General features: G+C 41.9%; 3 protein-coding genes across 4 annotated transcripts; 1 reads left to right on the top strand and 2 right to left on the bottom strand.

The window, feature by feature from the left end:
• Window positions 1-749: 749 nt before the first annotated feature.
• Window positions 750-3093, top strand: ADAM21 (ADAM metallopeptidase domain 21). Its single transcript, XM_070403657.1, has one exon. It carries the CDS (start codon window positions 750-752, stop codon window positions 2886-2888), a length of 2139 nt encoding a protein of 712 aa, XP_070259758.1. The 3' UTR covers window positions 2889-3093.
• Window positions 3094-16545: 13452 nt separating this feature from the next.
• On the bottom strand, window positions 16546-19212 carry LOC139002281 (disintegrin and metalloproteinase domain-containing protein 20-like). Its single transcript, XM_070403652.1, has one exon. It carries the CDS (start codon window positions 19210-19212, stop codon window positions 16924-16926), a length of 2289 nt encoding a protein of 762 aa, XP_070259753.1. The 3' UTR covers window positions 16546-16923.
• A 9264-nt stretch (window positions 19213-28476) lies between these two features.
• Window positions 28477-49201, bottom strand: MED6 (mediator complex subunit 6). Of its 2 annotated transcripts, XM_070417297.1 has the most exons (8): window positions 48948-49189; window positions 44506-44665; window positions 43149-43240; window positions 41032-41114; window positions 40760-40868; window positions 38913-39028; window positions 34048-34075; window positions 28477-33009 (listed from the first exon to the last, which is right to left on the bottom strand). In XM_070417297.1, exons 1-8 carry the CDS (start codon window positions 48967-48969, stop codon window positions 32879-32881), a joined length of 741 nt encoding a protein of 246 aa, XP_070273398.1. In that variant the 5' UTR covers window positions 48970-49189; the 3' UTR covers window positions 28477-32878. The 2 variants fall into 2 exon arrangements, with proteins under 2 accessions (XP_070273398.1, XP_070273407.1); XM_070417306.1 differs by lacking the exon at window positions 38913-39028 and having other exon boundaries at window positions 32875-33009; window positions 48948-49201.
• Window positions 49202-72089: the final 22888 nt, after the last annotated feature.

Below are 72089 nucleotides of genomic sequence, written 5' to 3'. Positions count from 1 at the left end.
TATGCTTTAATTATGTTCAATTTGTAACAATGAAAGTGGGGGTTACCACAACATGAGAAACTGTATTAAAGGGTCGAGGCATTAGGAAGGTTGAGAACCACTGCTTTAAAGTGAGCTTTAGGGAAAGCTCAAGTTTAATATGAGAAGTATATATACCGGAGCTCTGTGAAGAGGTTTAGGATTCATTTTGGTTCTCTTTCTCCTTCTTCTCCCTTTCTTTGTCATAAAAAAAAATAGAGCTGAAGTCATAAAGGAAGCGGTATGGACAGATGACATAGAAGGATTTGAATCAGGTTAAAAGAAGTATTGACTAGGGATTAATTCAGAGTCCAGCAGATTATTGGTAGTGGGTCAGGCATCTTCATTTCCATTTCCCCTACGCAAGCCTAATCAGATTAAATTAAAACCCAAGTACATCCAACTGCACCAATTATCAACATATGGCCAATTCTGTGTTATCTATAACCCCCAACTGCCCGCCCCCATTTATTGAAAGGAAATCTAAAGCATTTTCATGATTCATTAATCACTTTTCACCATTCAGTTCTTTCTCTCTCCCGCTTTCCTTACTTCCCATCACCTTCCCCACCCTTGTTTTTATTTTCAATTTCAGCACTGAAGCTCTGCCAGGAATCAGATCCTTAAAGGCCAGCTCTGCACAATGACCAGCTCAGAGGCAGGAGCCAGACCAACAGTGCCTCACACACTCTTTTTGTCTGGATAGATGACTCCATAATGGCAGCTCCATAATGGAGGCTAGTGAGGCCAGCGTGTCCATGAGAATTGTTATCCTGCTGCTCTGGCTTGGGGTGTTTCTATCCCTTTCTGGCCTCTCCCAGGCTAGGCTTTCTCAACACCTCAGCTCCCCAGAAGTGGTGGTCCCCCTGAAGGTGACAAGCAAAAGCAGAGGTTCACAGGTTCCGAGCTGGCTCTCCTATAGCATTCAGTTAGGGGGCTGGAGACACATTATCCACATGAGGGTCAAGAAGTTCCTGGTTTCCAGACACCTGCCAGTGTTCACCTACACGGACCAGCATGTCCTCCAGGAGGATCAGCCTTTTGTTCCTGATGACTGCTACTACCATGGTTATGTGCAGGGGGTCCCAGGGTCCCTGGTTGCCCTCAGTACCTGTTCTGGAGGTTTTCGAGGAATGCTACAGATAAATGACTTTGCTTATGAAATCGAGCCCATCAGGCACTCTACCACATTTGAACACCTGGTGTATAAGATAAACTCTAATGAGACACAATTCCCACCAATTCAATGTGGCTTAACAAAGAAGGATGTAGCACACCAACAACTGGGATTAAAAGAGGCTGCTGCGAAAACAACTCTGAAACAAAATTCAACTGATAACTGGTGGACCCACTCATGGTTTCTGGAGCTGGCTGTGGTGGTAGATCGAAATTTCTTCATTTACTCCCAAAGTAACTTCTCAAAGGTGCAGGAGGATGTATATCTTGTTATCAACATAGTGGATTCCATTTATCAGCAGTTGGATACCTATGTGATTTTGATTGCGATTGAGATTTGGAATCATGAAAATGCTTTCTCAATGATAAGCATAGAACAGGTTCTGGAGGATTTTGCTCAGTGGAAACAAATCAGTCTTTCGAGGCTACATTGTGATGCTGCCCATATTTTCATTAAAAATTCACTTATAAGTACACTTGGTATAGCCTATGTTGCAGGAATATGTCGTCCTCCTATTGACTGTGGAGTTAATAATTTCCAAGAAGACCCCTGGTCTCTTTTTGCCCTCACCGTGGCCCATGAGTTAGGCCATACTTTGGGTATGCAGCACGATGAAGAATTCTGCTGGTGTGGGCAAAGTGGTTGCATCATGAGTGCTATTAGAATGCCAGCAGAAAGATTCACCAACTGTAGTTATGCCGATTTTACAAAGACCACTTTAAACCAGGGATCATGTCTACACAATCTTCCAAGTACAGGGGAAATGCTTATTCTGAAGCGCTGTGGAAATGATGTGGTTGAAGAAGGAGAGGAGTGTGACTGTGGATCTGTAAAGCAGTGTGAACAGGATCCCTGTTGTCTGTTGAACTGCACTCTGAGCCCTGGTTCTGCTTGTGCTTTTGGGCTGTGTTGCAAAGACTGCAAGCTCATGCCATCAGGGACTTTGTGCAGACAACAGATCAGTGAATGTGACCTTCCAGAGTGGTGCAATGGGACATCCCACCAGTGCCCAGAAGATGGATATGTGCAGGATGGGAATCCCTGTGGTGACAATGCCTACTGCTATGAAAAGAGTTGTAATAACCATGACAAGCAGTGCAGGGAGATTTTTGGTGAAGATGCAAGGAGTGCATCTCAGGAGTGCTACAAAGAAATCAACTCCCAGGGAAACCTTTTTGGCCACTGTGGTCTAAATAGTACGACATACCTAAAATGTAATACCTCAGATATCTTCTGTGGGAGAGTTCAGTGTGAGAATGTAAGAAACATTCCCCATCTAAGAGATCACTCTGCTTTGCAGCACACACATATCAATGGTGTCACCTGCTGGAGTGTCGGTTATCATTTAGGGATAAACACACCTGATATCGGTGAAGTGAAAGATGGCACCATGTGTGGTTCAAGAAAGATCTGCATACAGAAGAAGTGTGTCAGTCTCCCCCTCCTATCACAAGTCTGCCTGCCTGAGACCTGCAACATGAAGGGAATCTGCAATAATAAACATCACTGCCACTGTGGCTATGGGTGGTCCCCGCCCTACTGCCTGCACAGAGGCTATGGAGGTAGTGTTGACAGTGGCCCGGCATCTGCCAGAAAAGGCGTGTTCTTTCTAGTTATGATTCTTAATTTGTCTGTTTTGCTCCTACTGTTGACTACTGTATTTATATATCTCCAAAAATGTGTTGGTCCCTAGAAGACCAAGGCTCACCCTTCCGATTACGAAAATGCCTCTAATTTAATATCTTACACATTACAAAGTTTTAGTTTCTTGGAGGTAGCAATGTTACATGCCTGAAGCACATTCCCAACAGTTCACCAAAAAAAAAAAAAAAAAAAAAATGCAGAGACCTTCCTTTATATAGATCAATATCAGAAACATTGCCATCAAGAAAAGGTAATTCCCAACATCTTCCTAACTACTATTCATTGTGTAAACAGCAAATAAAGCTCCAGTTTCCCTCTGAGTTGGTACACTTTGTGTTTCTTGAGTGCATATATGACTCATGGGAAAGCTGGGAGACAGACATCTAAAGGCCTATAAGTGAGTCTTGCCTCTCCATTTATTCCCAAAGTAATTTCTCAAAGGTAAAGAGAATACGTTTCTTGTCAACATAGTGAATACCATTTATCAACAGTTGGGTACTTATGTGATTTTGATTGGGATTGAAATTTGAAATCTTGGAAATGTTTTCCCAATGATAAGCATAGAACAAGTTGAGACTGCAAGGTCATTCCATCAACAGAATTCTGTAGAAACCAGGTCAATGAATATAACCTTCCAGAGTGGTGCAATGGGACACCCCATCAATGCCCAGACGATGGATATGCACAGGCCTGGATTCCCTGTAGGGACAGTGTCTCCTATTATCAAAAGGGATGTAATGAAGTTGGGAAAATTACTTAAAATTTCTAACATTCTGCTCCAAAATCTGAAAAGGAAGAGGATACTATTGCTTGTCCCACCCAAACTATTGGGTCTATTTGGTAACCCAAAGAAATTCCTGTTAAAGTATAAACAAATTATTGTTTAATAAAAACTCCTGGCCCTGTATCCTCTGTGTTTTCTAACCAAGTTTGTCTGCTTTCTTTGTCTTAATTTAGTGGTTTGGTATCCTCTTGGAGTATTTTCTTTGAATACCAGAACATACTCTCTGTGAGGGCAGGGTTGTTTATATCTGTTTTTGCATACTGTTTCATCCCAATATATAGAATAGTGCCTTATATACAGTAAATATTTGAAAGAAATATTACAAATGGATTATCAATTACATGAAATTAATTAGGAAAATTAAAAATAAAACTTACTCCTGTTTTTATTTTTTTAATATATTTTTATTGATTTTTTTTTTTTACAGAGAGGAAGGGAGAGGGATAGAGAGTTAGAAACATCGATGAGAGAGAAACATCGATCAGCTGCCTCCTACACACCCCACACTGGGGATGTGCCCGCAACCAAGGTACATGCCCTTGACAGGAATCAAACCTGGTACCCTTTAGTCCATAGGCCGACGCTCTACCCACTGAGCCAAACCAGTCAGGGCTTACTCCTGTTTTTAAAACCACTGAAGGTCCTGCTCAAAACTGGACATTGAATATTTAAAATAGTGTGTATTTATAATGCTCCCTTTGGTTCTTACCCTTCAGCAGCCTCTTTGTCCCAAATTTTTTTTTTAATTAAATCTTTATTGTTCAGATTATTACATTTGTTCCTCTTTCTTCCCCCCATAACTCCCCTCCTTCCAGCTCCCACCCCGCCCTCCACCCTCACTCCCCACCCACTGTGTTCATCCATAGGTGCATGATTTTTGTCCAGTCACTTCCCGCATCTCCCACACCCCTTTTTCCCCCAAGAATAGTCAGTCTATTCCCTTTCTATGTCCCTGATTCTATTATAATCACCAGTTCATTCTGTACATCAGGTTATTTATTCACTTGATTCTTAGATTCATTTGTTGATAGATGCATGTTTGTTGTTCATAATTTGTATCTTTACCTTTTTCTTCTTCTTCCTCTTCTTAAAGGATACCTTTCAGCATTTCATATAATACTGGTTTGGCGGTGATGAACTCCTTTAGCTTTTCCTTATCTGTGAAGCTCTTTATCTGACCTTCAATTCTGAATGATAGCTTTGCTGGATAAAGTAATCTTGGTTGTAGGTTCTTGGTATTCAGCACTTTGAATATTTCTTGCCATTCCCTTCTGGCCTGCAAAGTTTCTGTTGAGAAATCAGCTGACAGTCGTATGGGTATTCCCTTGTAGGTAATTGAGCCTCTTTCTCTTGCTGCTTTTAAGATTTTCTCTTTGTCTTTTGCTCTTGGCATTTTAATGATGATGTGTCTTGGTGTGGTCCTCTTTGGATTCCTTTTGTTTGGGGTTCTCTTCGCTTCTTGGACCTGTAAGTCCATTTCTTTCACCAGGTGGGGGAAGTTTTCTGCCATTATTTCTTGAAATAGGTTTTCAATATCTTGCTGTCTCTCATCTTCTGGCACTCCAATGACTCTGATATTAGACCGCTTAAAGCTGTCCCTGAGGCTCCTTACACTATCTTCACACTTTTGGATTCTTTTTTCATTTTGCTTTTCCAATTGGGTGTTTTTTGTCGAATCTTTGGTTTGATTATTGTACTCCTCTGGTCTGCTATTGGGTATAATATTCTTTATTTCAGTCCGTGTATGCTTACTTTCTAATTTCTTTATCGTAGCATCGAGGGTCTCATTAGTTTTCGTGAGGCTCTGCACAAATTTATGGCAAGCCCTCAAAATTGCGATTCTTAGCTCCATATCCTCCATTTCTGTCATGTTTTTTTGTCTCCGCATCTTTTATGCTTTCTTGGTGCACCCCCTTGTGGTCTCTGTGCGCAGTCTTGTTCTAGCCAAGCCTTAATTGTTGTAGTTAACACTAGAGGGATTTGACCCCCAGGCCGACTGGCTATAGGAATCAGCTGTATGGAAAACGTCTGCCTTCTGGGAAGGCGCTAATCCAGCCTTTGCCTGAGGCGATCGGCAAATGGCTGTGCGCAGAGTTTGGGCGGGGCAGGATCAACAGGGCGGGCGGAGGGAGCAGTTATGGCCACCCTCAGTCCCGTTCCCAGAGGCTCTGCTTCTCAGAACCCCGGCAGCCGCTGCAAACCTCGGAGAGAAAGCTGCCCTCAGGTTCCAACTGATGCCGGATAATCCCGCTTCTCCCGTTTGAGTCTGGGTCCCTAGAGACTCGCCCGGATCTGGAGCCCAGAGTCTGAGACTCACTCCCGACAGAAAACGACAACCGCGCCCTCAGCCACCAGCCCGCTTTGCGCGCGCACCTCGGTACCTTTGTATTTTCCACACTGCGCCGCCTCTGAGCCTCGATTTGCTGTTCTCTTTCCTTCTAGTTGTAGAGTCTCTCTTCAGCCAGCCTTCCTGTGGTTCTGGGTGATGTCCGTTCAGTCTTTTAGTTGTATTTTTGAAATGGTTGTTTGCGGCAGCGGTCTCCGGTGTTTACCTACGCCGCCATCTTGGTCTCTCTCTCTTTGTCCCAAATTTATCTTCCTATTCTGTTTTCAATGCTTTTGGAAAGCCTGTCTATTGGAAATACATATCTAATCAGGTAACCTCTATGTATGATCTAGATAACTTCTAAATGATAGTCTTTGTACATTGAGTCTTTTTGATATCATTTTCCATTATGTTTTGCATACTTTGCACCCTCTGAATATTTTCTGTTCTGAATATACTTGGCTGTGTTGTGTGTCTGCACATCTGTACATGCAATTCTCATTCCAAAAATGCTGTTTACCACCCCCACCCCCACCCACCATCTGTACCCAGGCCCTGGAAAACTCCAATTTTTCTCTCCATAGAGTTTAAACATCATACCTTTGGAAAGGCATTTCCTTGTGAAATGTTATGTGTTCTGCTTATGTGCTTCCGTCACTTTGTGGTCATCCCTTTGATGCACTCTAGGAATATATGAGGATAACATCTAACAACCTACCAGCCAGGGATAGAAAGAAGAAAATGACATGTAGTAGAGCCATAGAAACAAGGAAGCATAAACCAATAACACAATCTGATTAAACTTGGAGAAGATCCACCTGTTTTAAGTGTATATGGCCATCTGGAGACAAAAGGCAGCTGTTCCAGTTTACTGTCTTTTGAAGTTGTTTTATTTTTGTTAAAAAAAATAAGGTACATTTGATGATAGTCAAATTTATCAATTGAATAATTCTTTTAAGCTTATATAGGATTTATATATTTTTAAAATATTTTTATGGCCCTAACCAGTTTGGCTCAGTGGATAGACCGTCAACCTGTGGACTGAAGGGTCTCAGGTTCGATTCCGGTCAAGGGCATGTATCTCGGTTGCAGGAACATCCCAGTAGTGGGTGTTCAGGGGGCAGCTGATCGATGTCTCTCTCTCATCAATGTTTCTAACTCTCTATCCCTCTCCCTTTCTCTCTTTAAAAAATCAATAAAATATATTTTTTTTTAATTAAAACAATATTTTTTTATGATTTTGTAGAATGAACCTCCTATTGCAAACATAGAGTCTTACCTGCTTTTTTATTTGGATTCCCCAAAAAGCAAATGCTAAGACCAGGATTTAGGTTGAGTTAGCTTATTTGGAAGCACAAAAAGAGCATATTAATGAGCAAGTTCCCACTGTGAGCTACTGGGGCTATCCCCCTGCAGACTCAATAAGAAACCATGTGAAGTACACCTCAGAAAACCCCTCCATGGCGCAGGAGAAAGCTGTCAGGAAAAGAAGTGAGCTACAGCACTTAAAGTGGGAAACTGCCAGAGATGGACATTGTCTACTGTAACTGCCAGGGGGTAGGGTGGGCCATAAACCTCTACTGTATTCAGGTCCCCTAGAAAACAGATGCTAGGGCAAGGATTAAATGCAAATCTATCTTCTGTTGTACTGGTGACAACTCCTATATACACTAATGCCTTTGTACTTTACAGGAGTGTGCTTGGCCCATTCAGGAGCAGGCTGGGAGCAAGAGGAGGTTAATACACCTGGAAGTAACTACCAATGAGAGATATTTTGTAAATATATCTCACAGCTCCCCCAATCCTCATGGGATAAGTGTGAGGTGTCTGACAATGTGTCTCAGACAGGCCGCAGTAGAATTCTGTCCTGGTGGCTCACATGGTCATCCATGTATGCTTGACTTGCTTTTAACCCTTTCCTGTCTCTGTTTTCCACTCTTTCACTATAGACTCACATCTTGGGACTGTATCTACACTAATAAAAAAGAAACATGCAAATTGGTGTCACACCACTACCCTTCCCATTGGCTAATCAGGGTGATATGCAAATTAACCGCCAGCCAAGATGGCGGCCGGCAGCCAGGCAGCTTGAAGCGAACATGAGGCTTGCTTGCTTCAGTGACGGAGGACTCCAACGTTCCTCACCTGCCGCTGCCGGCCTCTGAGCTTGCAGTTTGAAACATTGTTACAAAAATAGAAGCTAAACAAAACCCCAGAAACCTGCTTTCAGCCAGCCAGGATCTCAGAGCTGGAGTTGAAACAGTGTTTCGATTATAGAACCCAAACAAACCAGATACCTGCTTTCAGCAGCCGAGGCCTAAGAGTTGGAGCCAAGCCTCAGAGCTAAAGTTGACCCAGAATAAAAAAAGAAAAAAGAAAAAAAGGAGCGGTTGGGAGCTTCAGTCACCCGCCAGCCTGAAAACAGCCCTCAGCCCCTCACCCAGACTGGCCAGGCACCCCAGTGGGGACCCCCACCCTGAAGGGGGTGTGACCAGCTGCAAACAGCCATCATCCCCTCATCCAGGCTGGCCAGGCACCCCAATGGGGACCCCCATCCTGATCCAGGACACCCTTCAGGGCAAACCAGCCAGCCCCCACCCATGCACCAGGCCTCTATCCTATATAGTAAAAGGGTAATATGCCTCCCAGCACCGAGATCAGCGGAGCCGCGAGGCCTCCCGGCACCGGGATCAGCGTGACAGGGGACAGCGCCCAAACCCCCTGATCGCCCTGCGGCTCTGTGTGTGACAGGGGGCGGGGCCACATCCTCCCTATCCGCCCTGCTCTGTTCGTGACAAGGGAAGGCGCCCCAACCCCCTGATCAGCCCTGCTCTGTGCCTGATAGGGGGGAGCTCCCCAACCCCCTGATTGACCTGCGGCTCTGTGTGTGACAGGCTGTGGCGCCCCAACCTCCTGATTGGCCCTGCTCTGTGTGTGACAGGGTGTGGTGCCCCAACCCCCTGATGGGCCCTGCTCTGTGCATGACAGGGGGGAGCTCCCCAACCCCCTGATTGCCCTGTGGCTCTGTGTATGACAGGGTACAAAGCCCCAACCCCCGTGACGGGCCCTGCCCCGAGTGTGACAGTGGCGGCACCCCAACCCCCTGATTGGCCCTGCTCTGTGGGTGACAGGGGGAAGTGCCCCAACTCCCCTATCGGCCCTGCTCTGTGAGTGACAGGGGGGAGCTCCTCAACCCCCTGATGGGCCCTGCTCTGTGCATGACAGGGGGGAGCTCCCCAACCCCCTGATCGCCCTGCGGCTCTGTGTATGACAGGGTACAAAGTCCCAACCCCTGTGATGAGCCCTGCTCTGTGTGTGACAGGGGGCAGCACCCCAACCCCCTATCGGCCCTGCTCTGTGAATGACAGGGGGGAGCTCCTCAACCCCCTGATGGGCCCTGCTCTGTGCATGACAGGGGGGAGCTCCCCAATCCCCTGATCGCCCTGCGGCTCTGTGTATGACAGGGTACAAAGCCCCAACCCCCGTGATGGGCCCTGCCCCGAGTGTGACAGTGGCGGCACCCCAACCCTCTGATCGGCCCTGCTCTGTGGGTGACAGGGGGCAGTGCCCCAACTCCCCTATCGGCCCTACTCTGTGAGTGACGGGGGGAGCTCCCCAACCCCCTGATCGCCCTGCGGCTCTGTGTGTGACAGGGTGCGGCTCCCCAACCCCCTATCAGCCCTGCTCTGTGAGTGACAGGGGGGAGCTCTTCAACCCCCTGATGGGCCCTGCTCTGTGCATGACAGGGGGGAGCTCCCCAACCCCCTGATCGCCCTGCAGCTCTGTGTATGACAGGGTACAAAGTCCCAACCCCTGTGATGAGCCCTGCTCTGTGTGTGACAGGGGGCAGCACCCCAACCCCGTGATCGGCCCTGCTCTGTGCATGACAGGGGGTGGCGCCGCAACCTCCCCATCGACCCTGCCTTGAGTGTGACAGGGGGTGGTGCCCCAACCCCCCAATCGGCCCCACCCTGAGTGTGACTAGGGGTGGCATCGCAACCTCCCAATCCGCCCTGCTCTGTGCATGACAGGGGGCGGCGCCCCAACTCCCCAATCAGCCCTGCTCTGAGCCCAACCAGGGGCTGCACCTAGGGATTGGGCCTGCCCTCTGCCACCCGGGAGCGGGCCTAAGCCAGCAGGTCATTATCTCCCAAGTGGTCCCAGACTGCAAGAGGGCACAGGCCGGGCTGAGGGACTCCCTCTCCGCCCCCTCCGAGTGCACAAATTTTTGTGCACTGGGCCTCTAGTTTCTAATAAGCTGCCTCACACTCAAATTTTTATCTCAGGGACTCAGGGTCAGGGATGGTTAGTATCAGAAGTGTTCTTTAAAAGGCGATGCGTAGGATGTGAGATTCTAGAACTGGATTGCTTATTTGTCAGAAGGCCACTAGGACTCACAGTTGCAGCTGGTGGATTTGTAACAACTGGTGTGCTGCAACACCAGAAACTAAGACTCTCACTTGAGGGTGTTTAGATGAGGTACAGATGGCAGTGGTGCCCTGGCTTATACAATAGCTCTCATGTTTGAATTAGAAATATGAAGATTATAAAGTTAGTTAACTGGTGAAGAAGCCATGAAGAATGAAAATGACAGGCTTAGTTCATATAACTCAGACATGGTGTGAAAGTCCTAAGACCTCTATGACAATGTTTGAAGAGAATCTCATTCTATAGACTGTGTTGAAAATGATACCCAAGATTTGTCACAAATATGCAGATTTATAAAGATTACTGAATTTAGAACTCTGGTATGTTTCCTATGTAAAAATCCTATTAAGGAAGAAATGCCATCCTGAGATTTAGGTTGACATTTGAGTGACTGCATCTGAAAATTTGAATCCTGAGATTCTCATGAACACCCGTGGCCAGCAGAACTCACTCCTTACCCTTTGCTGGAAGAGCTCAGCATCTCATTGCCTGGAGACCATGTTCCACCAAAGATCATGCTTATCCTCCTAAAGATCTGTTCTTCACTTTTCCTTATTGCACCCAGACCAATAACTAGGGTCAGTACAGTTCTCAGTATGAGAAGAAGTAGATCACCGGTCAAGAGAGCTTTAAGAGCCAGGAATATATAGGAATAGATGCTGAGGATATTGTTTCAGGAGAAATAGAATATACGATTATACAAGGGAAAGCTTTTAAATAAGGGGGTGCTCAGCCCTAGCCAGTTTGGCTCAGTGGATAGAGCGTTGGCCTGCAGACTGAAGGTCCCAGGTTCGATTCCTGGTCAGGGCACAGGCCTGGGTTGCAGGCTCAATCCTTGTTGGGGGGTGTGCAGCAGGCAGCCAATCAATGATTCTCTCTCATCATGTTTCTATATCTCTCTCCCTCTCCCTTCCTCTCTAAATAATTTTTTTTTAAATGCAATAATTCCAGCAGCATGCTAGAATCAGTTCTAGGTATCTTTGCAAGAATGTTAAATCCTGAGCACCCCCTTATTTATTTTATTTTTATTTATTTATTTTTTAAACAAATTCACTTTCTGTGAAGACCTCGGTGACTCGCTGTGTCACCGAGTCAGAAACAGTAAAGTCTCTGTAGAAGTTTTTTTCTTCCTTCCTTCCTTCCTTTCTTTCTTTCTTTCTTTCCTTCTTTCTTTCTTTCATATATATATATATATATATATATATATATATATATATTATTGATTTAAGAGAGGAAGGGAGAGGGAGAGAGACATAGAAACATCAATGACCTTCTGATTCATAGGTAGATGTTCAACAACTGAGCCATGCCGGCCAGGCTGGAATTGTTGTATTTTTGAGGCTTGGAAATGTTGGTGGACTATAATAATTGAGGTACAGATGCTAGAACTACTTTGGCAGAGAAGTGAATATGGGGGTCAGAATATTTAGGGAAGAAGGTGTGTTGGAATGAATTTCTTACAAAAGACCAGAGAAACCACCGCTGACACCATTTCTCTGGAGGTCCCAGAGGAACGTCTTAACTCAAGCAATAACAAATGCACATGCCATCCCTGACCGGTTTGGCTCAGTGGATAGAGCGTCGGCCTGTGGACTCAAGGGTCCCAGGTTCGATTCCAGTCAAGGGCATGTACCTTGGCTGCAGGCACATACCCAGTAGGGAGTGTGCAGGAGGCAGCTAATCGATGTTGCTAACTCTCTATCCCTCTCCCTTCCTCTCTGTAAAAAATCAATAAAATATATTTATACAAAAAATAAAAGAAAGAAATACACATGCCAGTCAGAGGAAAGCGGTCAGCATTGGGACCTCAATGGTGGCTGTCTCTGTAGGCCTGGGTTGATGACAGGACCAGGTGCTATAGAACTGGGCTCCGTAGTGTCAGTGAAGGTCATAAGATTACAGAATAGTAAAAAAAAAAAAAAAAAAAAAAAAAAAAAGTATTAGTCCTTAACTATTAGAAACAAAGTGGTATAACTACTGTAATGGGCAATAAGGCTAGAATGACGAACTCTGGGCCCCGACCTAAACATATCTGAGGCCATGTATAATAGATTTTGGTTCTCCTAGGGATGATATAGGAGGGGCAGACAATGAGGACATTTATTGCATTATACAACAAAAAAAGATCAAGAGCTGGTGATCAACATACTGATGCCAACTTTTTCAGTGGGCATCTCTTGTCCAGTTTTCAAATCCTGAGTCAGATCAATCAATGAGCCATTTATGATTGAAGGAAAAACCAGGTATCTTTCAGGAAGCACCCTGCAATGTCACCAAAAATATATGCAATAAATAACCCTTACCTTGTTTCCCCACTGGGTCTCGTTTCCCAAAGGTACTTGTTCCCCCAATGGATATACATGTATCAGAGTAACCACACAATGCGAGAAGGGGGAATACTCAGATCTTTTGAAGACTATCAGATGCAAGGTCTGACCTGACAGAGACACTACAAAATACCCCATGAAGGAGACCATGTTAATAAAGAAAATTCTAATCCCAGGGCATCTCCCAATGGGTCTGTGAACCCACTCTGTGGTAACTTCCCTGGCTCCTGAGTAAATAAATTCAGAAGATGACAAGGTCCTCATAATGGTCTTTGATCTATGAAGTAAGAGATATGATAGCAAAGACCAAGTGAGAAACCCTAAATATTTCCTTCATACCCACCTGTCTCCATAGCAAAACAGAAACACTAACATATCATGAATGAAACAGCAGAGATTAATGCCACCACTTAACGGTTGCAGGTGGTGATCCACATCCTATTCCCATTTAATTCAATAGTATTTTTACAGCAAAGAATCACATGGGTCTTTGTGAGTGATAGTGAATTATCATCAAGTTACACAAGTAGAAGCTCCAGTCATGTGCACTGTGCTGGATATAGTAACTTCACTAGAAGAGACCATCAAGAAAACCTAACAATCCCAAAATATCAGACATATGTTCTAGCAATATCTTTACTGACACAGCTCCTAGGACAGTGGAAACTAAGGAGAAAATAAACAAATGGGACTACATCAAAATAAAAAGCTTCTGCATCGCAAAAGAAACCATCAACAAAACAACGAAGAAAGCCCACTTCATGGGAGAACATATTTGCCAATGTTATCAGTATATCCAATAATAGTATAATCTCCAAAATTTATAGGCAATTCATACGTTTTAGCAAAAGAAGATAAACAATCCAATTAAAAAATGGGCAAAGACCTTAACCGGTTTGGCTCAGTGGATAGAGCATTGGCCTGCAGACTGAAGGGTCCCAGGTTCAATTCCGGTCAAGGGCATGTACCTTGGTTGCGGGCACATCCCCAGTAGGAAGTGTGCAGGAGGCAGCTGATGGATGTTTCTCTCTTATCGATGTTTCTGACTCTCTATCCCTTTCCCTTCCTCTCTGTAAAAAAATCAATAAAATATATATATTTTTTAAAAAGGGCAAAGGACCTAAATAGACACCTTTCAAAAGTGGACATACAGAAGGCCAAGAGACATATGAAAACATGCTCAAAGTCACTAATCATCTGAGAGATGCAAATCAAAATGACAATGAGGTACCATCTCACACCTGTCAGAATGGCTATCAACAAATCAAGAAACGGCAAGTGCTGGAGAGGTTGTGGAGAAAAAGGAGCTTTTGCACTGCTGGTGGGAATGCAGACTGGTGCAGTCACTGTGGAGAACAGTGTGGAGTTTTCTAAAAAAATTAAAAATGGAACGCCCATTTGACCCAGGAATCCCACTTCTAGGAATATAGCCCAAGGAATCAGAAACACCAATCCGAAAGGATATATGCACCCCTATGCTCATAGCAGCACAATTCACCATAGCTAAGATTTGGAAACAGCCTAAGTGCCCATTAGCAGATGAGTGGATTAAAAAACTGGTACATCTACACAATGGAATACTATGCTGCTTTAAAAAAGAAGGAATTCTTACCATTCGCAACAGCATGGATGGACCTGGAGAGCATATTATGCTAAGCGAAATAAGCTAGTCAGAGAAAGATAAAAATCACATGATCTCACATTTGTGGAATATAATGAACAACATAAACTGATGAACAAAAATAGATCCAGAGACAGAGAAGCATCTAAGACCGTCAAACCTCAGAGGGAAGGCAGGGGAGGAGGTGGGGATAAGGGGGAGAGATCAACCAAAGGACTTTTATGTATGCATATAAGCCTAACCAATGGACACAGACACTAGGGGGGTAAGGGCATGTGCTGGGGGGTGAGAGTGGCTGGGGGGAGGTAATGGGGGGAAAAGGAGACATATGTAATACTTTAAACAATAAAGAATTTTTAAAAAATATATTTTATTGATTTTTTACAGAGAGGAAGGGAGAGAGATAGAGAGTTAGAAACATCCATGAGAGAGACATCGATCAGCTGCCTCCTGCACATCTCCCACTGGGGATGTATGTGCCCGCAACCCAGGTACATGCCCTTGACCGGAATCGAACCTGGGACCTTTCAGTCCGCAGGCCGACGCTCTATCCACTGAGCCAAACCGGTTTCGGCAATAAAGAATTTTTTAAAAAAGAAAGAAAACCTAATAATCCTAACTATATAGGAACACAGGCAGATAGATAATTGATCAAGAACAAAATTAAGAAATTGTCAGTATCAGGAAGGAGGGAATAAGGAGACATAGAGTTCACATAAATATAAAAAGGAAAAATAAAAGATATTATGAACACTTTATACTAATAAATTTGAGAAAAATAAGGGGGGAAATGCCTTGAAAAACATCATTCACCAAAATTGACACAAGATTTTAAAAATGAAATAGTTCTACCTCTGTTAAAGGGATTGAATCTGAAATCATAGATTCACATAGGATTTCAACAGTTAATTTTTTCAAATATTTTTGAGAAAACCAAAGTACTGGATTGTCAGGAATCAGAGGTCTTACCCTCATTAAACCTTATTTATAATTTCAAGGGAACGATCATATGGAATGGGTAGAGTCAGCGAGGTCCAGAACCACCAGCACCTACATTTCATGTATAACTGGGGTATGAAGGTCCTGCCAATGCAGCCCAAAGCAAGAAAAATCTGACAGGAAACATTTGGTCCCTAGTGCGCATCCAGGTTGGCCAAGGCTTGTTCAGGCCTACAGAATAATTCGGTTTCTCTGTCTGCAAAACTGGTTTCATCCACAACGCTTTCCTTTCCAGGTGTTCCTCCCTCATAAATGTCTTGCATTCTAAACTCCAATGTGGGGTCTGCTTCTGGAGAACTCCAACTATCACAAGGAAGTAATTACTGACCAAGCCCTAGGGCAGCGGTTCTCAACCTGTGGGTCGCGTCCCCTTTGGGGGTCGAACGACCCTTTCACAGGGGTCACCTAAGACCATCCTGCATATCAGATATTTACATTACGATTCATAACAGTAGCAAAATTACAGTTATGAAGTAGCAACGAAAATCATTTTATGGTTGGGGGTCACCACAACATGAGGAACTGTATTAAAGGGTCGCGGCATTAGGAAGGTTGAGAACCACTGCCCTAGGGCCAGGGGAACAAAGAAAAGTTGAGCATATTAAAGGAGCTCCTCTGCAGAGCAGGGACCAAGACTCTTTAAGGAAGGCAAGTGACCAGCTGGTGCTCACGCTTCAGGAACTCGGAGGAGGATCACCCTGCTAACCCCAGCACTGAACTCACAACTCTGAGGGTGTCAGTGGCCAACTGGTGCTGGTGCTTCTAAGGAAGGATGAGGGTGGTTCTAACAAAGCCAACAAAACTGGAATCCCAAACCGAACATGGCAACCAGAGTGAATGGCCCCAGCCAAAATGACACTACGTGTAACTTTTAGCACACAGGAAAGTAAACTCCTTCTCCCCTCCTCCTTCATTCCAGGCTACTTCTATTGCCCCCTTTTGGCATAGCTACCTGAAAGAGAGCTGGCAAAACAGAAAGGAGGTGTATAGTGGCACATCCTGGACATTACGTCTTACAATGCAAAGGCGGGGGAAGGTTTACACCTGCTGTCTGTCCCTTCATTCGGGATACGGAAAGAGACGCCTTCCATGGAGCATTTGAGATCTTGCTCCCCAGTATGTTGTCAATTTGACTCAAATACATTCTTTTTAAAACATATGTTTTTATTGATATTACAGAGAGGACAGGAGAGGGAGAGAAGGAGAGAAACATCTATGTGAGAGAGAAACATTGATGGCCTGCTTCCTGCATGCCCCCTACTGGGATCGAGCTGGCAACCCGGGCATGTGCCCTGACCAGGAATAAAAAAGGTGACCTCTCAGTGCACGGAATGACACCCAACCAACTGACCCACACCAGCCAGGGCTCCAATAAATTCTTATAAACATTCTCTTTAAAAAAAATAAGACGACTTCCAGAAAAAAAAAAATGAACTTTTAATATTGCTTGAAACACTGAAGAGGAAGTAAGAACGTGCTAGGAATCCTTCAGTATAATATGATCCAGACATGAGAGATCCTTAAATTTTTTCTTTAAATAGTAGACATGTTTCTCTACTATTAAAAAGCTGGAGATTTTTTTTAAATGAAGCAGAAGCCTTATTGTTCCCCTTTGTCCCCAGGTTCCTCTTCTTCTTTTATTCCCTCTACCTCTTCTTCTTTTTCTGCCTCTACCTCTTCTTCTTTTTTTCCCTCTACCTCTTCTTTTTTTGCCTCTACCTCTTCTTCTTTTTTTCCCTCTACCTCTTCTTCCTTTTTTCTTTTCTTTTTCATACAAAGCAGAAGGAAGCAACATAAAAATAAAGGAATAAGCCACAATAAAAAAAGGTAAGACAACTTTGCCTGTGGTCCTTTCGTAGAAGGAGGTGGGCCGCTATCAATACTACCTCCATCGCCTTTTAGCGTGCAGTTGGGAGGTGCCCACCCTTGGCTGCAGTGGCAATGCTGTTTATTATTGCAGACTCCCCTCATGTGGCAGTTCTCATTCTGACAGTCTTGTGATACAAGAGTCATATCGACACACTTCTGGTGGATGCATATCTTTCCTGGACCACACACTGTGCCATCTTTTACTAGACCAATATCAGGTATGGTTATCCCTAAATGATAATCAGTGCCCCAGCAACTGGTGAAATTTAACTGAAGCTGATGTACTGTAGTATGTTCTGTTAGCTTAGGAATAACTGATACGTTTTCACACTGAACTCTCCCACAGAAGATATCTGAGGTATTACATTTTCGGTATCCCTTGTCAATTAGACCACAGTGGCCAAAACGGCTTCCCTGGGAGTTGATTTCTTTGTAGCACTCCTGAGATGCACTCCTTGCATCTTCACCAAAAATCTCCCTGCACTGCTTGTCATGGCTATTACAACTCTTTTCATAGCAGTAGGCATTGTCACCACAGGGATTCCCATCCTGCACATATCCATCTTCTGGGCACTGGTGGGATGTCCCATTGCACCACTCTGGAAGGTCACATTCACTGATCTGTTGTCTGCACAAAGTCCCTGATGGCATGAGCTTGCAGTCTTTGCAACACAGCCCAAAAGCACAAGCAGAACCAGGGCTCAGAGTGCAGTTCAACAGACAACAGGGATCCTGTTCACACTGCTTTACAGATCCACAGTCACACTCCTCTCCTCCTTCAACAACTAGGTTCCCACAATACTGTAACCTAAAAATATTCCCTGGAGATGGAGGAGTGTAAATACATGAACCAGTACGAATTGTAGTGTCCCAATACTGGGCATAACTGCAGTTGCTGAATTTAACTGTTAGCCGTTTCATGGCTGCCATTACGCACCACTTGAAACCACACACACACCATGCAGTGTCATGCTGCATACCCATATTATGACCAAGCTCATGGATCACAGTAAGTGCAAAAGAGTTCACATTGTGGTCTAGGAAAACATCAACTCCAGTATTAAAAGGCTTCCGGCATACTCCTGAAGTGTAGGCAATACCAAGCTTAATCCCAAAAAATTTTTTTATGAAAAGATGGACCACATCATGATGCAGTCGGCCATCAAGATTGACAAACTTCCAGAGACCAAAGTCATCCAGAAGCTGATCTATGTCATCAGTGGGAACTAGGTTTCTTTGATTCCAGACCTCAACTCCGGTCAAAATTACATTAAGCTTGAAAGGGCGGTATAAGAGATTTATCATACTGACAACATTAAGTAGTTCACGCTGCACTGCTGACACATTACTTCCAGAGTAAATGTATCGAAAGTGGTCCACAACTATTGCCAGCTCAAGAAATCGCAAGTGAGTCCACCAGTTCATATAAGAACTTTGCATCAGAGTGGACTTAGGCAACTCTTGCAACTCCAATTGGCGTGCTATTTTCTCTTCTGTCAAGCCACATCTCATAGGTGGGAACTGTGTACCATCACTGTCTATCTTATACACCAGGTGTTCAAATGTGGTAGAGTGCCTGATGGGCTCGATTTCATAAGCAAAGTCATTTATCTGTAGCATTCCTTGAAAACCTCCAGAACAGGTACTGAGGGCAACCAGGGACCCTGGGACCCCCTGCACATAACCATGGTAGTAGCAGTCATCAGGAACAAAAGGCTGATCCTCCTGGAGGACATGCTGGTCCGTGTAGGTGAACACTGGTAGGTGTCTGGAAACCAGGAACTTCTTGACCCTCATGCGGACAATGTGTCTCTGGCCCCCGAACCGCAGGCTGTAGGAGAGCCAGCCCGGAGCCTTAGCATCTTCGTCCCTGCTGGTCACCTTCAAGGGGATCACGACTTCTCTGGAGAAGCCCTGAGAGGGCTTGGCCTGAGAGTGGCCAGAATTGGACAGAGACACCCCAAACCAAAGCAATAGAAGATTGACCTTGATGTGCACCAGGGCCTCACCCACTGCCATTATGGAACCATCAGTCCAGGGCAGAGAAAGGCGGAGGCGTGAGGCACTGCTGGTACAGTTCCTCCCTTGAGCTGCTCAGGGTGCAGGGCTGACCTTTACAGATGTGTGTTTTAGAAGAGTTGGACCATCAGAGCTGCAGTGCTGAGAGTTGAAAATAGAGCTAAAATGGGGTGGGGAGGGGAGGGAGAGTGGGAAAGAGAAGGAGAGAGAAGAAAGTGAGGTAAAGTGATTCTTCAATTGGGACAACGCTTGAATCAATAAATTACCTGAGATTGCTCTTATTTATATGTAAGGGGAAGTGTGTGTGTGTGTGTGTGTGGGGGGGGGGGCGGCGGCAAAAGGGTAGGTTCCAGAAAAACAGATGAGACTTATCATAGGTGGACTGTGGTTGAACCTGGATAGTAGATACGTAAAGATTTATTACATTGTATTTTCTAAACATGTAAACTGGCATAAACATTTTTTATATTAAAAACACTGACCTCTAACTCCCACATTTTTCCTCTACTCCAAATCAACTATGACCTTGCTATCTTCAACAAGTATGTGGACCCCCCGCCACCCAAAACCCACCATTTTTGGTCCCTTTATTCAAACAATTTGTTCCATCTCCCCTTTTCTCGTGCAGACATCTTATCTATTCCCCATTCGGGTTGAAGTTAGCAATCAAAGTAAGCCCCACTTAAGGGAGTCATTAGTTTTGAGACCCCCTCCAATGAAGACAATTTTTTATTTTATAATGCATGCTTATTTGCAGAAGGGACCAGACAAATGGCCAAGGAGGCAGCCATGCTGATGGAGTGATATGGGGTGGGGCTGCTAGTTGGGGCAAGGCAAACAGCCCAATTGCCTACACAGGGGTCCTCAAACTATGGCCTGCGGGCCACATGCAAATACAAATATTGTATTTGTTCCCATTTTGTTTTTTTACTTCAAAATAAGTATGTGCAGTATGCATAGGAATTTGTTCATAGTTTTTTTTAAAACTATAGTCCGGCCCTCCAACGGTCTGAGGGACAGTGAACTGGCCCCCTGTTTAAAAAGTTTGAGGACCCCTGGCCTACAACATAAAGGCAGCAGCCTTCTCTCTACCCAGCCCAGGACATTATGTTCTCAATCACAAGACACTTATCTTGGTTGCATAAATACAGATTCTATTCTATGTTTTTGCATGACTGGCGAGTTAGCTGAATTCTCTAGAGAAAGTTGGACTGAGGAATTTAAACCTAGAATCAGTTTGTTAAAATGTTCAAAAGACCACAATTTGATTGAACTGACATCACTCCTGTTGCAAATATAAATTTTAGCTCAGGCAAAAACTAATTTTTCTCATTCACTGACTTTCAGTTAAAAGTATCGATAGTTTGCCTGGCTGGCGTGGCTCGGTGGTTGAGTGTCAACCTATAAACCAGAAGGTCATGGTTTGATTGCTGGTCAGGGCACATGCATGGGCTGTGAGTTTGATCCAGTAGGGGACATGTAGGAGGCAGCCGATCAATGATTCTCTCTCACATCCATGTTTCTCTCTCCTTAAAATCAATAAAACCATTAAAAAAAAAAAAAAGAACACCTGCATACATGTGGGTAATTTTTTAGAATGTATAGCTACCAAAAACCAAAAATATTATTTTTTTAAAATATATTTTTAATGATTTCAGAGAGGAAGAGAGAGAGGGAGAGAGATAGAAGCATCAATGATGAGAGTGAATCCTTGATTGGCTGCTTCCTGAATGCCCCTTACTGGGGATCGAGCCTGCAACCTGGGCATGTGCCCTGACTAGAATGGAACCCGGGAGGGACCCTTCAGTCCGCAGGCTGACGTTCTATCCACTGAGCCGGCTAGGGCCAAAAACCAAGAATATTAGATAAAACCTCTTCAAGAAAGTATCTCTGACAGAGGTGAAATCCTAATTACCAGATTTCCTCTCCAGGTCTCTCTCCATGATACCCTTGGTATTTGCTACAGATCTGGAGATATTAAGTTGGGTAAGCATTTGTTGGAAAAGGATTATCTTCGATAAAAATAAAAGCATAGCCCTAACCGGTTTGGCTCAGTGGATAGAGCGTCGGCCTGCGGACTGAAGGGTCCCAGGTTCGATTCTGGTCAAGGGCATGTGCCTTGGTTGTGGGCACATCCCCGGTTGAGGGTGTGCAGGAAGCAGCTGATCGATGTTTCTCTCTCATCAATGTTTCTAATGCTCTATCCCTCTTCCTTCCTCTCTGTAAAAAAATCAATAAAATATATATTTTTAAAAAAAGAAAGAAAAAGAAAAGCATAATATGACCTTCTGGACAAAACTGGGGCTGCAAGGGAAGCTTGGGTCCCGGGTGCCTGCCGGCGGCCTGAGAGAAGCCCGTGTTCCGGGTGCCAGAGGGAAGCCGGTGCCGGCAGCTGGGGGAAGAAAGGCCTACTCTTGCATGAATTTTGTGCATCAGGCCTCTCGTTAACAATAAAATGTTATAAAGAAAGTAACCCATATTAAATTTTATCAGAAACATGATGTGGTCATAGAAAAGTTTATTGCCAAGAATCTTTGAGACATATCAGGCTTTGTCACTGCTGCATGACTCCAAAGATAAGCTCTGAAGGAACATCGCCTTGCCATTAATTATGTGAACTGGTGTCGCTCCAAAGCCCTTCCTTTCCAGCATTATCAGCACTTCAAGCAGTGTATCCTCTGTATCGATGATTAATTCTTTCTCCTACAGGATATCCCCAAAGCATGTATACACACTATAACAGTTGACAGTTCAACTGACATTTCTTTCTTTTCAGCCAGACTATGTTTTGAAAACAGAAAATTCATCCTAAAATGCTCCTGGGAGTTTGAAAATGCAGTTGAAGTACAAACACTGCTTGTATAATTATTTTAACAGCTGATAACTCACTTAATTTTCACTCCTTTTCAGGTTTAACTGATTTGAAATAATGGGTGAAGCCAGACTAAGCTTTGAACAAAGAAAATTTATCCACTAGACTTTTTTTTATGGGGATACATAAAAGATAAAGTTTGTGGTACAAAACCTGCAACAGTTGACAAATTGAGGGCACACAAATACCAAATGAAATTATTCTTTTTTAAAAAATATATATATATTTGTATTGACTTTTAGAGTGAGAGGGAGGGAGAGGGATAGAGATAGAAACATCAACGAGAAAGAAACATCATTGAAATGCTGCCTCCTGCACGCCCCCTACTGGGGACTGAGTACCTGACCTGGGAATCAAACTGGTGACTTCTTGGTTCAGGGATTGACAATCACTCTCTGAGCCACAAAAGCCAGGCGAAATGATTCTTGATATTCGCGATTCCATTGCTTCGCGTTATCAGCAGTGCCAGGACCAGAAAGGTCATCAGTTTGAAAACAGGTGTTGACAACAAAAATTATTCATTCATGTAGATGCTTTTACATTTTAAAAATGAACTGTATGTTAATAAACAGTGACTTTATAATCATTCAAAATGTGTATACATTCTTTGGGACACCCTATATTTCCAGCAGCTATAACAAACCCCTTCCTTACCATGTCTCCACTCATTCTCAGTCATGGCCTAATTCAGTGTTTCTCAAACTTGGGTCAGAAACCATCCAGGGTCATGAACTCAATTTAGTGAGCCACAGCTAAATGAAACCCAAAAAACAGATATCAGACAGCTTCACAGAGATCATGATCATGTCACCTGCTATTACCTGTCACCATAGAAGCTAGAGCAGCATTCTGCTGTCCCTTCTTATGCTAATTATCAACTATTTTCTAAACTCCAAAACTAAAACGTATACCTTGTCTATGAAGCTGGAGCTGAGGCTCTGCATGGTGCCTTTCTCCATCGCTATTTGGCTTCCTGAAGTTTTACCAAGAAGGGCACTAGAGGGAGAATAAAAGGCAAAAGCAGAGGCGAAGGGACTTGTTACTACCTATTTGCCTGCTGTGACTTTCTGTAAATCCCCAGCAGTGGAGCCTTGCTCTGATGGTGAGGGTTGGTTACCACAAAGACCCAGAACCAGTTCCATCAAGCCCTGTCAAAGGTATCAGTACCGCAGGACAGGGCGTCCTCCTGAGGGCTGGATGTATAGAGCTAGGCTCCAGTACCCTAGGCAGCCCACACCAGTCAGCCAGGGTCCCTCTCTGATGTTTCAGGCCATGCCCAAAGTGCCTTGATGCAAGCCCCAGGTATATGGCACCTCTCTCCAAGATCCAAGTCCCAGTTATGGTGGAACTTCTTCCAAGTCCCTAAGAAACCAGCACAAACTCAGCATTACCTTATAAGAGATACAGCTATCGGCTCCACGATGCTCCTTTTCTGAGTTCCTAAATTACCAGCATCACCTGGGAAATGCCCAATCTTCTACAGTCCAGGTCTAGATCTATGAGGCCCTTATGAGAGTTTCTACCTTATGATAACCCCAACCTCTTCCGTTTGTTCCCCCATTCTTAGGGGTGGATCTCCTATGGCAACTCATACCTCAGTACACCCCAGTGTTGTTTCCTTTTTATCTATTCAGGTTTTAAGCACCTTTAAAAAATTCTTATATGAATTATGCTTGGATTTTTCTCTTTTCTAACTAGATCCTGATAGATATAGAATTTGGTACCAAGAGTGCTGCCAAGACAGACAAAATGGGACTCTGGGATTGGTTTGAGCATATCCACGGCTTTAACACATTGCTGAGCTCCTGTCCAATGGGGAATGGGCATGTAGTAACATCACAAATTACCACCCAATATGGATTGTGATGAAATGTCCTATTGAAGCAAGTGTGTGGGGGACCAAGCTGTGATGATGATTAAAAGTACCTCAAGGACTGAGGGGCAGGTTGGCCATATTGAATTCTACTGCAGAAGTTGCACAATGAAGTCCAAGGTTCTAAATTCTCAGCCCAGAGAGCTGAGAATGGTGGACCTAAAAGAATGTCTCATTTGTTTTCGACACAGGCCTACCTCATAGAAAATCAAATTTTAACTGTGGAGTTTCAGAACCACAATGTAAGTTGAATACATAGATTTGCCAAGATTTGAGTGGGAAGTTAGGACACTGAGAAGGGAAAAAACCTTGATACTTGCAAAGGGGCATTCCAGCTGGACTTGATTGCTTCTAAAGATCTAGAGCAGGGGTCCTCAAACTACGGCCCGCGTGCCACATGCAAATACAAATATTGTATTTGTTCCCGTTTTGTTTTTTTACTTCAAAATATGTGCAGTGTGCATAGGAATTTGTTCATAGTTTTTTTTAAAATTATAGTCCGGCCCTCCAACGGTCTGAGGGACAGTGAACTGGCCCCCTGTTTAAAAAGTTTGAGGACCCCTGGGTTAGGGGATTGACTTGAGCCACCATTGTCTCAACAGAACAATCGGTGCATAGCTTTTAGCCCTTGCTAAAGCCCAAGGTCTATCAGCCTTCTGTGTTCCCTGCTGCACTTTCATGATAGTGTAGACAATGCGTAGCTTCAAGCAATCCCCTTGTGCCCCCAACAACAGCCTGCACTTAGAGGGCTGCATCCACAGCATTTGTCTACAGCAGAAAAGGGGAACGTCCGGCCCATGGGCCGTATAAGGCCCTCTAAATCATTTGGCCTGGCCCCTGCCAAGGCATTAGGGGTGAGTTAATTAAATGTTTGACCCAAGTATAGCAGCCTAATTTTTAAGCTGATAATTTTGTATGGCCCTCAAATGATGTTATATATTGAAAACTTGGGTATACAGTTCTTTTGGACCTCTCCTGGAAAGCCCTGTATAATACACATCAGTGAATGTGACCTTCCCGACTGGTGCAAAGGAAGATCAAGGTGGTGCACTGAGGATTTCAATGTGCAGGATGAGATGACTTGTGGTGACAGTACCTACTATTATCTCAAAATGTCCAACAGTCACCCTAGTTGGTTTGGCTCAGTGGATAGAGCGTCGGCCTGTGGACTGAAAGGTCCCGGGTTTGATTTGGGTCAAGGGCACATGTCCAGGTTGCAGGCTTGATCCCTAATAGGGGGCGTGCAGGAGGCAGTCCATCATTGACTCTCTCATCATTGATGTCTATCTCTCCTCTCCCTTCACCTCTGATATCAATAAAAATACATATGCATGAGGAGTTGTATCAATTCTTTAACACTCAACTGTGACTACAGATTAGAGAAATGTCATCAGAGAGGACTGTGCAATGATGAAGAGCACTGCCACTGTCGGTATGGGTGGGCTCCTTCCTACTGTGAGTTTACAGGCTATGGAGAAAGCTCAGACAGCAGCCCAGCTCCCAGGGGCAGTCTCCTTCCCTCACTATTAACAGAAATTCTTTGCACAATAATTTTCTATTCACACACTTTTTCCTTGCCTCAACATCTATGGTCTGTTTGTTTGTAATCCTCACTGGAGGATATGCCTCTCAACCCTGATTTTAGAGAGAGGGAAAAGGAGAGAGAGAGACAGAAACAGAGACCCAGCCAGAGAGAGAGAGAGAAACATCAATTGGTTGCTTCCTGTATGCCCCCCACTAGGGATCAAAGTCGCAGTCTAGGTATGTGCCCTGACTAGGAATCAAACCGGCAACCTTTCAATGTATGGGATGATGCTCCAGCCAACTGAGCTACACTGGCCAGGGCTCAATGTCTTATGTTTTTATCAGAGTACTATTTTTAAGAGTTCCTAAACAAGAAAATACCCTTACAACTTAAAACAGGAAATGCAAGAACTGAAAAATATTTACTGGTTCAAAGAAAATATCTTTGGAGGGAGGTGGGAGCGGCTGGGGAGAGGTCAATTGGGGGAGTGGGGAGGAGACTTATGTAATACTTTAAACAATAAAGAATTTTAAATATATATGTGTATTTGGAAAGAGAAGATAATTGCATGATCATTGTCCAATGACCCACAGTCCATTAATTTAGAAAGTGTGATCAAAAGATAGATTTTCTTGGTTCTTTATGTTTAACCCTAATATATAAAAAGCCAGGTGCCATCATGACCTAAACGACCAGATGGACGACCAAACAGCAGGCTAGGGAGCTAAGGGAGCGGGAGCTGTGGGTCCCTGACCGCCCGCGGCACAGCGGCAGGAGGAGGGAGCTGTGGGCCCAAAGGACCAAATGACCAGTCCGGCTCTCATGGCGTGGCAGGGCGGGGCCGCGGAGGCTGAGGAGCCTCGCAGGGCAGGGGCTGTGAGCATGGAGCTTCGCGGAGCAGCTGAGGTGGAGGAGTGTCGCGGGGCAGGGGCGGCAGAGGCGAGGCCGAGGAGTGGGGCGGGGGCTGAGTATGGAGCTTCACAGGGTGGCTGATGTGAAGGAGATGTATCAGAGAGGTAAAGAGGGAGGGAGGGGGTATATTGGGTAGGACCTTGTAGAACATTCTATAGACTTACTGTGAATGACATGGGAAACTATTGGAGGATTCTGAGCAAAGTAATGATAGGGTATGACTTATATTGTAACAGAACCACTGCCTCCTGTGTGGGAATTGAGTGTTGGGGATAAGAATGGAAGCAGAAGATAAGTTAGATTGTGGGAGTAATCAAGGTGGGAGATGATGGTAGTTTTAACCAGTAGGATAATTGTGGGGGTTGTGAGAAGTGATCAGTTTCTATGTCTATCTTGAAGGTTGAAACAACAAGGTTTGCTGATAGATTGGATATGAGGTAGGACAAAAAGAAGAATCAAGGATAACATTTTTGTTCTGAGCCTCTCAAAGGATAGAATTATCATTAACAGAGATGAGGAAGACTGTGGGACAAACTGGTTTAGGGGTGAGGGTGAGAGGGGGAGATAAAGTGTAGTATGGACATATTTATTTTGAGATGCCAATTAGACATTCAAGTGGTGATGCCAAGTAGGCAGTTAGAAGCACAAATCTGGATTTTAAAGAAGTCCCAGCTGGAGATACACATTTTGCAGTCATCAGCATATGTACGGTCTTTAATACCATGAGATGGATGAGATCACCAGTAGGATGAGTGTAGAGAGAGGGGGAAAATGTCCAAGGACTGAGCACTAGAACACTCCCAACATTTAGAGTTGGGGATATAGGAAAGAATAACAGTGAAGTAGCTGCCAGTGAAGTGAGCCCATGAAAACCAAATGAAAAAGCAATTCAAGAAGGAAGGAATTAGCTTTGTTAAATGCTGATGGTAATTTTTTGCAGATAACTCTTCCCTTTGTGTGGAATTGATGCATTGTGTCTTTCAGCTTGCTTATTTTTGCTTCATTTTTACATCTCAGATCAAATGTCTCTTCCTCAGGGAAGCCTTTTCTGAATCACAGACTAGTTTATACATTGTCATAGGCCCTAATTTTCTTTTTGGGGGGATTCTCAACACAATTGTACTTAGTTACTTGTTTAGTATCTGACGTCTGTGTTAGACTTTAACACCCACGAGCAACGTCAGCTTTGCTTGCTGTTGTATCCCCAGCATTTCTCAGTGCCCAACATCAGTAAATCTTTGTTGAATGAAAGGGTGAATGAATGCACGACGGTGTCCATTGTACTGTGACTAACATGTTAGAATGACTTCGACAACTCCACCCTAATAATCTTGGCCCAATTCAAATTTTGGATCTTGAGCAATATCATTCCTCAGCAAGAGGCTGAGTTCTTGCCTTTCACTTTTGCCCAGTAGAGTGCAGAGGGTCGCATTGTTCTCACCATCCTTACTGTGTGGCTCGTATTGTACTTGTGCAGTCTCCAATATCTGCAAGAATCTTGGAAGTTTTAATAAATGTCTGTTTAAAACAACAGACATTTATTGTCTCAAAAGTTCTGAAAGCTAGAAGTCCAAAAGCAAGGTGTCAGCAGGGCCACACTGTCCCTGAAACCTGCAGGGGAATCTTTCCTTACATCTTCCTCGCTTCTGGTGATTTGATGCAATCTTTGGCATTCCCTGGCTTGCAGATGCATCACTCCAATCCGCCATCTTCACTTAACATTTTCCATTTGTCTCTTCACTTGGACTTCTTTTTATAAGGACACCAGTCATTCCCTTAAAATATTGTTTAAGATTTCTGGTTTCAGGTTCTTTAAAATGCAGTGAGGACTTAAAAACATTCGCAAAGCAATCCAGGTGCACACTCTATCTAGATTGATATTTCTCCTCAATCTTTTGCAATTGCCTTATCCACTCTTCTGTTTTTCTAAACATCTAGCCCTTAGCAAATCTTTTTAACACATTAGACTTAGTTGAAATAGAAATAATAATTCTCTTTTACGCTCACATTTTGGTTTATATGTTTGTATATTTTGAAATTACTATAGTGAATACAACTAAAATAAAAGGTTGACAAGAAAAATAGGAAATCAAAACATTTATTTATGGATACATTGTTACATAGTAAAAATGTAAAAAAAACAAATGATTACCAAAAAAATTAGGGATCAGAATCAGAAGGACAAGCACTGTAAATAGAAGGGAACATAAAGTGGTTTCTGAGGTACTGGCAATGTTGAGTTACACAGGTACAATGAGTTGTACTCTAATATTTTGTGTGCTTTTCTATTAAGTGATATTTTGCAGCAATGTAGTTAGAAGAAAAGGAGCCATGCTGGAAAAATACTTGAAGCAAGTATGACAAAGAAAGAGTTAATATCTTTATGTCAAAAGTTCATGCTTAAATAAGTGGGAAATAAGCAAAGTGCAAAAGTTTATATAATATGCTGTCTCTTTTGTGTAAGAGGGGAAATAAGAATATACCTATATATTGTTGTAAAATAAATACAGTACAGGTAAACTAGAGAATAATTAAATTGCTTACTTTTGAGGGGATGCGTAGGGAATGAGGTGGAAAAGACAGAAGAAATGAGTGGGCCAGAGGATGAAGGGGCATAATACTTAGAATCTTTTTTGACAGTTCTGACATTTATAACCAAGTTAACATCTCACATGCCTCAAACAATACAACAAAACAGAAATTAATATGAAGGGGAAAAACTAAAATGAAATTCAGAACAGAATAAAATCAACCAAACAACCTAAAAAATGAGTAATGTAACCACACTGAAAAGAAAGTGAGCCAAAGTAATTTTTTAATATAGTTTTTATTTTATTTCTAAATATATTTTATTGATTTCAGACAGGAAGGGAGAGGGAGAGAGAGAACCATCAATGATGAGAGAAAATCACTGATATTGATAGGCTGCCTCCTGCATGCCCCCCACTGAGGATCTAGCAACCTGGGCATGTGCCCTTGACTGGAATCAAACCCAGGACCCTTCAGTCCACAGGCCAACGCTCTATTCACTGAGCCAAACCAGCTAGGGCTAATATAGTTTTTATTGATTTCAAAGAGAGGAAGGGAGAGGGAGAGAGAGATAGAAACATCAATGAGAGAGAATCAATTGGCTGCCTCCTGAAAGCCCCCTACTAGGGATCGAGCCTGAAATCTGGCTATGTGCCTTGACCAAGAATCAAATCCACGACCTTTCTGTGTAAAGGATGACTCTCCAACCAACTGAGCCAAACCAGCCAGGGCTCAGCTTTACTTCTTTTGCTGCAATTTACCTTTAAGGTAAAAATTACTTCTAAGTAATTAGCATTGTAAAATATTTTAAAATCGATTTCAGAGAGCGAAAGAGAGAGGGAGAGGTATAGAAACATCAATGATGAGAGAGGATAATTGATCGGCTGCCTCCTGCACACCCCCTACTGGGGCTTAAGCCCACAACCCAATATATGCCCTGACCGGAATTGAACTGTGCCTCCGGGTTCATGGGTCGACGCTCAACCACTGAGCCACACCAACTGGGCTGAACAAAAGTAATTTTAAAACACAATATCTAAACTATATAGCTTCAAGCTAAACTTATAAAAAGAAATAAGCAATCTCTGAACTCTAATTAGGAGGTCTCTTTTTGGCAGAGGTACAGGTTAGCAATTCTAAAACTACTTTGTTATTATAGGATTAAGCAAGTAAAAATACTGTGGATAACAGGAACCAGCATTCTCACCTATGTGAGAGAGTTATACATATAGAAGAGGACAGAGTGAACCCTGTGGTGATGGGCTGGAATTGGTATTAGTGTGAATTGATGGCTTTTAATAAACATAGATGTATGTGTGGAGACGTATGTGTATTCACTCATATGTAAATATATAGTATTTAGTTCTTAACTGTGTCAGGTGGAAGGGCCTAGAAGCAATAACACAATAGCAAAGGAACACACCTAGCCCAAAAATCTTGATTTCCAAATGCATTCTCCACCAAAAGGAACTAGGGACCTTAGAAACGGCTGATTCCAGGCCAAGGTTGGGAGGAAAGTGGAATATCCTACTGTGCCAAAATGTAAAGAAAATGCTCAATGAATGAGAGGGTCATATCAAAAGGACACGGGAATCAGCGTGAAGAGGCTCTCATGGCCCAATCTGGGACAATTTGAGCATCAATATAAATAATAATAGTAAAGAAATACAACTTATCAAATAAAATAAGAATCTAGAAGTTCAAAATGATATAAATAAGTACGAAGGGGAGAAAGGAAAACTCCCATCTTTATAGCAAAAAGCCAACTAATAGTCATAGAGGAATTCCGGAATTAGAAATTCACCATTTGGCAACCATCATATTCAGGCAAGAATTATCAATGGATGCTAACTTGTAGGAAAAAAAATTTGAGGAATACCATGCTATTTACAAAACCTCTATTTCCCCCCCAAGATAGCTCTAAATTACAAAAGAAAAAAATAGTAACTTTACAGTAGAATAACCTGACAGACAGTAACTTTAACCAAGTAAAGCTGACATCATCAGAAATGAGGCAATTTAATAGCATGTGTCTCCAACAAGCATCTTTTCCATGTTATTCCTGATAAAAGCACAAGAGGTGAATTTAATCATGAAAATATATCAAAGAAAAGCAAACTGAGAGACATTCAACAAAATAACTGGCCTAAACTCTAAATATCAAGTCATGAAAAACAAAGAACTATTCCAGATTAAAACAGACTAAAGAGACAGTACAGCCGAAACCGGTTTGGCTCAGTGGATAGAGCGTCGGCCTGCGGACTGAAAGGTCCCAGGTTCGATTCCGGTCAAGGGCATGTACCTGGGTTGCGGGCACATCCCCAGTGGGAGATGTGCAGGAGGCAGCTGATCGATGTTTCTCTGTCATCGATGTTTCTAACTCTCTATCTCTCTCCCTTCCTCTCTGTAAAAAGTCAATAAAATATATTTAAAAAAAAAAAAAGAGAGACAGTACAACTAAATCCAATGCGTAATTCAGGATATCCTTTTGCTGTAAATGACATTCTTGACACCTCTGGTAAGATATGAATGAGATCTACAGATTAGGTAATGGTATCATATCAGTTTAATTTTGATAACTGTACTATAGCTATGTAAGAGAATATCCTTGATTTTAGGATATATACACAAAAGTACTTAAGGAAAATGGGCATCATGCCTGCAATTGACTCTTAATCCAAAAGTAAAAGGTGTGTATAGATGTGTATTATATATACACATACACATAGAGAGGAAAATAGCAACTGTCATCGAGAGTCTGAGATGGGGGAGAGGACAGGAAAAGATTGAGGAATAAAACAAATATGGAAAAACGTTAACATATGAGGAGTTTTGGCAAAAGGCATATATATGTAGGAATCCTTTGTACTATTTTTACACTTTTCTGTAAGCCTGAAATTATGTCAAAATACAAAGCTAAAAGAAAAATCTTACACAATACAGAAAATCAGACATTTCATAAAAGCAAAAGTCAAACATGAGCAATTATTCAACCACTTAAAATAATAAAAAAACATTTTTGTAGTAAATTCTGGAGGGGTTGGTATTTTCATATTTTGCTGAGTGACAACTGGTTCAAACCTTTTGAGAAAAAATAACTTGGCAATATGGACTAGGAGTAAAGAGTCTGGTGATTCTACCACTGGGACTCTATCCTAAGGAAATAAATACTAAATATCAGAAAGTCATTATAGACAAATGTAATCACAACAGCTTCATTTAAAATAATGCCAATTGGGAAAAACCTAAGTAGAACACAAGAAGAGTTTAAGAAAATGTATAATCACTCACAGGAATTATTTAATCATTAAAATAAATAATCTATAAAAACTAAGTAAACATGGAGAAGTGCTTACAACAGACATAATAATGTGATAAAGTAAAATTATATGAACAGAATAATTACAAGTTTTGGTTTCTAAAATATGCATTAAAAAAAGACAAAGAAAACTCACAAAACTGTTAAAGGATTTGTAGGGTGATGGTATAGGCAAGTGAGTTTTTTCCCATTTCTTTACCATTCAAATTGTTAAGTAACTGAATTATTTTAATACTGAGAAATATGCAACTAAAAAAGAAACTAAACTTGTATTTACTACTTTAATCCTTTGTATTTACAAAGTGCATCTGGAAATATTTCAGAGAGAGAAATAAGGGGGAAAAGTCATGATAAAGTAATTTAGACAAATACTTTAATTTGGTTTCAAACATATGTAAGCAGTACACATGTGAGTGAGGAGGCTGCTCAAGTCCGTAGGGGAAAGGTTACAAAAGATACATACAAAATCCATCTCAAAAGCATGAGGGTCCTTATATCCTTTCCTAAAGAGCATAAAGAGCAAGCACATTCCATACAAATGAGAGTTGTGACAAAGAATTTCAAAGTTCAAGAGCCTGTCACAGTATGAGGTATAATAATGGACAAGAAGTCTTACAAGCTTCTCTTGTCCAATACTCACTGAAGTCTCATTCGTTTTTCAGGGGGACCTTTAGTGCTCACTGTCTGTTGGATGTTCTTTGTGGTCTCCTTCTCATCAGACTTCACAGTTTCTGGTGTAGGTTCTGCCTCTTTCTTTGTCTGGTCCACTACCCATCAAAAGGAGTTATTTTTTGGAGGGGGAGAAGGACAAAGGGATGAGATCAATTTAGACAACAGTTAATATAAACGGTTCAAACTCTTTTCAATTCATTTTAGAACTGCTTATCTCAAGTTCTAAATTTAGCTGTTTCATCAGGCAGATGTATAAGAATCCATTTACAAGTCTAAAAACCTGAGAACCCAAGCAAATTTGTGATACTAGACAAAAACACATGGCATTTAAATAAGATAGTATACATGATTATTCCATCCCAGTTCAATGGATAGGTCAGTATCTCTTTTCAATGATGAACCACTGAAATTTGAACAATTTGAACCCCAAACCTCAAATCACCTCATCTTTTCCATACCTCCTCAATTCCTATTCTTCCCACTCTGATTCACCTTTTAAATCCTAACATCACTACCACAAAAGCATCATCTTGCCTGGCCAGCCTGGCTCAGTGGCTGAGTGTCCATCTATAAATCAGAAGGTCACGGCTCCATTCCCGGACAGGGCACATGCCTGAGTTTCAGGCTCAATCCCCAGTGTGGGGTGTGCAGGAGGCAGCCGATCAATGATTCTCTCTCATCATTGATGTTTCTATCTCTCTCTCCCTCCCCCTTCCTCTCTGAAATCAATAAACATATATATTTAAAAAAAAAAAAGCCCCGTCTTTTGGCAGTTCAGCAAATCCCAAGGTTAGGAGTAACAAGCTACAATGAGAGAATCTAGAAAAGGGGTGGGGAACGTACAGCCTCTGGCTATGTAAGTCCCAAGAAATCATTTGGTCATTAGGCATTAGGGGTGAGTTAATTGAATCTTTGGCCAAATATAGCAGGTTAATTTTTAAGCTGATAATTTTGTATGGTCCTCAGATGATGTTATAAATATCCAAATGACCCTTGACAGAAAAAAAGGTTCCTCACCCCTGATCTAGAAGGACCAAATGACAGTAGCTCATCTCATATGCTAAGTTGTTACTGAGTTAAACAGGCTGTTTGGTCTTATTTCAAGTTTAACAAGAACATCAGATGAACCATACCTGGAACAGGCTTTTCTCCAGACTTTTGCTATAATTAAAAACAGAGAAAACAAAAGAGAGAGTGGGGAGAAGTAGAAAAAAACAGGGCAAGTTAGCAAAGTTTTTTTTTACTTCAAAATTCTTATTAAATTACACCTTCATTCAAATTACATTATAGATGACTACATGAAGAGGAACCACTGTATCATAAAAAGTAAATTTATCATTTTCTACTTCTTTTTCGCCTGTTTCAAAAAAGACAAATTTAAAACTAGAACAAAAGAGTCAAATATAAATAACCCTGAACACCTACAAAACCCTCTGTCTCTGCATCCAGGCTACATGATTTACAAATATCAGCTAAGCAGACTCCAATGGAAGGGAAAATGGAGCCTTTCAAGACTTTGGAGACTTATTTGCTTAGGGGATATGAGCTATGAAAAAAGTAGAATGAAGTGTGGATGAACCATCTGACTTTTAAAGATGGCGGGTATGGGAAGTACAGAGGGAAAGAGGTATTTTTCTATGAACATAAGGTTTCTGATGAGGACACTATTAAAGGGCAAACTGCAGCCCGAGCTGATTTGGCTCAGTGGATAGAGTGTTGGCCTGTGGACTGAAGGGTCCCAGGTTTGATTCTGGTCAAGGGCATATGCCCGGATTGCAGACTCAGTCCCCAATGGGGGGCGTGCGGCAGGTAGCCAATCAATGATTCTCTCACATCCTTGATGTTTCTAGCTCTCTTTCCCTCTCTCTCCTCTCTGAAATCAATAAAAATATATTTTAAAAAACAAAAAAAACTTCCAAGTTAAAAATAAAAAGCAAACTGCAGGGAAAAAAATGTTGGGGGCACTAGAAGTCAGGAACAAGGTCAGATCCTTCATTCTGTACATCCAAGCAGATCTTTTACTTGGTTGAGTCCTGTTGAGTCCCTTTTCCTATTACTCAAGTTAAATACTTTAAAACACTTTCCTCTTCTTCCTTCCTCCACAAGGCTCACAACGTACCCCTCATCCTCAGCCAATTACTCTACCTCTTGTGTTAAACAAAAAAAAGGGGCCCTGACCAGGTGGCTCAGTTTATTGGGAGTATCAAAAGGTTGCAGGTTCGATTTCCAGTCAGGGCACATATAGGAGGCAACCGATCAATCTTTCTCTCTCACATCAATGTTGCTCTCTCTCTTCCTAGAAATCAATGAAAGCATATTCTCGGGTGAGGATTAAAAAAAAAAAAAAAGTCAATGCCCCAAGGTCCCTTCCATCTATCGACCTTCAAACTTATTACACCTTTAATACACACACATACAGGGTGGGGCAAAAATAGGTTTACAGTGGTGAGCACCCAAAACAGAGAGTTTATTCTTGGATTATTATTCATTTATTATTGAACAACTGTAAACCTAATTTTGCCCCACCCTATATATAAAATACCTTCATACACTTCCCTGTCATCTCAGAAGAAAAGTGTCCTCTTCATTTCAAAGTAACTGCCTCCATTTGCCTCCATTTGTTTTCTGAATTTCTTTCTGAATTTACATGCCCTCCCTAAGCTTTCTAATTTTCCTTTGACTAAAGACTACACTTTCTGATATCACATGTGCCAGGTTAATGCTGCCAACTGCCTACCAGCCCACGCCAACTGCAAGTACTGGGAACTTAATAAGACCAAAACTGAGCTCCGTATGATTATCCACTGTGCAGAAAGGTTAACACAGAAGGCCTAAGGCTGCTATCCTTCGAAAGGCCAGCTTGTGAGGCTGGACCTTGGCTAGGGATTAGGAACTTGGATTTCTGGAGGATTCTCACCATTCCCTAATAATGGTGGCTACCGTTTGTACATACAATGTTCTTTATACTGAATTCCTGCTTTCCTGCAGGGAATGTAGTATTTTGGTACATGCTAGATAGAGCACATACATGACAACCCTCCCACTCACTTCCCGCCACCTAAAAACCACAGGCACCAAGTCTCTAATGGACCTCTGTGGACAGAAATATCACATACATGTTGCTGTATTTCCACTGTTGAGAGGAGTACACTCTGTGTGATCCCTCGTGGGAAGGAGAGAGTATAAGGAGGCCTACACATGGATTCCTCCAGACTCCACTTACGTTTTTAACCTTATAAAATATAATAAGGATATAATATCCTTATTACATCATTGTAATAAATCCTGTTGAGTCCTTTAAACAAATCACCAAACATGGGGGAGGTCACAGAAACCCCCAACACAGCTACATCATCACCTATCTTATGAACATATTAGGACTTAAACATGTCAACAAATCTTTTTCAATTTAAAATAGTAAAGGAAAGCCCTAATCGATTTGGCTCAGTGGATAGAGCATCGGCCTGTGGACTCAAGGGTCCCGGGTTCGATTCCCGTCAAGGGCATGTACCTTGGTTGCGGGCACATCTCCAGTGGGGAGTGTGCAGGAGGCAGCTGATCGATGTTTCTCTTTCATCGATGTTTCTAACTCTCTATCCCTCTCCCTTCCTCTATGTAAAAAATCAATAAAATATATTTTAAAAAAATAAAAATAAAATAGTAAAGGAAATATATGGCATACACTGAAGGGAGTGAGAAACTGAGAAGGGATATTCTTATACAACTAGCATCGAACCATATGAACTATATTGGACACTATATTGAACTAAATTACCTGGATATTGGAATAATGTCATTCTCTATCCAACCCACATTGTCTAATCTTTTCTAGTGAAAACTGTCTAACTAGTAGGATGTGGCTTGAGATGAGAAAATAGAATGGGGGTTGCCTTTCTGTTAAAATTTAATCATGTGACCTTGGAATAAACCTAGCTGAAGTAATATCCTATGGTGTTCTAGCAGCTTCTGAAAACAGCACTGAAAAGACATTCATCATAGAAAGCTCTGAGGGCCTCAACTGCCATCATATCATTATCCATGTAACCTTCCGTGGTAACAAGAATTAAAATATGGAAAAATAAGTTTTAGGACTTCTTCAATATTTTCTTGAGCACCCCCCTAATGGGCAACATTCCTAGGATCTAGAAGTTTAACTGTGCAATACAATGGATTAGTAGGACCAAGTCCTGAGCTACCAATGGTTCTGGGAGATGCAATGGGTAAACAGGAGTTCATAGGAGACTTCACGTAGACCAAGGATCTATTTTCTTCTCCAGATGTGAGGAGAAAGGTTTTAGGTAGGAGGAGCAAAGGGATTATTAACAGTTCTAGAGAGAGCCATCTTTTTCCTACTTCTATTACATAAAAAGAGTCAGACATGCTTTCTTTTGGGGAGTTGGTTTTTGGCCCTTGGAAGGTTAAAAGAAAGGAGGGGTTCTGGAAAATGACAACTTTATGTGTGACTACGGCTAAACCTTTCAAAGAAAAATGTAAAAAACTCACTGAAATGATATACAGTCATCAACTGGCTTCAAAATAATTGGGAGTAAGTAGGGGAAGAAGAGATAAAACTAAAATGGGTGGGTGTATGTCTGATAATTGTTGAAGCAGGATAATGGGTATATGGGCATTTCATATGTCACAACTCAATTTGGACTAGCTGTGTGTCAAATGCTCATTAGTCACATGTACCTAGTGGCTTCTGTACTGTGCAAGTCTAGGTGTTCTTTCCCCAACCCCGCCCCCCATTATATACTATGCAGTACTCACTGAATAAATGGTCAACCACACCTAACCGCTTATACTCTGCAGTGGTTACGCATCACCCTACAGCTATAATTCATTTATTCATCAGACACTGTTTCATCTTCAAGTGTAATCGTGACATTTCTCTAAACTGGCTTTCCTGTCCTGAGCTCTATCTGTGTCCTCTGTTCCCTTCACCACCACATCACCATTTCAATAGCACACATCTCTCACAGAGTGAAGTCAGGAAAGGGGAAACGGGAAGCTATTCTAAAGTCATCTCATGGTGTCAAAGATCTCATTTAACCTAAAATGACCCTTTAAAAATCTCTTAATTAGGCCCCCCACAAGAAAAGCAGTATATATGGCCTTGTGTATACACAGCCCTGGAAAGAGTCCATTAAGAACTGAGACTAACCAGGAGAATAACATGTTCACATATTCCATCTCATGCCGACTTCACTTCAAAAGCTCACTTAGTAGAATGGCAGGTAGATTTGCTATTATTGTTGGAACTAACGGAATTCATATATCTTAAACACCAATATGATGTAACTCTACTATTACTCCTGCCTCCTCCATTTATCATGGCAAAGCTTTTGCCTCAAATGTTCTGTGGGGGTTTTTTGGTGGGTTGTTTTTTGTTACTAAAGTTTTAACCATTCTGTCATTTAAGTTTTAACCATTTTGTCACATCAGGCTGGAAGTGAGCACTTAAGAGTAAAACAGCATGAGTTTCAGATTCTAGTTTTGTTATTATCTATGACATTTTCGGCAACCTTTTGAATGAAAATATTGTCTATATGTAGTCCTTACAGTTTGTTAAAATTCAATGAGAAATTAAACTTAAGAGCACAGAACAGTGTTATTTCCATTCCCTTTACCCACTTTCTCCATTAAGCCTTTGGAAAATTCTCCTTTGATTCAAAGATCATTTTTTAACTAATGAGGAAAATCAATACTTTTACGTCACATCTGAAACAGTTCTCAATTAAAAACAAATATACCAGGCTCTGACCGGGAAGCACAGTTGATTAGAGCATCATCCCGACATGCCAAGGTTTGGAGTTCGATACCCGATCAGGGCACATACAGGAAGCAGCCAATGAATGCATAAATAAGAGGAACAGCAAATTGATGTTTCTCTCTCCCCTCCACTTCCTCTCTCTCTCTAAAAATCAATAAAAATAACTTAAAAATAAAAATAAACATGCCAGGACAGTATCAAATTTACCACACACGTTCTCATTACCTGCACAAATTTGGGTGGAAATTTTTGTCTGAGGTCTAGGAGTAAAGCATCCACACGTTGCCTCTGGAAAATAGAGCTTGGTTCTTCTTTCCTTTTGGTTTTAGGTTTAACTTTTTCTGTTAAAATATGAAGTCCAAATCAAAATACTGCCCAGTTTGGTGTTTTATATTTTACAAATTTTTATCCACCATGAATATACTCAGACTTCATTATTTTTCATGGCTGCTAGTTAAAACATAATCTCCCAAATAAGTTAAACTGAGCATATACACAGAAGTATTCTAACTCTCCCTCTTAAATGAAGTTATTAACATTCTAGCATTTAAAAAGCTGATGTCACCCTGGCTGGTGTGGCTCAGTTGGATGGAGCATTGACCAGTGCACTGGTTCGATTCCCGGTCAGGGAACATGCCCAGGTTGCGGGCTCAATCCCTGACACGGGCATGCAGGAGACAGCTGATCAATGGATTGATATTTCCCTCTCACATGATGTTTCTCTCTCTCTCTCCCTCTCCCTTCCTCTCTCTCTAAAAATCAATAGAAGTATTTTAAAAATAAATAAATAAATAAATAAAAAGCTGATGTCTTTTAAAGATATAGTACTTTAGTTTTAACTTTGTCAAGTATATGATTGTCTAACCACTATGCATACACCTGAAACTAATACAAAATAGTATTGAATGTAAATTGTAATTGAAAAAAAAATTTAGTATATAAGCATGGATAGAAAAGAATTTTAAAGCTAAAGTTTTCCATAATTACCTAAATCATAATCCAGATTATTTGTTTGAAATTATCCTGTGTATATTTTAAGTGTATTAAATGGTCTTTTCCCATGAATCCTAATAAGTGCAAATGAAAAATGCAACTTTCAAAAATTCCCCAAGTTACCATTCTCAATTATGAAGACTATAAATCATTGAAAAAAACCCAGGACAAACCAAACAGAAGGTCCTCAAGACAAGGAAGAAGTTACAAGAGAAATTCTGAAATTAATGACATAGAATTTCCCTTGGGAGGGATATATATTAGGAGACTGTCTCTAAATGAAGGGTTCCAGATAAGTTTCACTCCAAACATTTCATTAGGGTAGGGGCAGAGAGCGTGTAGGAGAAGTTTATTTAACTAACGTAAACTTTCCTACATTTGATGTTGCAACCTGCAACTACTATTAAGAATAAATAAAACTGTATCTGAGAGACCATTCATGATACAAGCCTGAATTCTATTTAAAGGCTACTTTTCCATTAGTAATTTATGCTGAATTGCTATTTCTCAGAAAAGGAAATACAGACTATAGGTATTCTGCTATAGACACACTTCTAGTACTTATTGGTAAAATATGGTGTAGAATGAGTAGCAGATTAACAGCTACAGAAACTGGGGAACCTGGCATCACAACAGGTGATAACATGGAAAAATAAAAAAACAGACTGGTCACCTGGGAATAAGGCTCTAAGAGCATCTCCCCTAGTTTTAAGACTGGGAGATTCAGGTTCCTGATTTCAAGATGACTCTACAGTTATGTAAACAAGAAATATCACCATTACTCAGTCCTCATCATTGATTTTCTCTGCATGCTCCAAATATTTTAAAAACTTGAATCTACTTATCAAAGATTACCATTTACCTAACATTGAAATGTATATCTGTTCCTACGGGAAAGCTATTATTACCACATCTATTTATATAAATAGTAGCTGTGACAATGTCATAATCCTATGAAGAATCTTCGTAAGGGGAAGTAAAACACACCTAGAAATCATCAATAGCTGTTTACCTGAAGAAAACAGATTCATTCTCAGATACCAAAAAATGTTTTCAGAAGGTCTAGGTGTCCTACCTACCTTGCTCTTCATGATCTTTGAAGTGCCACCAATACCCTTTGGAAGGATGATATCGACAGTATGACATAGCTTCATCAAAAGCTGACTGAATGCCATGCACCGCAGTAAGCTTGTAGAAAGAAAATGAATTCCCAATTTCTCATTAATAATGCTCAAAACATTTTAATACCCAACACTTTATACTGACTTACACAAGGAGCTGTGTTTGATTCTTGAAAGCAAGGTCGCTCAAGTAAATGTTTTTAGTGTTTAAATAATGTGAAGACACTTACCACTCTAGAGTTTATAACTGATCCCAAGTCTGGTGCCTGGTAGATCACTCCAGCAATGATATAGTAATCAGCCAATGGGATAACTAAAGCAGTAGAAGGGAAAAAACCATTTATGAATACAGCCATGTACACAAACTACTAAATAGATTTCCATAAAAAGAACTAAAAGTTGACATTTTCTCATATTAAAACTTAAGGCAGAGCCTGGCATGCAGGAGGCAGCTGATTGGTGATTTTCTCTCATCACTGATATTTCTCTCTCTCTCCCTCTCTTCATCTCTGAAATCAATAAAAAATATACTTAAAAAGACTTCCTGTTTTCGTAAATAAAGTTATATTATAAAACAGCCACACCCATTCATTTACATTATTATCTACAGCTGCTAGTTGAGTAGCTGTCACAGAGACCATGAGCCCCACACTCTAAAATATTTACTCTGTGGACCTTCGCAGAAAAAATTTTGTCAACTCTTGCCCTAGAGCAGTGAATCACCTGAGAATCCTGTTAAAATCAGATTCTTGATCAGTAGGCATAGTGCATTTCTAACAAGTTCCCAAGTGATCCAATGCTGCTGTCAGTCAACCACACTTTGGGGAATAAGATCTTACAGCAAGAGATTTACAGCCTAGGGTAAAGATAACAGATGTGCTGAGCTTGCCTCTGTGCTCCCGTCCTGAGTCCTAAGGAATAAAATAGCTGCTAGTGAGGCTGGTGCCACCTTGTATAGCTTCTATACCTTGAGCCCTCTCACCGTGGAACTCTTATCCATGATCTTGCCTTTGTTCTAAGGTTCTCTTTTTTTTAAAATCCTCACCCGAGGATGTTTTCATTGATTTTAGAGAAGGGAAGGGAGAGAGAAACTTCAGTTGGTTGCCTCCTGTACACGTCCCAACCAGGATCAAACCCACAATCTAGTTATGTGCCCTGACTAGAAATCGAACCCACAACCTATCAGTGTACAGAATGATGTCCCAACCCACTTAGTCACACTGGCCAGGGCTAAGGTTCTTTTTCTCTGGACCAAAACTCTAGATTTTTAAACTAAATTTAAGTTCTTGATTCTAGAACTTCTTTAACAAGTCATTCTCTGGAATCAATACCAAGGTTGTTACTAAATGTCTTGATGAGGGATTTTAAAATTAGGAGATGTAGCTGGTCACCTTTGGAAGTAAGTGACTAACGCTATGATTCAAAATCAAATCTGCATTCTATACTCTTCAGTGTGATTTCTAAGGCAAGTTTTTGTTTGGTTAGATAAACCAGGTAAGACTTGTGGTTGAATGTGTCAATGAGGGTTTTCAACTGACCTTTTAAGAATTTGGTACAATTGCACCTACCATGTATTTTGTAACAGAATTAGACTCAGTGGTCTGAGATGAAAAGAAAGTTACTTGGAATGCTCGAGGTTCAGTTGGAATCCCAACACTTGTGCTCACAGGAAGACAAGGTTTCAATATAGAGAGTTGCTCTATTAGTGCTTGCAGAGCTGCCCCTGGGCATGCTGGGAGACCCCTGGTGTCCAAGCATGTGACTAGTGGAACTCCATTTGAAATGGTTCCTAAGTGATAAAGCTACGTCTACCATACCAGCCTGCCTAGACAATTTGTACAAACAATATGATTATAGTGGAAACATGATTTCCTTCTAAGGCTCTGGAATTTTAGCAGGCATAAGAGGTCTACATGATTAGTCCTCATTAAAAATCTGGACTCAGAGTCTCAAATGGAGTTTCCTGAGCAGACATACACACATGGAGCTGCATTTCACTGCTGGAGGGTATACTTGGTGTGGCCCCTCACAGAGAGGAAAGTATAGAAAGTTTACACCTGGACAGATCCCTACAGATCCCACTTGATATGGCTTTTTTCCTTATTGATCTGGCTGGGTATTCTTACTGTGTTGCCCTAACAAAATTTACACATGACTAACTATATGCTGAGTCTGCTGAGTCCCCCTAGTAAAGCACTGAACATATATATGTTGTCTTGGGGATGCCCAAAAAAGAACCCAAGAAAACAAACAAACCAAAAAAAACAAAACCAACTGGATAGCTCAGAAAGTAAATAAATCATGGCGTTTTAAGAAAAAAATAATGCCTGAAGTTTACACATTTTACCTTGGGTGGGGGACTGCCGCTGTTGCTTCCGGATGATAAAAAGAATGGGCTCTTGAGCATGTAAAAGGATGTATTCCACTCCAACCATCTGACTGAGTGAAAATAGAACACAGACATCCAGAGATCTATGAATGCCCTATAAACAATTCTGTAGAACATTCAAATTATTATATAAAATTATAACAACACTGTAAGTAGAATTAAAACTTCTTGTGTTTGATATTAAAACCTGGCTGTTTAACAAAACTGGCTATTTTCCAAGGTAATCAAATACAGGTAAAGATTTGGTTTTTAAACAACAAAATTTATTTATAAAATTTCATGATGAACTTAAATTTTCATCATGAAAGTATACTGAAGAGCATGTTTCAAAAAAGACAACCAAGCCCAGCCGGTGTGACTCAGTGGTTGAGGTCATGATTTGATTCCCGGTCAGGACACATGCCCAGGTTGCAAACTCAATCCCCAGTGTGGGGTGTGCAGGAGGCAGATGATCAAAGGTTCTCTCTCATCACTGATGTTTCTATCACTCTCTCCCTCTCCCTTCCTCTCTGAAATCAATAAAAAAAAATATGTATTTTTTTAAAAAGGCAACCAAAATACCATGATGCTTCTTGACCTGGGAGACCTATAAATATATGTAAAATATAAAAGTATACATGGTAAAGACTATTCATGTCTTGACTGTATATGTCAACTATATATTCTACACAACTAGAAAATATCAAAAACCTTATTCTTGCCCCATTGCATTTTTTATCTGGCAGATTATGTTTAAAACAATAAGTTGTCTTAATAGTTATAAATATTTGTTTCATAACAAAAGTTATTTAAAATACCACAGAAATTTAATTTCATGAATTCCCCCTAATGTTTGCTGACACATTTTAAAAAAACACACTTTATTACACAGTTGTTTCAGAAACTTTTATAACAGTAATAAATTCTTAATGTCCTAAGTCTGAAGAATCTTGCTTTGTATAAGTCTGACTAAAATTTTTCATCATACAAAGATAAATCTACTATAAACCTACTAAAGACACTAAATTACATGTAGAGTAGATAATTAGTATAGTTACTAGGTTGAGAATAACAATTGCATTGCTCATCAGATCTACATTTAAACCTCATAGCTATAGTTTAATTTGACAGTAATATATAAAGTTATTATAGTAAAGACTTCCTAAGCAACAAATGACTACTAAAAATTCCTTTGCCAATCAAAACTTATGAACCCAAACAAAAACTCCAGTTCTTCCAAAACTTTTACTCTGTATTTCACGATCCACAGCTTGAAAGAACTGTTCACTGCAGAATCTCTAGTTGGCCAAGATGCTACTTTCATACAATAACTTACTTTAAGTGTTCTAATGTTAGTCTCTGCATTTTGACCACTTCATTATTACACGTTCTGTCGTAAAAAGGATTACTTCTTTCTGAAAAGTAATCTAGGACACTTCCACTGTTCAAAATGGGGATCCATGTACTGTCAACCCAAGAGATTCCCAGTAGATTATCTATAAGAAAGAAACAAAATAATAAAAGATGAGAAAAGAGAAAAAAATCTAATCCTACAAATATTATGTATCTCATGTTGTAGGCACTATAAATAAAAGGAAGACATGGATCCTAACTTACATACTCTCACAGTCTAACAGAAGAGACAAGTACACAAGAAAGCAATAACAACTCAAGTGCTATAATAAAAGTACGAATAAATGTGTTATGAGAGCACAGTGGAGGGAGCAGAATACCCTACTTGAGGAAACTGGAATGATTTTTTATGGGGTGAGGGTTTTAGCACTATCCTATCCTATATAATAAAAGGCTAATATGCAAATAAACCAAATGGTGGAACAACTGAACAACCAGTCGCTGTGACCACCAGGTGGTGCGTGCTGACCACCAGGGGGCGAGCGTGGAACATGGCGGGCATTGACAGCAGGCAGCAGAGAGCAGAACATGGTGAGTGTCGGCCGCAGCGGGATGGTGGAACAGGTGAGAGGGGCACCAGATCAAGGCAGGGCGCCAGTTGCTGTCATGGGGCAAGCCTCTGGTGGTTACTGAAAATTCTTTGCTCCCGCGCCATGGTCCTGCCCAGTGCTCACACCTGCCTGGCGCTCACACCTACTGCCAGCGCTGGTCCTGCTTGCACCTGCTGCCAGTGCTGGAGCTACCACTCACACCCGCTACTGGCACCTAGCGCTGTCCTGATTACTCAACACCGTCAGTGGGTGCAAGCAGCAGCTGTCGGCCCTGATCGCCCCTGAGGGCTTCTCCACCTTCCCTTGCTCCTGGGGGGCAATCAGGGCAGCAGCTGCCGCTTGCACCCACTATGGCACCGGCCCCGCTTGCACCCGCTGCTGGCGCCAACCCCAATTGCTTCGCGCCAGTGGGTGTGAGCAGGGCCGGCACCATCAGCGTGTGGGAGCGGCAGCGGCAGGAGTGGGGCTGCCTGCAGACAGGGGACTGGGGGCCATCGCGGGAGGGGCTGAGTGGGGTTGCAGATAATGGGCCGAGACCCACCCCTGTGCCTACCGCAGCCTTGAGGCCCACAGTTCCTTTCAAGGGGCATGAATTTGTGCACTGGTCCCCTAGTATGTTAAAGAATAGAGGATTAAGCTGGAAAAAGAGGAGCAAAGCAATTCTAAACAGAGAGAATGTATATGCAAAGGTGAGAAAATATATTATGTTTCAATTATAATTTGATAAGATAGAGAAGTATAGGACTTGAAATTTAAAGAGATCTTTCAAAAAACTGGAAATCCTAAGTTTTTATATGTTGGCAACTAATTGAAAAGTTTTCAAACAACATGCATGCCAAAGAAAACACATCCAGAGCCACCAGTTTGCAACCTCCCAATTAGGGACCAAGAAATAAATTAGAAAGTTATTATTATAGATGAGATGATGCAAAAGTTAAAGGGCAAATGAGAAGTACAATGCCCTTAATTACAAGTCATACAATTTCATATTTTAGAACAGAATTAAATTTGAAAATTTTCAAAATGCACAAAGAAAAAAAAAGACATGGTAAAATAGAGCTAGACACCTTTAATTAATGAGTTTTATTAGCTACTGGCTGCAATGATGTTTCACACCACTAACTTATACTAAATCCCAATAGGTGTGAGTCAAGAACATCAAAATGCCTATAAATATTGATTGAAGAAGGAACTATTAAAACCTCAACCTCTCCTATACCGTAATTGCTTCTGACATCTTTGAAGAAGTTAGACCTAACCCAAGGTGACAAGCAGTTCCGAGCAAAACGAAATCAAGTGAGAAAAAGTAAGTGTATAAAGGTGAAATGTGCTGTGTGCATTATAAAACCAAGGAAATAAGTAGATGAAGTATGTTAATGATCAAATAATCAGTAGAGACTATTAAGATGGTTCATCATAAATGGATCATGCCATAACCAAATATGTAACAAGCCAAAGAATAAAAAGACAGATTTCCTAATGAAAAACAAGTAAGAATATTGGCCTGTGGACTGAAGGGTCCCAAGTTTGATTCCGGTCAAGGGCATTTGTAGAAGAAAATTTTAGGTTTCTTTATCACTTACATAGTGGAAACTACGTATATGTGGTGTCATAATAAGTACACATTGACAATAAATTGTTAAAATATTACAGATCATTTCCAGAAAGAAAATAATCTGTAGAAACAAATGAATGTTTAGTGATGATCCCACCTACCAACAATTATGGAGAGTCAATACATATGGGCATCAGGTGATGAGAACCTAGTGGAAGGCAATGGCAATGCATAGGAAGATAAGGAGCAATCCTCCAATTATTTCTCTGGCCTCATCTCTTCTCACCTCCTTGCTCATTCTCTTTCAGCCATACCTGCCTCTATGCTGGTCCTCTAACACACCAGGCATGCTACCACGTTAGAGCCTTTGCAAAGACTCTAACAAATCCAAATAAAAAGTAAAACAGTATGAAAGCTAAATATCTGAAAACAGTCTGAACTAAATGTTTCTTTTTTTATTTAGTAGCAAGGGTGCATGGCGACATGGCCCCCAAACAGCTCTCTAACAATCAGCAAGTGATAAAATTAGGCACTGGAAACTTAACTTATATGAAAGACAAATACGTAAAAGTATTTTTCAGAAATGCTGAAGATCACTGGACATTCTGAATAACTATAAAATGAGGATATATTTGTAATAAGCATGCTAGACTCCATCCACTTAGGTTAATATAGAAAAAGGAATCTCAAACATTTCCCTTTAAAAATCAAGTATACATAGCCCTGGCCAGGTAGCGCAGTTGATTAGAGTGTTGTCCCCATACACTAAGGTTGCACATTAGACCACTGGTCAGGGCACATACAAGAAATCAACCAATGAATGCATAAATAAGTGGCACAACAAATCTCGATCTCTCCTCTCTCTCTCAAATCAATAAAAATCAAGTATATACAAAAACAACCTACATGGAAATGATTTGAAGCATCTTGCAGTTAAGCATCTTGAGTGGTTTCTGTTTTTGTTAATCCTCACCAGAGGATACTTTTTTCCATTTATTTTTAGAGATGAGTAGAAGGGGGGAGAAATATCAATGAGAGAGACAGACAGACAGACACATCAATTTTGGCTGCTTCCCCCACCGCCCCCGACCAAGGCGGGGATCGGATCTGCAACCCGGGTATGTGCCCTTGACCGGAATGGAACCCGCGCCCCTTCCATGCACCGGCGGATACTCCAACCACTGAACCACACCGGCCAGGGTGATAGTTAAAACATTATTTGAGGAAAGCCTTTTTTCTTTCACCTGATGGGGGGCGGGGGAGGGGGGGGAGGGTTGAATCTCAGCTTGCACCCAGGTACAAAAACTCACACTTCCTTTAAGAAAAAGTACCACAACGTTTCAAGTGGGAACACATCCACCTTGAGCGTTTCCTGCAAGCGCAGGAAGTGTTGCGGGAGACAGCACCGCACGAAAAGGTGACGATCATGGCGGGCGCTCTGCGCTGAGTTTTTCCAGGATCCCTCCTCCCGGCCTGGGGGAACCTGGCCTGTTGGGAACCAGGCTCCCACGCCTCAGCTGTTCTTCAGTCGCCCTTCCGGCTGGTTCCCGCCCGGGAATACCAGAGCACAACTTCCAGGCTTTTTTTGTTTGGTTCGGTTCGGTTTTCAAATTCACTGAAACGTGGGGGTGTAGGTGGGCAGAGAAGAGGATAGATATACAGCTTCATGCCTCCCGAGATCGAGCAGCGACAAGGGGAATGCGCCTCCATATATTTATTTATTCACCGGTCGACAAGTATTTGAGTGCCTTGGCAGTTCAGCGGTAAAAAAGAAACGACCCTCCGTAACTGCTGGGTGTTTGACGGGAGGTACTGCAGACTCAAACATAAAACTTACAGAAGAAAATCTTCGGGGTTCAAGCTCAGGGGCGCAAAGGGCGCGATGTCAGAAAGAAAGCAGCCGCGACGCCAAGTCCTAGGGGTGGACCCAGTCCCGCCGGTCCGTCCCCCAGCTCCCACCCTGCCCACAGGCCATCCCTTCACCCCGCAGCCCCGACGTTCACCGCAGAAACATGCGTGTGAAACAGCACTGCGGTCTGAGGGCTCAAAGCCCAACCTTCCCAATCCCTTGGTTTCCACGCTTCTAAGAGACACCGCGAAGCGGGGAAAACCAGGCTGCTTTTCGCCAGAGTGAGGCTTTGAGTCGTCCACAGGAAGAGCTGGGAGACATCACAAAGGAGCCTGACCCCTGCCCCGCGAGCTAGAGAGCCCCAAGCCAGACTCGACCAGCAAGAAACGAAGGCTGACAGCACGGGTTACCTCGGATATCCACCGCCGCCATAATTCCAAGTGTTCGCGGGTTCTCCTTCCGGCGCAGAGAAGACGTCACCACTATGACGACGGAAGCAGAGGGGTGCAGGTCCTCGGGACCCTGAGGAGAAATGCAGAGGGGAGGACAATGCGGGAGCCACAAGATGGCAAGGAAGGGGGGAGGCCAGGAGCGCAGGGGAGCTGCTGGGAGGTGGAGGGGACGGAGAGGAGAGGGAAGCGGCTGAGAGGTGCGAGCGGGGGTAGGGGGGGGGGGGCCTGGGAAGTGGAGGGGCGGGGCTTGGAGGTGGAGCAGGGCGGGAGGTGAGCGGCTGGGCAGGGAGTTGGGGCGGGGAGGGAAGGGGCGGGGCTGGGAGATGGAGCACAACCGGGGGGTGCTGGGAAGTGGAGAGGGGCGGGGCTGGGAGGTGGAGAGGGGCGGGGCTGGGAAGTGGAGAGGGGCGGGGCTGGGAGGTGGAGAGGGGCGGGGCTGGGAAGTGGAGCGCGGCGGGGCGGGGAGAGGGGCGGGGCGGGGAAATGGAGCACAACAGGGGGGGCTGGTAGGGGGAAAGGGGCGGGGCTGGGTGGAGGGGGCGGGGAAAGGGGTGGGGCGGGGAGGTGGAGCGCGGCGGGAGAGGGAGAACTAGGAAAAGAGGAACCCTGCGGGAAGGGGAACGCCGCGCCCCGGCGGCCAGCGAGGAAGGAGGCCGGGCATACTAGTGAAAATAAACGTTGGAGACTGAGCGAGTCCTGCCCAGACCCACCAGTGAGAGATTCGAATATTCGAGCTTACTTTTCTGTGATCGTTTTAAAAAACAAATGTTGATTATGCAGAGTTAGGGGTGGAATATCTTCAAGTTAAAAAGCGCCCTCAGGTACATCCAATGAGCTATTAGATTTAGGAGCTACTGGCCATTTTCTACCCTCCCTTAAGGGTAGGGATGGGAAAGAACTTAGCTGAAAGAATTTGAAAGTCTTTAGCTTTTACTAGTATGTCACTTAAGTCCATTAAAAGTCTCAACCCGTTAAGTAAATGTATTAGATGCCTCTGAGGCAAAAATTTCACAAGACAGGAAATGTTTCAGAAGTAAAATATTAACAAAAGTAAAAGAAAGGGAATAACCCTGGCTGTATGTAAGGACCTTGTATCTGCATGCCAGGTAATCTGGGGTAGGTTGCAGGATGCCAGAGAGGGAATAATTCTGTGGTATGGGGAAGCTGTAGAAAGATTCTCAAGCTCCAGCGTGGCCCCATAAAAAGCAAAATCATATATCTACAAGCAAAACAAGTACTTAGAAGAGAACCCTAAAATCTGAAGGTATGAGAAGCGAGTGCCTACATCTTCTCCAAAATTTAAGTACTGTGAAGGCTCCCCCAGAATTTAACCACAACCCAGGGGCAAGAGGAGAGCATCATGAACTTACTGGTATTCCCCAACTCATAGACTGGAAATCCAAATTTTAAAAATCTAGGTGAAATAAAATTATATTGCTTTGTTGCACTTCAATTTTTGAACTGGAATTTTATACCTGAGATGGGGTGGGATGTATATAATGAATGCCCCTAGAAAGTATGGAGGAAATTTTCAGGGGGGTTTGGGGGGGGTAGTGGTACAGAGGGCATTTCAAAAAGGGGGAACATCATGTACAATACACAGAAGTGTAAAACATCAAGATTTTGATTTTGTTTTCTTGTGTTTTTATTAGGAGAAAAGGAGATTAGGAAGAAAAACAATAGAACAAGGATTTGTAGATAATAAAATACATGCTAAACTCCAAAGCCAGACCTGGAAGCTCAGCCTTTAACTTACAGGCAGAGGGAGAAACGTGATTGGCCTTCCATTTTCGAAAGATTATTCAAGGAGAATGAGTTAGAGGCATTTATACAACTCAAACGGGGAGTCAGTTTAGGAGACTTACAAACTAAATGATGTCTATACTCATACAAAGGCAGTGATAACTGAGGGAAGAGAAAGGATTACAGACATTTAGGAGATAGCATCAAAAGGGAATTAGTGACTAATACAGTGGTTCTCAACCTTCTGGCCCTTTAAATACAGTTCCTCATGTTGTGACCCAACCATAAAATTATTTTCGTTGCTACTTCATAACTGTAATGTTGCCACTATTATAAATTGTCATGTAAATATCTGATATGCAGGATGGTCTTAGGCGACCCCTGTGAAAGGGTCATTCGACCGCCAAAGGGGTCGCGACCCACAGGTTGAGAACCACTGGACTAATAGATGAGCCTAAGGAGAGAATGGAAATAAAACATGATTCCCAAAATACTGATTTATAAAACTAAGTGCTATTAATCAGATTAGGAATAACAAATAAGTGAGTAAGTGGAGGAGGGGGGAGAAGGTAATGATTTAAACATGTCCATGTTGTGCATGAAGTGTCTACAGGACACTATGCATTAGGATTTCTCAGCCTTTGCACTATTGACATTTTGGGCCAGATAATTCTTTTTTTAAATATATTTTTATTGATATCAGAGAGGAAGGGGGAGGGAGTGAAAGATAGAAGTATCAATGATGAGATAGAATCATTAATCAGCTGCCTCCTGCACGTCCTCTATTGGGGATTGAGCCTGCAACCAGGCATGTGCCCTTAACCAGAATGGAACCTGGACCTTTCAGTCCGCAGGTGGATGCTCTATCCACTGAGCCAAACCGGCTATGGTTGGGCCAGATAAGTCTTTCCTGGAGGTATGGGAAGCTGTCCTTTGCATTATAGAATGTTTAGCAGCATCCCTGGCTTCTATCCACTAGATGCCATTAGCAGCCTTCTTCTCAGTTCTGACAACCAGAAATATCTCCAGACATTGCTAAATACCCCGCACCCAGGCAGTGGGAGCAAAACTACCCTCAGTTTGATAACCACTACTGTACACAGGTATCTACAGGAGTGTGCAGTCAAAGCAGAAGAGTGTCAGGAAGAGAGGAGTACGCAACAGTGTCAAGTAGACAAGTGGAGTAGGGGCTAGGATGCAGGCATTGGATTTGGTAAGTGGAAGGCCTCAAACAAGAATAGTTTCTGTGGGATGGTCGGGGCAGAAGCTAGAGGAGAGTGTATGTTCAGGAGTAAAGGGAAATGGCCTTGGGTATAGACTGTGCTTACAGGAAGCTTGGCTGAGAGGGAAGGCTAGACAGAGTTAGAGCCACTACCTGGACGTTGTACAGAAATAATGATAGGAAAATGTGGACATGTTGATAGGCTAAGGTGAAAGACCCAGCTGAGAAGATCTATTTGTCTTCAGTGAGTTCATTCCTTCATTCAGTTGGTCACCAATTATTTCATACCTACTAGATGTTTTGCTTAGCTCTATCAGCGGTTCTCAACCTGTGGGTCGAGACCCCTGAAAATACATCCTGCATATCAGATATTTAGATTACGATTCATAACAGTAGCGAAATTACAGTTATGAAGTAGCAATGAAAATAATTGTATGGTTGGGGGTCACCACAACATGAGGAACTGCATTAAAGGGTCGCGGCATTAGGAAGGTTGAGAACCACTGCTAGTTGGATAGAGGACAAAGTTATCAACAAAGCAAGCCTCTGGCCTCAAGCAGCCAACAGGTCTGATGGAACAGACAGATAATAAACAAGTAAGCAAAGATGAGTAAGACAGATTGTGATACAAAAATGAGGGGAGGATGAGATAGGAAATAGCTGGAGGAAGCTCCTTTGGGTAGGATGGTCAGGACAGACCTCTCTGAGGAGGTGATATATCCGAGCTGAGACCTGAAAGATGAGCATGAACCAGCCACATAAAGAGCTGGCGTACAAGCTTTCCAAGCAGAGGGAACTGCAGACCCGGTGGTGGAAAAAGCTTGGTCTGAGAACCAAAAGAAGGCCAATATAAAGAAACTGGATCATGTAGGTGAAGGAGGAATGGAGAGGAGAGACTGGGAATGTAGGCAGGGGCCAGATGATAGAGGGCTTTGTAAATAATTTTTTATTCAAAAAAAATGAGAAGCTATTATAGATTTTAAGGAATGGAATGCCACAAAGGTATTAGTTCTAATCAAAAATTTGTTTAGGAATGTCAAAAATATTTGCTGTTTATTGAACCACTTGCTATGCCTCAGGAGGCACTGTGCTAAGTAAGCACTTTGATGAATTATCTAAATTTTCTCTCCCAATTTTATGGGGCAGAAGCGATTACTCCCATTTTGCAAATGAGACTGTGGCAGATGAGCTAGCTGCTCTCAAACTTATCTACTTGAGTACAAAGCTAATCTACATTTCCCATTCCCCTTACATCTAGATGGAGCCACAAAGCTAGTTCTCATCAATGGAATATGAATGGAAGTGATGAGTTTTTATCTCCAGGCCAAGGTGGTTAAAAACATTGGTGCCTTTTCCTCTCTCTCTCTCTCTTTCTCTCTCTCTGTCTCTCCAGCCACCAGCCAGATCTCTCTTACTAGTGAAAGTCCTTAAAGCCATACATTGAAAATGGGAGGGAGCTGGGGTCTCTGAATGGCTGGCCACAGGTGGTGAGCCACCCTGCTGACCTCCATTGGCCCTTGACAAAAGCAGGAAATAAGGTTTTATTGGGTTAAACCATACACACAAACACAGAGAACAAAATGTTTACTATGTACTATCTCTTCTATAAAAGTCAGTAATGCTGGTTAATCTACTCCCTTCTCTATAGATATGCTAAAATTTTATACCTGCCTCCCCTATGTACATTGCGTGCTTTGTGATTTGGGGACTTATATCATTTGATATGCAAGTATGAGAATACAAGTGAAAGAGAAAAATAAGAAGCTCTTGAATAAAGGGGTGGGAATGACTTCTGATTAGTTAAAGGAAATGATGCTTCTGGGTGATTGATAATGCACTATAGCAGTGATGGCGAACCTTTTGAGCTCGGCGTGTCAGCATTTTGAAAAACCCTAACTTAACTCTGGTGCCGTGTCACATAGAGAAATTTTTTGATATTTGCAACCATAGTAAAACAACGATTTATATTTTTGATATTTATTTTATATATTTAAATGCCATTTAACAAAGAAAAATCAACCAAAAAAATGAGTTCGAGTGTCACCTCTGACACGCGTGTCACAGGTTCGCTATCACTGGTCTAGGTGGATCTTCCTGTGCCTGGCTGAGGCCACAGAGAGATCCAGACAGCAAGCTGGGCCTTTATTTTATAGCCAGAGGTAAACAAGGTAGTGGTCACCATAGTTACAATGTTCTGGTGAGTTTCACTTGTTTTGGCAGCACTTGCTGCATCTCCCACAGCCCATTAGCTACCCAGATAAGATCTAGGTAGGGAGTGTCATAAGGTCAAACCTAATTATGCTAAGAGGGCTGTGCCCTCTAAGCTGGGACTTGTTTGTGACTTTGCCAACAGGTCAGTCCAAGGCTTAACCCTATAGCCGCTCCCTACACAAGGCTATACATTTTCCTTAAAGAAACATTTTCATTGTACCTCAAGATTTGATGTAGTGTTTTTATGATCATTTACTGAGTATTCATTAAGGTTAATTCCATTTCTTCTTTGACATTTGGATTACTTATAAATATAGTTTTTAACATCCAAATATATGAAATTTTAAAATATTTCTGTTAATAACTTCTAACTTAAGTGCACTGTTCTCAGAGAACATATTCATTCTATGTAATACCTATCCTATATAATAAAAGGCTAATATGCAAATTTTCCTCTTGATCAAGAGTTCGACCAGGGGGTGGGGCTGGCTGGCCAACCACCTGCAGCCCCTCCCCCCAGCCGACCCCGCCCCCGGCCACCCTACCCCCCAACCCCCAAAACCCTGATTAGGGGTGGGGCTGGCCAGCCAACCTCCCACAACACCCCCCCACACACCAGCCGGACCCCACCTGTGCACAAATTCTTGCACTGGGCCTCTAGTTCTTTTATATTTGTTTAGATTTGCTTTAGACTTATATGATCATGTACTTAAGAAGGAAATGCATTCTTTAAGTGTTGGATACAAAGATTGCAACTTCTCAAAACTGTCTTTTCCTGGTCTCCATGGCCATACACTCCTCCAGTATTTCTGTTGCCTCTCAGACCATCCCTTTTAATTATCTCTTACATTGCTTTTTCTTTCTTTTATTAGAATTAGGATTCCACAAATTCTCTAATCCTTAGTTCCATGTCTCATCTTTTCCATCTTCCTGTATTTTACTCTCCTTTCTAGAGGATCTAACTCACCCCGTGGCTTCAGTTTCCATCACGGTTTGCAACCCAGACCTCTCTCCTGAGCTCCAGGAACATATTTGTCATTGCTTACTGGACAGCTCTAACCTGCAGTTTTGTGTCCCAGACTGAATGATTTTTCACTCCTGCCTGGATTCTTGATCTTAGCTAAGAAACCTGGTATCTCTTCTTCCTTACTGACCACATCCAATTAGCACCAAATCTTATCCATTCCTCTCATGCCCCTCTTTTTTTTTTATCAGCCTCCTTCTCTGCACCCCCATTGCTGCTCTTTTAATCCCCACACCCATTCTGCCTTATCTGATCATTGTCCCTAGGGGAAACTTCTCTTCAAAAAGTGCTTTCCCGCCCAGCCAGAGTGGCTCAATGGTTGAGCGTCAACCCATGAACCAGGAGGTCACAGTTCGATTCCCAGTCAGGGTACATGCCCGGGTTGCAGGCTAGATCCTCAGTATGAGGTAAGCAGGAGGCAGATGATCAACGATTCTCTCTCATCACTGATGTTTCTCTCTCTCTCTTCCTCTCCCTTCCTCTCTAAAATCAATTTTAAATCTATTAAAAATAATAATTAAAAATAAAAAATGCTTTCCTGTTCTAAAATATCCACGAACTCCCTATTTTCTATCCACAGGATGAAATGTAAATAGTCCCCAACTTGCTTTTCAGCTTTGCCTCGCAACCCCCAACCATCACCCCACAAACTGAAACCCCACAGCATTGAGCTTCTCACAGACTCCAGAACTGCATAAGATGCTTTTATCTTTGAACCCTTGAAGTTGGTTCTACCTAGAAACCTTGAATGCCCTTCTCTCCCTTCCCTCACTCACATCCTCAGCACAATACTACACAGGAGAGCAAATGTGTATGTGTATACATGCAAACACACACATTTACACAAACACACAAAAATCTACTCATGTATAAGCATGATTAGAATGGGAAGAAAAACCTTTTTTTTTTAAAGAAAAGTTTATTGCTGTGTAGATGCTGCCAATTAGTAATTAATGTGATTTTATTTGGAGGGAAGTAGATTAGGAAATGGTTAATAGAATCTGAGTTAGCAAATCGTTCCCCTTTCTTCTTCTCTCTGATGACTTGTTAAGAAATTTTCTTATGCCTCCACGAAATAACATGTTCATATCACTTCTTTCAGACACCTGATTGCCCAGGCATTTGGATGATTGGATGAGTATCTCCCAGTCCACTTCCATGTTACGTTCTCTTGGGATTGGTTGCCTGGTAACTCGGATACCAGGCTTGCCTTCCTAGTAATTATGCTCATTGTATTTTCCAATAATTATCTTCTGCTGAATTTTCCTGCAGTTTACATTTTATTTATTTCTAAATCTAAAATTGTGAACATAAGGAAATAATTTTATTTTCTTAGGGCCATCTGTAGAATATATATAAGAACATTTACCAAATATTTGTTGGTAAGAAAAAAATTTCTGGGTTTGTTTCATTTCCTGCAAGATAAAGTGACCCTTTTATGCACAGATCTCGGATCTTGTGAGGGTGGCTTTCTGTGAACCTGACATATAATCTGAGCTAATTCTTTACTTTCTTATGGGTATTGATGTGTAAGATGCAAAGTCATTTCACAGACCGAGATTAAAAGAAGATTAAAAACAGCCAAGTAAAACTAAAAACAGAAAAGAGGTTTGAAATGATAGACTTTCTAATACAGCATCTTTTCTCCTGTTACCAGGCCATGCCATAAGCTATTTCCAAGTTATATGCAAATGAAGACTATCACTGAATATATTATTTGGATATACAATGCACCCATGTAAAATGTAAGACCATATTGTATCTGTGGTAGTATCCAGGGCTTTGTTTTTCCATCTACTTCTACAAACCTGAGAATATCTGTCTGCTTCATGGACAAATCACTCAGAAAAATAATTTGTCTCCTCAGTATCCACTCATCTATTCATTTGTATTTGTCTACTCAGCTGTCAGTTGTAGGTGGGTACAGAATGGTCATGTGAACCAATCTATATAATAGCGGTAATATGCAAATTGACCCTCACACCCTCACATCACAACATGGCTGCCCCCACGTCATCACAATGGTCACCCCACATAGTCACAAGATGGCCACCCCAACATTTTCACAAGATGGCCAGCAGGGGAGGGCAGTTGGGGGCAACCAGGCCTGCAGGGGAGGGCAGTTGGGTGTGTACCAGGCCTGCAACAACCTCATTTTTTCATTTAAAAATTTTTCAATTACAGTTTATGTTCAATATTATTTTGTATTGGTTTCAGGTGCACACCATAATGATTAGACAATAATATACTTTACAAAGTGTTCCGCTGATATTTCCAGTACCCACCTGGTTCCATACACAGTTATTGCAATATTGACTATATTCCCTATATTGTCCTTTTCATCCCCGTGACTGTTCTGCAAGCATTAGTTACTATTAAATTTCCAATTCACAGAACCAGAAACTAAAACAGGGTCGACAGGAGCTGGGGTAAATGGGGAGATGTTGATCAAAGGGTGTAAACTTTCAGTTATAAGATGCATAAGTTCTGGGGACCTAATGTGCAGCACGCTGATTATAGTTAATAATACTGACTTGTAGTCTTGACTTTTGCTAAGAGAGTAAATTAAATTGTTCTGGTGCATTCATCATGTATACCTATATGAAATCATCACAATTTACAACATAAATATTTTTTTTAAATAGATTATTTTTTTTAAATATATTTTATTGACTTTTACAGAGAGGAAGGGAGAGGGATAGAGAGTCAGAAACATTGATGAGAGAGAAACATCAATCAGTTGCCTCCTGCACACCCCCTACTGGGGATGTGCCTGCAACCAAGGTACATGCCCTTGACCGGAATCGAACCTGGAACCCTTCAGTCCGCAGGCCGGCGCTCTATCCAGTGAGCCAAACCGGCCAGGGCTAGATTATTTTTTTAAAAAGATATTTTATTGATTTTTTACAGAGAGGAAGGGAGAGAGATAGTTAGAAACATTGATGAGAGAGAAACATCGATCAGCTGCCTCCTGCACATCTCCTACTGGGGATGTGCCCGAAACCCAGGTACATGCCCTTGACTGGAATCGAACCTGGGACCTTTCAGTCCGCAGGCCGACGCTCTATCCACTGAGCCAAACCGGTTTCGGCAAAAAATAGATTATTTTTATTTGTCAATCATACTTCAATAAAGCTGGAAGGAAAAAGTCGCTAACTTACACATGAGGAAACAGAAGCTTAGGGAAGTTAAACAAGTACTCAAGCTTTCACTGATCCATGGTGGAGCCCACATCCCCATTACCTTTACTCTCCCATTTTGCTGTTCTTCCTTTAACATATGGAACACAATAAATGAAATCTGAACTAGTATAAAAAAAATGAGTATGATTTTTCCTAAGAGAGGGACAGAAGATGGGCACTTTGCTCTGACCATAAGAATAGCTGCTGACGCCGAAACCGGTTTGGCTCAGTGGATAGAGCTTCGGCCTGTGGACTGAAAGGTCCCAGGTTCGATTCCGGTCAAGGGCATGTACCTGGGTTGCGGGCACATCCCCAGTGGGGGATGTGCAGGAGGCAGCTGATCGATGTTTCTCTCTCATCGATGTTTCTAACTCTCTATCTCTCTCCCTTCCTCTCTGTAAAAAATCAATAAAATATATATAAAAAATAAAAAAAAAGAATAGCTGCTGAAAAGTCACAGAAGTGGAGGAATTTTGTTCAAAGGACAGCAAGTATATTGTGCCTTGAGTGTACAATGTGATGAAGCTGGAGGACGAGATGGAAGTGACACCTGAGCCCTGTTTGTTTCAGATCTTATTTGGTTAGGAGGTTGACATGATCCTAAAGGCATTGGTTAATCAATAGAGGCTTACATTTCATAATGGGAACTCAGATGTCAGTATAGAGCAGTGGTTCTCAACCTTCTGGCCCTTTAAATGCAGTTCTTCATGTTGTGACCCAACCATAAAATTATTTTCATTGCTACTTCATAACTGTAATGTTGCTACTGTTATGAATCGTAATGTAAATATCTGATATGCAGGATGGTCTTAGGCAATCCCTGTGAAAGGGTCATTTGACCGCCAAAGGGGTCTCGACCCACAGGTTGAGAACCGCTGGTGTAGAGGGTGAATTTAGATACATACTAAGCAATAGGTCCTAGCAATCCTAACAAGAGGTGATGATATACAAAACTAAGGCAGGAACTATCAAATTAATAGCAATAGAGACCTTGAAGGGATAAAAGAAATTTACTCTCCTCCTCCCTCAGGCCCACAGCCTTAAATGGCTATTGGATATGTGCAAAGATGGTAATGCCAGCAAAGGAGTGTGGTCCTCGGTTTTTTCACACATCAGTAATGTTTCCTGCTGTGGGTTCCTCTTTACCAATTCAGATGGGGAATCATCACTGTGGACTTCAGAGGAAAGGGTAACTATAAAATTCATTAGGCTTCCTGAAGGAAGAAGTATATTGTCTTCCAAGAAAATAATTGAACCACCATGGGCAAAGAGCTTTACCTGTATAATTTAAAGCTATGCAGTGGGTCGTTGTCTAGTGTTTCAAATCTAGTCTACATGTAGCTAATTCATAATCAGGCTCCATCTGGCCAAAATTAGTCACGTTATTCTGTAGGCCAAGCAACACTATCTGTTTTGCTTAAGAGGTTTCAATAGTCTATCCAATGTAGTCTAATGTGCATCTGGATTATCCATTCTTCTTTTCTCAAAATATTTGAATCTTGCTGGAGTGAAAAGAAAAAGTAGAATCTATGTATGGCATGTATCATGAAAAAGCTCTTGTTTCAAGAGCCCAAGGCCCTTACTAGAAGGGGGTTAGGATGGAATAGTCTTACACCCTTTTCAAGGACAGGGAAACCAAGCAGGTGTGGAGGTGGTCAATTAGGATAAGCCAAAATGAAAGTAATAGACAAACTGCTTTATTCACTTACTTTGATAGTGCAGGCAAGAGGCAAAAGAGAAAGGCACTGGCTCTGTTGTTCCATTCCCCACTCCACCCCCCTGAACTCCTGTCCCCCTATGGAAGAACAGCAGGCAAGGATCAAATGGAAGCAGAAATTGGGAGAGGTCATCTCACTGCCAAGTACCCTGAACAAAAAGCTCCTGCTTTTGTATGGACCTGTGGGGCCACAACAAGGAAGAGGGGGAAAGACTAGGTGTCAAAAGGCAAAACTGCCTCCACAATAGTCCCTGATAATGAGGTCTTAGTGGAGGTGCTTGGAAAATGTCTCGCTGAAGCTCCCTGATAAAATGGACTCCAAATAGAAGTGCCTGGGCTGGGAATGCAGGATGCATTGGAGCATGGCTGGCTCCAGGGGACCTCCGTTCTCGTCTGTAATTCCCTCCAGGTAACTACAATGCACAGGCTGTGCACCTTCTGGTGTGAGGAGGGCAGCTTCCCCTCTGAGGCCTGCCAGTCAAAGCCTTGTCATTGCCTATGCTCAGACCTGACTGATCACACAGAGAATATTGTTCTGGAGCCACATTCCTCACTGTAAATCCAGAAGAACTCAGATCTGGTAATAAATGAAGGTGGTTTTAGGTGTCTAGCATGCCAGTCTGTCAAAAGCCATAAATTGTGAATAGAGGGCATAAAGGACATTTTTTGATCTGTCATGCAATCACTAAGAATAGTTGGCATGCCCTAACTGGTTTGGCTCAGTGGATAGAGCATCGGCCTGCAGACTGAAGGGTCCCAGGTTCCATTCCGGTCAAGGGCATGTACCTTGGTTGCGGGCACATCCCCGGTGGGGAGTGTGCAGGAGGCAGCTGATCGATGTTTCTCTCTCATCGATGTTTCTAACTCTCTATCCCTCTCCCTTTCTCTCTGTAAAAAAAAATCAATAAAATATATATATTTTTAAAAAGAGCCCTAGCCTGTTTGGCTCAGTGGATAGATAGAGTGTCGGCCTGCAGACTGAAGGGTCTCGAAGGTTCGATACCAGTCAAGGGCACATGCTCAGGTTGTGGGCTCGATCCCAGTATGGGGCGTGCAGGATACAGCCAATCAATGATTCTCTCTCATCATCGATGTTTCAATCTCTCTCTTCCTCCCTCTTCCTTCCTCTCTGAAATCAATTATATATATACACATATATATATATATATATATATATATATATATATATTATATGTATTATAATATATATATTTTAAAAAGAATAGTTGGCAGTCTTGATTTTATATATTATGTCTTTATATATTATATAAATGCAAGACCAAAGATTAGATCTAGAGCTCTAATGGGGAGAAGAGAAACTGGAATTTTACTTCTTGTTCCCCAGCTCTGTTGGTTTCCTACCCACCTGTGTGTCAGACTTGGAGAAGAGAAGGGAAGAGGGAAGGAGTGGTGCTCTGAGAATATTGGACTTTCCTCCGTCCTGTGTCAGCCTTCACCACAGGGGGCAGTAGGCATCCACACACATTGTGGGATTTCAGAGCAGTGGCAAGAGCCTTCCTATCTGGCCTGGATGCAATTCATATCTCAGAAGTCTCTTAGATGTGTTTGCTAATTTCCATTCTCACTGCCTCCCACTTAGATTATTGTAACAGACTTCTGATTATTGTCCTTGCCTCTGATTTATGTTTCCACTGGGACATCTGATAAGCAATAAGAGACACAGCACTGGTGCTTCTTTGGAAGTTGGTTATGGAAATTTGGTAACTGAAGCCCATGGCAATGAACAAGCTCTCCTAGACAGTGACGCAGTATTTAAAAAAATAACCAACAACAACAAACTCTTCTACTAATGAACTCGGGAAAGAGTACACACCATTTTTTCCTTTATTTAATAATAACTATACGTATTTATTATCACAGTATATTGTTACTATACTCTAGTGACTAAGAAATTCTACCCAGGAAACAATGGAGGCAATGGGGTCTGGTTTTCAGCAAAGGATTTGTTAATGGATGGTCGTTGGTGCCAACTCAACACCAACAGAAATCCCCAATTTGGGGTGTGGTGAGGAAGGAAACTTTATTCAGTGCAAAACAGCTCAATTGTGATGTGGTCCTGGGGCCAGGAGTCCCTGCTCCTTGTCCCTGATTGGCCCATCCTCGTGCAAATGAGGACTCCAAATTTGCCCAGTTTGATTGGTCCAAAAAGGCACTCTCCTGATTGGTCAGAGTAGAGCTGCTCTGAATGGCCTGAGCAGCATGGCTCTGATTAGATGGGGAAAGCCTCAGTCCTATAGAAATAGGATACCAGGAACTCCTTTATAAAGGTTAGTTGAGATGGCAGAAATAGTGCAGGCAAGCAATTCAGCACAGGCTTCTCCATGAAGTGCAGTTTGTGTGAGAGGCCCCTGTAAGAAATGGCTGCTGGTCCCTGTGGGTTTTTGTTGTTGTTGTTGTTTTTAAATTTGAGCCCAGCTAGTGTGGCTCTGTGGTTGAGTGTCGAGGTCATGAATCAGGAGGTCACAATTTGATTCCAGGCTCATGTTTTAGGTTCAGTCCTCAGTGTGGGGCAGGAGGCAGCTGATAAATGATCCACTCTCATCATTGATGTGTCTATCTCTCTTTCCCTCTCCCTTCCTCTCTGAAATCAATAAAAAGATTAAAATAAAAATTGGAGCCCAGCAAGCCACCAGGAGCCCTTCTTAGTAGATGTCTTTCTCCTGCGCCCTTAGAATTCACAGATTTGTATAGGAAATGACATTAGAGCTGACATAAAAGATAAGTTTTTTCGAGATGGAGTAGGAAGGGGAGAAGAGAGAGAAGAAGGGAGCAGAAAGGAAGGAATATGTAGACATGAAGCATCCTGGCATACTCAAAGTTTTGCAAACATTTCCCTATGTCTGGACATGGGGTTAAGTTTAAGAATGAGTGAGATGAGTGGTTATAAGATACTAGAGGCCCGGTGCATGACATTCGTGCACTGGGAGGTATGGGGGTCCCTCAGCCCGACCTGCACCCTCTCCAATCTGGGAGCCCTCAGGGGAGCCCTATCCAATCTGGGAGTTTCTGTCTGTCTTTGCAATCATATGAGCGAATTGTCTGAGACCCCCAACTCAGTTTGGTTTGTTGCTCACAGAATAATAAAGGCTTTTATTTTTTTGCTTCATTGGTGGAGATTTCCTGGAAGTTTTAGGATATCTTCCCTTTAATTTTTCCTAGACACTCTGATTTTACTTATGTCTCCCACCTTTTCTTTCCAGCCATCCCCCACCACAACAGTAACTTGCTCCAGGCTCATTTTGCTCTAGCATCTAGGACAGCGGTTCTCAACCTCTGGGTTGCGACCCCTTTGGGGGCCGAACGACCCTTTCACAGGGGTCGCCTAAGACCATCGGAAAACACATATATAATTACATATTGTTTTTGTGATTAATCACTATGCTTTAATTATGTTCAATTTGTAACAATGAAATTGGGGGTCACCACAACATGAGGAACTGTATTAAAGGGTCACAGTATTAGGAAGGTTGAGAACCACTGGTCTAGGAGATCTGTCTGCCACCAGAACTATGATTCCCAGCACTCTTGGTGCTCCCCACGCTCTGGGCGTCCACTTCTGGTCATGGGGCTGCCACCAGAATTACTATTCCCAGAATTCCTGGTGCTCCCCATGATCTTGGTTTTCCTTTCCTGCTCTGTCTCCGTCCCACAGCCTCCCACTCTGCCAAGTCCTCTAAGTCACCAGCTCTCCCTCTCTGCTCTCCATCTGGCAGGTTGGGGAGCCAAGTTCCCCAAGCCGCTCCACTCTCCACTGGCTCTCCCGCTCTGCTCTCTGCCCGGCAGCTTGGGGGGCATGGCTCTGCTCTCAGCCTGGCGCCTGTGTATGCAAATCAACCTGCCATCTTTGTCGGGTTAATTTGCATACTCACTCCTTACTGGCTGGTGAGCATAGCAGAGGGATGGTCAATTTACATGTTTCTCTTTTATTATATAGGATATCAAGGGGCAAATTGAAGCCCTGTACCTGGAGGGCTTGTATTCCACAATAAGTAATTTGGGCTTTATCCTATAAGTATTGGAGGAACCATTGGAAATTTTTTATTTGGGGTAATGAAATGTCAGATTTTTGTTTTAGAAAGCCCTATTTGGCAGTTATATGAAGGATGGTTGGAAAGGTATGACTGGAGACACTACTGACTATTAGTTTAAGTAAAAAAAGAATATGGGCCTGAATAGGGAAAATAGCAACGGGTCAGGCAGGATATTCAAAGCTATTCAGTAGGTCCATTCAAAGGTAGATGCAAGTAAAAGGTAAAAGAGGACAGATTTTAGGATCAGGTTTTTTCATTTGTAAAGTCATATTTGGGCTTAGTCAGGAAAATTGCATTCACTTCTATTTAAGATCACGAAGAGCTCATTCCCTTGTACCCAGTTTCTGGGGGTGGTGGTAGTAATTATAACCAATTACACAAACACCTCATTTTGATAATCGTGTACTGTCAACAAATGGCTCACAATTTTGCTATCTGCAGCTGGTTGGGAAAATTCTGTGGAGAAACCACATGGCACCTTCGATGATGCATTCTCGGTGGGGTTGATGAAAACTGATTCTTTGAAGGGGGGTGTAAAAATATCTGTTTATGTGTAAAGTACAGATATAAATGTAGTACATAAGCAAATATATAGTATAATTGTTCTATTAAAATATCATATGGTCTTCATATTAAATGATTCCTTTTATATGAAATGCCCAGAAAGGCTGATCTATAGAAAATAGATTACTGATCATCTAGGCTTGGGGGTGGGAAGGTGGGAGATGAGGCTAGGGGACTGGAAGTGATAACTAATGGGTACAGGGTTTATTTTGGGATTGATGAAAATGTTCTCAAGTTGATAGTGATGATTGCACAATTCTGTAAATATACTAAAGCCATTAATTTGTACACTTTAAATGGGTGAATTGTATGGTATATGAATTATATCTCATAAAGATTTTTATTTAAGAAAATGTCATGGGGGGTGACTATGAAAAATATCTAAAAAGTCTTCTTAAGGGGTCTCTGTGAGAAATCTAGAGACCAGTCATTTTAAAACAAAGACAGGATTCCAACAAAAGAGGTACAAAATTCTGAGCATTTGGCATAACTATCCCTGTTCTTCTCTTATGCAGTATAGTGCTGAGCAGCCAGGAAGAAATCCATCATACCAGGGCTCCCTCTCAGGATGGAAACAAAAGTGTAGACCATGTATCCAACATTCTAGCTTGTTTGGGGGCAACCTGGAGGACTGATTTCTATCTTGCCTGATTTGGACCACTGAAAGGACTGACACCACAGTTTGGAAGCCACTAAAAACAGAGGCAGGTAGCATGTTAGACCTGCAGAACCACATGTAGACACCAGGGGGGAGCAATAGATCAGAAAAGGTTTGAGATGTCCTAGAACCTACAGCTAGTTGATTGGTGAAGGTCTTCCCCAGCACAAAGCCAATATACAAAGACTGGGAGAGATGGTTGGTTTTTCAAATGCCCAAATCCCATCAAAAGATTCTATGTCAAAGAAAGAAACAGAAACATGGACCAATCAAGGGATCAAAATAAAACTCCAGAAACTGAGTCTAAAGAAACGCAGGTCTATGAGCTATCTGACAAAGAATTTAAACTGTCATAAAGATGCTCAATGAGCTAAATGAGGACACAAATAGACAACTAATTGAAATCAGGAAAACAATGCATAACAAAATGAGAATATCAACAAAGGAACCAAACAGAAACTCCAGAGCTTAATTATCTATAATAATCAAAGCATAATATGCTAATTAGACCGGATGTCCTTCTGGACGACCTTTCGGACAAAGCCAGGCCTACAAGGGAAGCCCGGGTCCTGGGTGCCAGAGGGAAGCTGGTGCCAGCAGTCGGGGGAAGGAAGGCCTACTCTTGCACAGATTTCTTGCATTGGGCCTCTGGTACAATAATAATACTGAAAACTTTACTATAGGAGTTCAACATAAAGCCTCATAAGGCAGAAGAAAGAGTAGCTAACGAGAAGACAAGTCATTAGAAATCATTGAGTCACTGGAGTAAAAAGGAAAAAATGAAGAAGAGCAAAGAGAACATAGGTACTTATGGGACACTATTAAGAGGACTAGTTTAATATACATATTAGGGAGTCACAGACAAAAAGAGAAAGAAAGGGATTGACAGCTTATTTGAAGAAATAATGGCTAAAACTTCCAAAATATGAGGAAATAAATGAATATACAGATTCAAGAAGCTTAAAAAATTCCAACTAGGATAAATCCAAAGACAATCACATTGAGACACGTTAAAGTTAAACTGTACAAAGTCAAAGGTAAAGAGAGAATCTTTAAAGTAGCAACAGAAAAACAATTTCTAACATACATGGAAGCTTCCATAAGATTATTAGTGAATTTCTCAGCATTCTAGAACAGAGTAGCATGACATACTCAAAGTGCTGAAAGGAAAAAAAAAAACCACACAAATCTGCCAACCAAGAATATTGTACTCAGCAAAATTATCCTTTAAAAATTTAAGGAAAAAAAATAAGATTTTCCCAGATAAACAAAAGCCACTAGACCTTCTCTATAAGAATTACTAAAGAGAGTTTGTCAAGTCACCATTGCAATTAAGGTGATATCATTCTATTTTAAACTGATAACAACTCCAATATGTTCATCTATTTACCTTTACCAGAGAATTTTATATTTTCATACATTTTCATGTTACAAATGGACATGGACAAATATAGTAACCTGTAACTATTATAATTTTGGAACATAGAATTTAAATGAAAAAAAACATTAAAAATAATTATAAATCAATGTTAGTGGGTATACATATATAAAAACAAAAAAATTCATGTACTCACAACCTTACATACCAATAGCAGAGTGGATCTCAGCACTTGGCTAAACAAGCTGCTGCCAAGTAGACAGAATTTGAGAGTGAAAAAGTACAGATTAGCTCTAAATAGCTCACCCAACTAACTGAAAAATGGCCATTAGAGACAAATTACATTGAGTCTTTCAGTATCAGGCCTTTAAATACCTCCTAGAAGAAATAACATCTTAAAATAGTATGTATAACAGGGTCATGACAGGAAACAAACTCTAACTGTAATGGTTCATCTGCAGAGACTTTCAATACAGAGGCTATTTACAAAAGCTTGGGCATGGTTACAGGAACCAAAGAGTGTTGAAGCATCCAGAGACTAGCAGGAGAGGGAAGGCATTTGGGCAAAAGGCAGAAATTGTGTTTCCAGGTAGACCCGGGGGGGGGGGGGGGGCACCGAAGCACAACTATCATAATGACAGGACATAACCACCCCCAAAACCATGGTGCCAAAGCAGGGAGGGAGTGGTAAAGAAATACATTTCTTGCCCTATCCAGTTTGGCTCAGTGGATAGAGCGTCAGCCTGGGGACTGAAGGGTCTGGGGTCCAGTCACAGGCACATTCTGGGGTTGTGGGCTTGATCCTCCCCAACCCACCCCCCAATTGCAGGAGGCAGCTCATCAATGGTTCCCTCTCATCATTGATGTTTCTATCTCTCTCCCTTTCCCTTCCTCTCTGAAATCAATAAAAATACATTTTTTAAAAAAGAATATCTCTCTCTCTCTCTCTCTCTCTCTCTCTCTCTCTCTCTCTCTCTCTCTCTTTCTCTCCTCCAGTCTCATGTTGATGCTTTCCTTGCAGCAAAGCTGAGCAGCAGTAACGGGGAAGAGGAGCCTCGTTGGTTCAGGGGTCAGTCTCCTGGGGCACAAAACCAGACAGAAAAGGGCAGAGACTAGATGGTGGGAGGTGGTACAGTGTTAGAATACTTCCATATTCTTTAAAGAATCTTAAAGATCATCTAAGACAATCAGTATAAATCCTCTTTATTTCATCCCTAGCAGAAATACCAAAAACTCCATTGGTGGCAAAAGTATGGCCTTTGGAGTCAGGCAGGTCCAGTCCCTGCTTCCAAGCTGTGTGACCTTGGGCAATTTACCTAACCTCTGAAAATCTCAGGTTTCTTCTTTGTAATGTGAGCATCATAATAACCTCATGAGGTTGTGGTGAAATTAAATATATATGCAGAGGTGCGGAGACTGACCTCATCCCCAGGGGAAGCTATTGACTTAGTTTAGCATGAAAAATTTGATCACCAGATTCACAGTGCAGTCTGACTTACCAACTAGTTGAGTGGCTCACCAAAATATCTTCATTACTACTTAAATATCTAACAACTGAAACCTGGTGAAATATATTCTGATATATCTGTACAAATACCATATAGCTATATTTTTAAAATGTGGAAGTTCTTTATATACAGAAATACAATGAGTTTCAAGATAGTACTTATAATCAAAGACGATAGATAGATAGATAGATAGATAGATAGATAGATAGATAGATGACAATCTCTGGAGTGATACATAAGAAACAAGTAACAGTGGATGCCATTATGAAAGATTTTGGAGGACTGAGAACAGGGTTAGAAGGCAAGTTTAATTTTTATTTTATACTCTTTCATAGAGAGTACTGTTTGAACTTTTCCCCATGTAAATGTACTGTCTTTTGAAAAACTTCCTTGACACCAAAAGTCTTTCAAGTTGGTGTCGTATATTCTTCTATTTATTCTATTGATTCCATAATCATTACAAAATGCTTACCAGTACTACCATAGTAGGTGCTGGGGCTACAAAAAGAATAAGACACAATCCCTGCTTTCAAGTAGCTATAATCTAGTTGTAGAGACAGAAAAATAAGCAGATAACCATCATGTAGTGCAATAAGTATGGCCTACCTGATTTTCCTTATTTATTCATTCATTTATTTATTTAATTTTTTGTTTTGTTAATCCTCACCCGAGAATATTTTTCCATTGATTTAGGAGAGGGAAAAACAGAGAAAAACATCGATGTAAGAGAAACACATCAATTGCTTGTCTCCTGCATGAGCCCGGACTAGGGCCCAGGGCCTGGGCCAGGGAGCAGCCTGCAACCAAGCGGATTCAAACCCGGGACCCTTTGGTGCACAGGTCAATGCTCTATCCACTGAGCCAAACTGGCTAGGGCTGATTTTCCTAATTTAAAATTTGAAGACATACACATGCCCAATCCCCCTTACACTCTTCCTTTTTTTTTTTTTTTTGTTGCACTTATCACATTCTAACATCCTATATAAGTTATTTATTTATTTATTTATTTTAAATATATTTTTAAATTGATTTCAGAGAGAGGAAAGGAGAGGGAGATACAGATAGAAACGTCAATGATGAGAATCAGCAATCGGCTGCATCCTGTATGCTCCCGCAACCTGGGCATGTGCCCTAACCAGGAATCGAACCGTGACCTCCTGGTTCATAGGTCAATGCTCAACCAAACTTGCAAATGGAGACCAGTAAGAGTTCACAGTAGAAGTGACACTTGTGCTAAATCTTGAAGTAAATCTGGGTGACTTTTGCTGAAAGACCCAATGTTCTAAGAGCAAGCAAATGAGAAATACAGAATGATGAAGCACACAAGGAACCATGAGTCCAAAGGCACAGAGATCGAAGAGACAATATAGCACATATGGAAAACTGAACATATGACAATAATATTGGTTGCTGCTCATTATTTTTGCTGGCTGGGTGTTGAGTTCTTGAAGGTTTATTATACTACTACAGGCCTGGTGCATGAATTCATGCAGCAGTGGGGTCCCTCGGCTTGGCCTGAGGGATCAGGCAGAAACCGGATCTTTGACATCCCCCAAGAGAGATGGATAGATAGATAGATAGATAGATAGATATGGGGGGATCAACCCACAACCTAGGTATGTGCCCTGACCTGGAATTGAACCCACAACCTTTTGGTGTACAGGAGGATGCTCCAACCAACTAAGCAACCAGTCATAGCAAGTAAACTATTTTTTAATGTGTAAAAGAAATTGAAAAATGAATGTTTTCTTGGCAAGGGGAACATGGCTATAATTACCAGCCACATGTAACAGTCAAACCAAGGTGGCAGCAGGTGGAAGGCAAAGAGGGTAAATACCTGAGAAGGATTATATAAGTCAATAGTTTTTCCATTGTAAATGATAACTCAAACTAGATAAAATATAAAAAGAAATTCACTAATTCACATATTGGGCAGCCTGAAGGTGTAGCTGGCATTAAAACCTGTTGGATCTAAGAACTTACGTGATGCTACCAGAGTTCAGTCTCTCCCTCATATCCTCTCTGCCTCTGTTCAGTTTCATTTTTCAGATAGGCCTTCTCCAGGCGGTAAGCAAGTCATTGATAGTCCTCACCTTAAACCCTCCCAACTTAAAAAATTTTTCTCTCCCAATGTCCATATGTAAATCTCATGGAAATGTCTCATCAATCTCTACTTAGGTCATGTGCTCCTCTCTGAACCAATCACTGTGGGGTAGGGAGATGGAATAATATGATTGGCCAAGACTGAAATAATGCTAGCAAGTGTGGGGCTGGGGCTCAGACACCATGATTGACAGCTCCACCAGGACCACATGAATTGGGGAAGGAAGAACCCCCTAGGGAAGGAATGCCAACAGATCCAAATAACTGACACCATAGCCCCCATGGAGGGCTACAATTGATATTAGAGATGGGAAGGTTGGGGCGTGCTGAGTAGATTGAGTAATAGGAGAATAGGGATAAGCAGAGACACCTTATTTTTCTAAATAAAGCCAGACTGAGCTGGACTCTGGAATTATAGAGAAATTTGTTGTTGGGATAGGAGGGAGGGGTAAGATGAATGAAAATATAAATCTCACATTAGCCTCATATGGCTAATGCTACATCTGGGCATGAAATAGTTAAAAATCTTCCACTTTTTCAAAGAAGGATGATTGAAAATTGAATAGAGATGAAAACTGGTGATGGAAATTCTATAATTTTCTAAGGTAAATTGTGAAGTTGAATGCAATAGAAAAACATCCTCAAAATAGCTTTGTTTTGGTTGGCATGTGACCAAATCCTGAACAGCTTAGATTAATATAAAGAGATTCAAATATATGTCTTTCATATGTTGAAGAAACTGAACTGAAGGAAGAGAAAAAGCAGCACATGCCATCTGTTTAGGAGGTATGCAAGCTTCACAGTGACTTTGGAAAGGAAGGGGGCTTCAGTCTTCTAAGACCAGTTGTCATTGAGAAAGGCAGAGACTCAGAGAAGCAGAAACAAGGTCAGAACCCAGGGCAGACAGAGTCTGAGACCCATAAAGCCAGCAGGAATGCTGTGCCTTCTGCTGTGTACTACACCAAGTTCTTTCCATCAAAATAGCTCCACATACATCTTCTCTAAGAAATCTCCCAGTATGTCTCGGCAGTAATGAGTTATTCCCTTAGTGGTATGATCGTCCATAGGATGGATTAATTGGGCTGTAACCAGTGCTTGCCCATGATGAATGAAGGGAGAGGTTTTGGTGACATTGGGCCAAAGGGCCATGAGTCTAGAAACCTACTCTGGCTCAATCATCCTTCTCCTCAGTGAGGTTCATATGCAAGCAATACATTCAAGAGCCATCAATGGATAAGACATCAAAATACTACTTTATTTTTATCTGAATAGATGCCCAATTTTTAAATGCAGAGTTATCTTGTAAATACAACCTTGGAGCAAGTAGCCTACAGTAAAGACCCACACAAGCCTCCTCTTCCCCCCGCATATCAGAGTCTTCCTGCCCTCTGTCCTGCCACATTTGAACCAGAAATGAAGCAGTAAAAAGTATGCTTGGCGATACATTTGAAGAAGAGAAAACAAGATGGCCAGCTCCCAAGAGGAGGACCTGGCTTAGCATACCTATTCCTGCTGCATAAAGTGCAGGTTCATACCCCTGCCCTTAGAATGTGGACAGATTAATTTCCAGGAATCTGACCAAATGTCCTCTCGGGGGGGAGGCAAAGGCCAGGAGATAAGGGGAGAGATGGAATTTCTTTCATCTAAATCAGGGGTAGAGAATGTCTGGCCCTTGGGGCCATATAAGGCCCACAAAATCATTTGGTCTGGCCCTGCCCAGGCAACCGCAGGCAGAACC

The sequence above is a fragment of the Myotis yumanensis genome, unplaced genomic scaffold, assembly GCF_028538775.1.
Source record: "Myotis yumanensis isolate MYYU_CA2020_CCGP unplaced genomic scaffold, mMyoYum1.0.hap1 SCAF_1, whole genome shotgun sequence".
Taxonomy (NCBI): Eukaryota; Metazoa; Chordata; class Mammalia; order Chiroptera; family Vespertilionidae; genus Myotis; species Myotis yumanensis.
This window is presented reverse-complemented; position numbering and strand designations above follow the sequence as displayed.

What these genes read in the sequence shown, in the direction of transcription:
- MED6 (XM_070417297.1), bottom strand. Translation starts at nt 48,969, where the DNA reads ATGGCGGCGGTGGATATCCGAG. An exon ending in CAGTTATAAACTCTAGAGTG is followed by an intron (nt 40,869 to 41,031) that starts GTAAGTGTCTTC and finishes TCTTTCTACAAG; the next exon opens with CTTACTGCGGTGCATGGCAT. An exon ending in TGGAGAAAAGCCTGTTCCAG is followed by an intron (nt 33,010 to 34,047) that starts GTATGGTTCATC and finishes TTTGATGGGTAG; the next exon opens with TGGACCAGACAAAGAAAGAG.
- LOC139002281 (XM_070403652.1), bottom strand. Translation starts at nt 19,212, where the DNA reads ATGGCAGTGGGTGAGGCCCTGGTGCACATCAAGGTCAATCTTCTATTG.
- ADAM21 (XM_070403657.1), top strand. Translation starts at nt 750, where the DNA reads ATGGAGGCTAGTGAGGCCAGCGTGTCCATGAGAATTGTTATCCTGCTG.